The following is a 70,470-nucleotide window of genomic DNA, read 5'->3' on the forward strand; positions in this document are numbered from 1 at the left end:
GTGAGTTAGGTGCTTGTTGGTGAGGTGGTGACTTGGTCTCCAACGTCGATCGAAAGAGGCTCCTTGCTTCCAGTTGCGTAGCAAGTCATTTGTAGTAAGATGATTGTTAGAGCCCCACGATGGGCGCCAAACTGTAGATGCAAAAAATCTACTGTCATGAACATAGGGCCTGATCCCGTGAGGTTGAGGCTACTAACATTCCGCTAGACCTGCACACATGAAAGGGCAAGCGTGAAGTTTCCGGAAAACACCGGGGTGGTGTTTGCCGTAGGCACTCCGACGCTCAAGTTAGCAAGGCTGGAAAAGATTTAATAAGAATTAAGGAGAAGAATATTTACCAGGCGTCTTGTCGGAAGCTAGGACTATGGCAGAGGCGTCGGGTTCTTGGGAGCAAGAACTTTATGAGCAAATAGATGGTTTTGCGTAGTGTAGATTGACTGTGGGAGATTGTATCCCTAATGAGAGGGCAAACCTTTGTTTTTATAGTGAACCTAGGGGGTTGGAATCCTAGTAGGACATTGAGTCATCTTTTTTGGGAGATAATCCCTATCAAGAAAGAAATATCATTTTTTGACCTTATCAGATTAAGTTCACTAGTTTGAGTAAGGTTCAAAATCTTAGCAAAAGAGGAAATAGAATATGACTCTGATTTTCTATTTATGGACTGTTGTAGGCTAATGAGCTGAAATCCAATTCAGGTTAACTTGTAAGATAGCCCAATTCATAAAGTAGGTAGTTCACAAAGTGATTTTAAGCGTAGGCCCAATCAAGATTGGACTGAGGCCTTGGGTCGTGTCATGTTTATTTCGTTATTGTGCATTATTAAGCCCAAGACAATTTTTTGCCGTAACAATTTTTTTTCATAAATTCTATTCTAATAAGTTCTTCTATAAACTATACTCATATAAGCCTTATCAAACCGACCCAAACATAGTATAAAAAGATTTAAATAACTTAAACGTGTTATAAACAAGTTAAACATGCTACAAACGATAAACCGAACTATTAAGTTGTCTTACAACACAAATATTTCATATTTATTAAACAAATTACATGGGTCAATATTTCATGTGATCCATTTAGTATCCGTGTTGCGACCTTTGATTCTATAATAAAACGGGTCGATTATAAGTTGACCAAAATTTTATATTATTTTTTATTTCCAAAATTTACTATCCCCTTAGTTGATTTTGGAAAAAAAAATTATATTATAATAAATCATACCAATAAACAGTGAACCGACTCAAAAACCATATAATACTAGAAGAATAAATCTAATATTAATTAGACCGGATATTTATTTAAAAAAATATTTGCTATTAAATTGTTAAATAATTTTTATTTTCATTATTCAATAAAATTACGTTAAGAAATTGCTAGTGCTGTTCTGGATACCTCTAGACGTCAGTCAGAAACTTCTCCACTTCTTCTTCTTTCTTCAAAAAAATTCATTAATCTTATTCTCTCGCTTTAACAACAACCCACCTCCCACAATCTCTCACCGAATCGCAAAATCCATTACAAGCCACTATACTCGATTCAAGAAACAAAGCGAAAAAAAAAATGGTGGGCAATGGTAACAATTACCTCCCTATGAAGATGATGATGAAGAGAAAAGAAATTGATCTTGATGAAGTCAGTGACGACTTCCATGACTTCTCTCTTTCTTCCCCAGCTCGAAAGATTCGCCGCCTGGTAATGCTTTAGTTTCTTTTCTTGTTTTTTTGTTGGGTTTTTAGTTGATGGTTGTGTTTGTAGAAGTGAATTTTATGTGGATTTGGTTGAAATTTTGCATGTAGAATGCGCAGTTGCCGCCGATTATGGAGGAGGACAGGGAGCAGGATAGTCTGCATGTGGGTTCATTGCCGATTGTCGAAGAAGATGTCGTTTCGGAGATGGCGTCTTTGGGTGATCCTGTTAATGAAGAGAGGGCCATTGTTTTGTACAAGCCTCGAATGCCGACTTCTCCCAGTGTTACTGTGAATTTGGATTCTTTCAACTTGGTTTCTGGGTTTAAGAGTGAGTGATCAAAACCCCTTTTTATATGTAGTTGAAATTTCGTTATATTGAAATGACCCATATTGATTTTAGTTCAGACTGCTATTTTTATTGAGAATAAGAAGTTATATTGAGATGTCAAAAGCTCAGTTGTTGAAGATTCAGTGCTACTAGGGTTCAGTTTTGCTATTCAATTTGGCTTCTGTTGTCATATTTTTACTGTACCATATAATATCAAGTGGGTTTAACTGCTGGGTGTAATTTATTTATGGGTTAGTACATCTATAACTGAGTTTTCTGTTCATCAGAGATTACGGATTCGGTTCAGCTGTAGAACCCTGCTCTTTTGAGCCTCGTATACGGCCTCTTGAGAGATTTTTTTCCCCAAGTTCTCTAGCTGTTTTGAGATATATGTATTGGAGTGTGAAAATGTTTTCTTATAATGTAGATTACATTAGCATTTTAGCTGCTTTCTTGCGTGTGATTGAACAATCCTGAGGAGTGTTATGGGCTATTGTTTTGTTATTTGGTCACAATGTGAACCAAGGTTTGTGAAGATAAGTTTTTGTCTTGGATCATAAGTAATATAGAAGTGCGTTTGAGGTTGTGCGGGGTAGGAAGCATCTCAATTTATCATTGTGTTTTCAGATTTTTTTTTTTTAAAGGTTATAACCAATTTTCCTTCAATTTAGAGTTTTGATGGTGGATGCTACAGAATGCTAGTATATTAGAATGATCAGTCTCTGTTGATGGTTGTAATTTTTTATCTAACTTGGTAGCTGTGCTCTGCAGATCAAATTCTTCGGGCAAGCCAAACCAGGAACACGAAATTGGTTGAGGATGAAGAATATTTGCATGACGAAAACAATGCAACAACAGACAAATGTTTAGCCGTTGTGCCCTGGGTTCCTTCCCAGTTTCCCGTTGCCTCTAACTCAGGCATGGATGCTTCCCAAATGGAGCCATCAGATTTGATGGAAGCTGATGATATGGAAGAAGCAGCAATGGACATTGAAGAGAACAATAACTCTAGCATAGAGCAAGGCCAATCAAATGAATTTGGTGGAATGAGGGAGGGTGAGGGCTTACCTCAATGGCCCCAACAGCACTGCCTGATCCCCCAGTTTCCTCAAAGCACTTCCACGCCCATCACGTGGTTCCAGTAACAAGCACTAGTACGGTATATATTTTCCTCCATCTCATAGTTTCATTATGCTATGGAGTTCTAAGCAGGATTAGTTATGTGAAGGTTAGATCTCACTAAAATGGCGAATTGGGGATGGTAGGGAAACTCCTTTTTGTGGCCATTTGTGATTTGAGGGTGATCGTTGATATGTGCTTTTTAATGAAAAGCATGTATAAAGTAATGAAAATGTTGTAGTAGTGGTAGTGGTAGTATAATGTGAAAGCCAAAATCAAATGTTGGTGTAATGCGAGAGCAATGGTGGGATTTTTTGTTTTGGAAGATCGGTGTAAAATCCCTTAAAGATGTTGCCCTGTTGATTGCTTCAATGCTTGTTGATTTGTTTAATGCAAGAGCAAGGTGGCTTTTGATGTTCTTCATGGCTTATCTGCTAGATCAATTATTTTGATAACAAGAACTTCACTGAAAAATCTGGTGAAAATGTTGAGTTGCTGAATTTCAAGTCATGAAAAACTGTGTACTTGATTGCAAACACTAATGTTAATAAAATTTCAATATCTGACAGCATTATATTTCTATAAGAGTTGTCATAAGGGTCCAAAGTAAGATAATGTTTTAATAACCAACTTGAGGTGAAACCGGCAAAGTTGTTGGGTTTTGGCTTGAACTGTTTGACTGGTCGGGTGACAAAACTTTTAAAATTGAGTAAATATATTCCTAAAAATTATATTTAAGTCTTTATAGGTTTGAAATTTAGCAAACACATCTCAAATACAAATTGGTTGGCGACACCTCAAAGGTAATCCCAATCGTTCCTTAAGCCCATTCCCTCGAAAATATAGTTAAGATCTGGTCAAAATTGGTTCGATTTTTGTGAGATCTCATCGACATCGGCATCAGTATTTCGGGCCAGATCTCACTGACGATGGTGTCAACCACCCTCTCCATCACGTCGAAAATACTCTCCTCTTCCTCCCAACCGAAACCCACCTCACCCCACCTTTGTTAGCTTTGTCAATCATCGGCAAAAGCTAGCTTTTTTTATCGCCAGTTTTTTTCGATTTCCAATCAATTCATTCACCGGAAATCAACTATGTTGCCATCATTGCACTTATTGACACTTTCAAAAACTTCAATATCCCGACCTTCAATTGTTCATCAATTATTAACCCAAATTCTAGGGTTTTAGGTGAATAGGAAAAATGTTAACCTGCCCAGTGAAGCTTCCGAGTCTTGGTTAAGCAGGTTAAATCGGTCGAGCCGTGCCAGGTTTTAAAATAGTGCGTTAAGATAACAAATACATCAATATGATATATATTTTGTCCATTCGTGATCTTAATGTGTGCCAACAAACATTAAAACAACTCTTGCAACAATATGAGGAATAATCATTTTTTTTTTATTTCTTGTTAGTCTAAGGTCATGGACTCCTATGCTGATATTTTGTATTGTAGTAACTTCATTTAGACTACTTGTGTACTTTACTTTCAGGTTGTGGGGGAGCTATGACTAGAAATCATATTATGTTTGTATTCACATGTGAGTGGTACTGTATCTTTGTTATTCACATGATACTTGAGGATACTGAATCTTGTATCACATCACTTCACTGTAACATTTGAGAAGAATAATATTAGCCCTGTTTGCTCATTCCCCATGTGAAATATGTACTGTCAAGGTCTCTTAAATAGTTAAATGTACTTTAAGCAATAAAAAATGTTACCAACTTTTATAGTCATCAAAATGACTGATATATTATATATGTATAACTAATCATCTCACAAGTGTATTATATTGTTGAAAAAATACAACTAGTTATAAAATAATTTACTAATAAAATTATGCTTACTCACAATCTTATTAACCATCTTACTATTCTGATAAATATAACGGCATAGTATAGGTACTATACGTATGGTACCCGTACTATGCCGTTATATTTTCCAGGATTATAAGATGGTTAGTAAGATTGTGAGTAAGCATAGCATTACTTATAATTTACGGGACTCAACATAGCCATTTTACAAATACTTTCTTGGTAGGAACGGGTTATGATAGAATACATCTTGGTTATCTTTATGAAATGGGCGGATTGGCTATCCCAATTCTAAAAATATTCAGTATCTTATCGACGACGCCCCTTGCATTACCAGGGCATGAGTAGTTTTGTTGCAGAATTGATAGTATGAGTTCATCTAATCACCCTCGATGAAAAATAATTATGACAAAAATATTTAGAAGATGGTATAATATCAAGTCTAATATGTTTTAATTAGACTTAAATACTAACTCATCAAGTCTAATATGGATTAATACAATATCCCCTAAATGTTAAAAAATAAATATGTCCCATTAAAAATTCAAATGATAAAAGATATAAATGATAAAAATAAATTAATGGAGTTGCTATTATTTGTTCAAAAAACGTATATACATCATCGTACTTGTTATACAAACATTTCACTAAATTTTTTTCACTTATATCTCACTTATATCTCAATTAATTCATGTTGCAAAACTCTCTGGCATTGCACTCCTATGTTCATCAATGACAATAGTACAATAATGTGGGAAAAATATCCTAAACTCTTCAAAGATGCTAACATAACTCAAAGTAAGCATAATTATAACCAATAAATAATATACAAAATGCTGTAAAAATAACCAAATAAAAGGTAGCTACCATGATAGAATCTCCCTTTGAAGGACTCTTGCAAGAAGAGGAAAAAAAGAAAAGGGAGAATGACTACAGTATACAGAGATGATCATTGTTTACAATTGTTTACAACATACAATGGGAGCTTTATGCAAATCTTCCATATTATTTGAAGGTTATTACTATGAGATAAAAGTTACATAATCAACAAAAAAATTAAAAACAAAAACAGTTAATCCAAGTCTCTGATGAGGGTATCCTTCTATCAACTTCAATACTTCTTTTCACCCTTTTTACCTTCAAGAGAGAGATGCATGAGACTGTTTCTATTATCTTCAGCAACAGGCAACTCTATAAAAGGTTAATGCCACATCGACACTGTACTGAAAACTTGCTGCCCCTATAAAATTTATATTCCAGCTAATCTTCTGAAACAAATTTCTTCTCTTTGTAGTATTTCTGCTCGCTCACTGCTTTCTTGGCATTGCGTTTCTGCATTTAAAGTCAGGTATAACAAGTTATATCATCACTCCTCGAATCAGAAATCCAGATAAGCCAGAACTAACAGAATTTTCTGCAAAACCTAAGTCCTAATGTTTTGGTGGAAGCGTAGCCAAGAAGAGCATCCAGAAATGCTCTACTTATAAATGCACAACCTATGTAGCGGACAAAGAGTTCGAAACCATATACAGATTTTACTTATCACTGCAACTTGCAATGGTCAATCTTATTTCAATGCATGATAGAGCAATCGCTGATCATATTTTCACATTACTACTATATTCTGGGAAAGGCTACCGTCTTGAAACATTTGTGTATACGTGCGAAAAATAAAAATAAGTAAAAGGGAAGAATGGTGAAATACCGTGTAGGCATCGTGGTTGGCAACTATCCTTTGGGCCACTGAAGTGGTAGTTATACTTTTAGGACTCTCGAGTAACTGGAAAATTCCCATACTCTTGGGAACTGCATATGGATCAGTTTCATCCTGCATAATGCAAATTATTTGTATAGAAGATCAGTTTTTGATTGCATGTCGACGAAGGCAGATGTAATTATTGATCAGAAAAGACAGAATTTGCGTGCTTACAATCAACAAAGAGTTGGTCTCAGCAATTGTCCCACGCACAACCAAACTGATGTTGAAAGTGGTTATCTGTGAAGTTGAAGAAAAAAATGTCAAAGGAGTTTCGGTAAAAAAATTACACGGTAAATCAGAGCCAAAGCTATTTTAAATGATGCAAATTGGGTGATTAACACAGAAAGGGAAACCAACGCCTTGCTACCAATTACATGAGATTGCAAATTTTTAAATAGTTATTAATGAAAAATAAGATATTCGACCAGGCGTGGATTAGAGAAACGAGTTCAAAGCATCACATTACAACTTAAATACATAGAACTGGCAAGTGCCTGATTAAATATTATCGATTCTACAACTATATAGCATATGTGAAAAGTAAATTTAGATAGAATACATACCACATCCTTAGTAACTTCCCAAGGTGCGCCAATGATGACTTCATCAACATAACGACAAGCCAGCACACTGAGACAACGCTCATGTAGATTCATAATCAGGTGGTGATTACCTCTGTGTTCACTGCATGAAACAGTAACTAGTTACCTTATTTGTAAACATTTCCTCTCAGTGATAGCATAAGTATAGAGCCACACACTTGTGCTTCAAATTCCACAACCATTCTTAGGATGAATGCAGAACAGAACCATGATGAGAAGTGAAATAATAACTTTAATTACCTCACAATCTGGTCAGTGTGGACTCCAACTAGAAGAAAATCTCCAAGCTGCTTAGCCTTCTTAAGAATCTGATTAAGCACAGGCATAGAATGTTATGACAGTCACCAACTGTGGAATTAGAATTTAAGAATACAAGGATGCTTGCTACAATAATCAATAGAAACACAATACCTCTACATGTCCTGCATGAAAGAGATCAAATGCCCCATCAATATACACCACACGAGCATTTGGTCCAGGTCCCTGAGATTAGAAAAAAAAAAAAAAAAAAAAAAAAAAATTAAGACACTTAGAGATAGATAACCAATCTATGCATCCCAAAAAAATTTGACCCTAAATATAAGAGGACACTAGAGAATACAAGTAATACCTTGCAATTTGAAAATTGCACAATCCTACGGGATGTTGGCAGAAATTGAGATATGTTGGCACTCTTGGATTGAATTGCTTTCTGGGGATTTACAGGCAAGGATTTACCATTACAATATTCATGAGCTTTTATATCATCCATAGAAGAAAGTATCCTCCCTACATGTAAATAACTTAAGCATCATTAGAAACAGAAACATATATACATATAATCTCAAGAAAATTAAATGATGCTCAATTGTGCTTGAGCCAAATCTTTCCAAGGAAGTCTAGATAAAATTATCCAGGTGAAGCAACAGCAGTGACAGAAAGAGCAAGAACATTTTCTATTTAAAAGAAATTTACATCTTCTCATGTCCTCATTTGCATATGATTCATCTGACTTCATATTCACCCTAAAAAGTGCTGTAGGCATATCTAATTATATGAGAAAAAAATCCTCTTTCCTGAAAAATCATAGTCGTTTGTCACAAGAGATTGATCAAGAGAATGTTAGTACCTACAATATCTGTGCTGGAGACGCCTTCTGTGCGCTTAATCTGCTTGTAGCGGCCAACTTTCTTTGCCAAAGCATAAGCATCAGTTCCATCTGGAAGCAGGCACGGATCATCACCATGTATGATGTAGTCAATCTTGTGCTCAGTGAAGAGGCGGTTCATGAACTGCTCAGTAATAGCATAAGGAGCATTGGCTATAACTTCATCCACCCACTTTAATCCACTAACAAGGGCCAACCTAGAAAATACACCAAGTGTAAGATCAAAAGACATTTGATAGTCCAGCTAACGATCTGTCCACCAGTGACTTTTGATAGTATAGCTAACAATCTGTCCATCAGGCAATGATTGGATCGTCTTTCAACATGGACACTGGTGAAATAACCTAACACTTCTACCTGCATGCCAACATCTCTACTTCCTTGAAGGGAATAGACACATATATATTTTAACTATATATATAAGCATGTTATGCATCAGACCTTTTGAATGGCTGAAAGTACCCTTTATTTGAAATTTTGACAGAATCATTAAGACTACATAAATAGTTCCAAATAAATTTCTTTTCAGTCCCAGAATATCTTTTAACGTGATTGGTCTCATCCATCTCTCAATATAGACAGATTAAGATTAAATTTTTGTGGTTCCAGGTGAGTTTTAAAGGCATTCCAGTTGTATACAAAAACTGAATTAAACTCATAAGAACTTTATTTTTGACGTTGCTCAAATGGTATAGCTTTTAAAATAAATCTTTGTCCAAATCAAAGGCTAGCAGAGATGTGAAGGAAGGGAGTGGTCCCACCAATCTATTGGGTCAAAATTCAAGATAAAATTGGCAGGTCAACACAAATTAAAGTGAATATGTTGCTTCTCTAGAACATAGTTGCACATTTAGAAACAACAATGGAAAGAATAATGCAAGAATGAAAGATTTGAAGGCCAAACTAGAAGATCTTAGGGGGGGAAAATGTACCCAATAAAAGTTTGGTGGACTTGACACTTGAATCAAATTACAAAACAATAATGAACCAAATAGCAAAACACGCATGATGTTTACCTCTCCTCCATGGACAATACGGGGGGTCCCTTATTGGCAACGATCTCCTCATCACTAACAACACCCACAACCAATTCATCTCCCAAAGCCTTTGCCTGCCTTAACGCATTGGCATGGCCAAAATGCATGAGATCAAAGCAGCCATCCATGTAAACCCTCACACGTTTCTTCTTCTCGCTTTTCTTTTTGTGAAAGATCCCAGAATCAGACCACAAATGGGGCAACGAAAAGACTCCAATTCCACCGAAATAGCTGGTGGACACGCCCAACAATGCCGCCGTGAGCATCAAACCTCCAAAGAAATGTGGATAGTAATACACCCCATCCCAAATCCAACTGTTACTTTCATACTCCATTGTCGATGTCCTACCTCAATTCCACCCTTCCTAATCCTAAATTTATACAAATCTCTCCTTGCTCAATCAGAGGAGACACCAAACCTGCAAAAATTAAGCAACCAATAACATATATCACCGCAAAAAAAAAAATAATAATAATAATAATAATAACAATAATTGAATACTGGAAATGGGATTAAATTATAACATCAACAGGCAAATATTTCAGATAAAATTGACAACTTTATGCATCTAACAAATAAAAAAAAAATGAAACTTTCAATAAAACACTAAATTACAAACATGCAACGACAAACTGCTCTTTTACCCTCGTAAACGGCCTCTTGAGAATTTTTTTTCCCCAAGTTCTCTAGCTGTTTTGAGATATATGTATTGGAGTGTGAAACTGTTTTCTTATAATGTAGATTACATTAGCATTTTAGCTGCTTTCTTGCGTGCGATTGAACAATTCTGAGGAGTGTTATGGCTATTATTTTGTCATTTGGTCACAATGTGAACCAAGGTTTGTGAAGATAAGTTTTTGTCTTGGATCATAAGTAATATAGAAGTGCGGTTGAGGTTGTGCAGGGTAGGGAGCATCTCAATTTATCATTGTTTTTTCAGATTTTGTTCTTAAGGTCATATCCAATTTTCCTTCAATTTAGAGTTTTGATGGTGGATGCTACAGAATGCTAGTATATTAGAATGATCAGTCTCTTTGATGGTTGTAATTTTTTATCTAACTTGGTAGCTGTGCTCTGCAGATCAATCTTCGGGCTAGCCAAACCAGGAACACGAATGAGGATGAGAATATTTGCATGACGAAAACAATGCAACAACAGACAAATGTTTAGCTGTTTGCCTGGGTTCCTTCCCGTTTCCTGTTGCCTCTAACCTCGGCCGGATGCTTCTCAAATGGGCCATTAGATTGTGATAAGCTGAAATATGGAAGAAGCAGCAATGGACTTGAAGAGAACAATAACTCTAGCATAGAGCAAGGCCAATCAAATGAATTTGGTGGAATGAGGGAGGGTGAGGCTTCCCTCAATGGCCCCAACAGCACTGCCTGATCCCCCAGTTTCCTCAAAGCACTTCCACGCCCATCACGTGGTTCCAGTAACACACTATTACGGTATATATTTTCCTCCATCTCATAGTTTCATTATGCTATGGAGTTCTAAGCAGGATTAGTTATGTGAAGGTTAGATCTCACTAAATGGTGAATTGGGGATGGTAGGGAAACTCCTTTTTGTGGCCATTTGTGATTTGAGGGTGATTTTGATATGTGCTTTTTAATGAAAAGCATGTATAAAGTACTGAAATGGTGTAGTAGTATAGTGGAGTGGTAGTGGTTGTATAATGTGAAAGCCAAAATCAAATGTTGGTGGTGCGGGAGCAATGGTGGGATTTTTGTTTTGGAAGATCGGTATAAAATCCCTTAAAGATGTTGCCCTGTTAATTGCTTCAATGCTTTTTGATTTGTTTAATGCAGAGCAAGGTGGCTTTTGATGTTCTTCATGGCTTATCTTCTAGATCAATTATTTTGATAACAAGAACTTCAATGATAAATGTTGAGAAAATGTCGACTTGCTGAATTTCAAGTCATGAAAAACTGTCGTACTTAATTGCAAACATTAATGTCAATAAAATTTCAGTATCTGACAGCATTATATTTCAATAAGTTGTCTAACCTTTGATATGTTTTAAGGTATACGTCAAACAATGTTTTAATAACCAATCTTGGGTGAAACCGGTAAAGTTGTTGGGTTTGGCTTGCAGTTTGACATTGGGTGACAAACCTTTTAAATTTAGCAATATATCTCAAAATTATAGTTAAGTTTTTATAGGTTTAAATTTAGCAAACATATTTCAAATGCAAATTAGTTGGCGATACCTTAATGCAATCTTAATTGTCTTTTGAGCTCATTCCCTCAAAATGGCCAAGATTTGGTCGATCGGTTCGATTCTATTAGATCTCACCGATACCGCATCGAATTTCGGGTCGATCTCACCGACACTGGTGTCGACCACCCTTCCCCTCACGCTGAAAATATTCCCACTTCCTCCTCGACTGAAACCCATCTCACCCCACCTTTGTTAGCTTTGCTAATCGTCGCAAAAGCTAGCTTTTGTTATCGCAGTTTTTTTTCGATTTTGGTCGATTCACTCACTGGAAATCATCCGTTGCCACCATGACACTTATCGACACTTTCAAAAACTTCAATATCCCACCTTTAATTGTTCTCGATCATCCACCCAATTCTAGGATTTTGGGTGGATAGGAAAATGTTAACCTGTCCAGTGAAGCTTCCGAGTCTTGGTTAAATTGGTTAAATCGGTCGGTTAAGCCAGGTTTTAAAATTGCGTTAAGATATCAAATACATCACTATGATAAATATTTTGTCCATTCGTGGTCTTAATGTGTGCCACAACATTAAACAACTCTTTCAACAATATGAGGAATAATCATTTTTTATTTCTTGTTAGCTGAGGTCATGGACTCCTATGCTGATATTTTGTATTGTAGTAACTTCATTTAGACTACTGTGTACTTTACTTTCAGGTTGTGGGGGAGCTATGACTAGAAATCATATTATATTTGTATTCACATGTGTGTGGTATTGTGTCTTTGTTATTCACATGATACTTGAGGATACTGAACACATCACTTGACTGCAACATTTGAGAAGAATTATTAGCACTGTTTGCTCATTCCCCATGTGAAATGTACTGTCAAGGTCTCTTAGTAGTTAAATCATAAATGTACTTTAAGCAATAAAAATGTTACCAATTGTTTTATATTACCAACTTTATATTACACATCTTTCACCAGAAAATTGAGTCATCAAATACTGATATATATTATATATGTATAACTAATCATCTCACAAGTGCATATTATTGTTGAAAAAATAGAACTATTTTATAAAATAATTTACGGGACTCAACAAGCCATTTTACAAATAATTTTCTTGGTAGGAACGAGTTATATGGAATACATCTTGGTTATCTTGATGAATGGGCGGATTGGCTATTCCAATTCTAAAAATTTCAATATCTTATCGATGACCCCCTTGCATTACCGGGCATGAGTAGTTTTGTTTTAGAATTGATAGTAGAGTTCAACTAATACCCTCGATGAAAATAATTATGACAAAAATATTTAGAAGATGGTATAATATCAAGTCTAATATGTTTTAATTAGACTTAAATACTAGTTCATCAAGTCTAATTGGATTAACACGATATCCCCTAAATGTTAAATAAATATGTCCCATTAAAATTCAAACGATAAAAGATATAAATGATAAAAATAAATTAATGAAGTTATGTTATTTGTTCAAAAAATGTATATACATAATACATTATCGTACTTGTCAGTGACGGATCCAATATGACATGTGGGGACTAGAGTCCCCACTCAACTTTTGAAAAAAGTCTGCATCTTATTTATTTAAATTTTATACTATAGAATTATGAATTTTGGGAACAGCTCCATGGTTAGTTTGGATTTTATTTTTGTAAAACCTTATTTTTAATCCTAGTTATATATTACATATCTTTTGTGATTTTTATTTTTATGCAAAAGGATTGTTAGTTTTTAAAAGTTTTATTATGAGTGAAAATGAAAGGAATAAAAACTGTTAGGTTTGCATTTAATTGAGGGGAGAAATCTGAGCATTTTTCATCAGAAAACTAATGTGGCGAGGTCATGGTGAGAATAAGAGAATCTTGCAGCAGCAGTTTCATAATTCAAAGAATTTGTTTTATTATAAACTGGGTGTTTTGCAAAAATGAGAAAAAGAGAGAAAAACCATAAAGAAGAAAGGAAGAAGAAGCAAAGGAAAAGAAAAAAAGAAGAGAGGGAAGAATGGGTTTGGTCAGTTTTATCTATTTGATTTTTCTGTACTTGAGTTGATGGTACTTGAGAATCAGATTGAGATTTATATTATTGACATACATCTTGTGATAAATTTGCTGATACAAAGATTGGTGATTTAGTTAAGAATTTAGTTCGGTTTAAAATTTTTTTTTACATAGTTGGTGTATAAGCTTGTGAAAGTTGCATTGGTTTTATCATTGCGATTGCACTGTTGAAAGGGTTTTTCACAATGAATCTTGTGAAAAATCGGTTATGCAATCAAATAGGAGATTAATGGATGATGATTGCTTGGTCATCTATATTGAGAAATATGTATTTGATACAATTGACTGAGAAATTATCCAACGTTTTCAAAATAAAAACTAGTTAAGGACACTTGTAAAAAATTATTTATTTTTACAAAAATTATGTTTTTGAAAATATTTATTTGTATTTTAAAACTTTCTATTGAAGCTCACTGTAATAAAATGAAAAAAAAAAAAAAAAAGTGTAGTTATTATTGGTTTAATTTTCTTTTTTTAAGTTATATTTTGCCTCCATTGAGGAAAATTCCTAGACCCGCCAGGGTACTTGTTATACAAACATTTCACTGAATTATTTTCACTTATATCTCACTTAATCTCATTATTCATGTTGCAAAACTTCGGCATTACACTCTTATGTTCATCAATGACAATAGTACAATAATGTGGAAAAATCTCCTGAACTCTTCAAAGATGCTAACATAACTCAAAGTAAGCATAATTATAACCATAAATAATATACAAATGCTGTAAAAATAACCAATAAAAGGTAGCTACCATGATAGAATCTCCCTTTGAAGGACTCTTGCAAGAAGAGGAAAAAAATAAAAGGGAGAATGACTACAGTATACAGAGATGATCATTGTTTACAATTGTTTACAACATACAATGGGAGCTTTATGCAAATCTTCCATATTATTTGACGGTATCTACTGATGAGATAAGTTACATAATCAACAAAAAAATTAAAAACAAAAACAGTTAATCCAAGTCTCTGATGAGGGTATCCTTCTATCAACTTCAATACTTCTTTTCACCCTTTTTACCTTCAAGAGAGAGATGCATGAGACTGTTTCTATTATCTTCAGCAACAGGCAACTCTATAAAAGGTTAATGCCACATCGACACTGTACTGAAAACTTGCTGCCCCTAAAATTTATATCCAGCTAATCTTCTGAAACAAATTTCTTCTCTTTGTAGTATTTCTGCTCGCTCACTGCTTTCTTGGCATTGCGTTTCTGCATTTAAAGTCAGGTATAACAAGTTATATCATCCTCCTCGAATCAGAAATCCAGATAAGCCAGAACTAACAGAATTTTCTGCAAAACCTAAGTCCTAATGTTTTGGTGGAAGCGTAGCCAAGAAAGCATCCAGAAATGCTCTACTTATAAATGCACAACCTATGTAGCGGACAAAGAGTTCGAAACCATATACAGATTTTACTTATCACTGCAACTTGCAAGGTCAATCTTATTTCAATGCATGATAGAGCAATCGCTGATCATATTTCACATTACTACTATATTCTGGGAAAGGCTACCGTCTTGAAACATTTGTTATACGTGCGAAAAATAAAATAAGTAAAGGGAAGAATGGTGAAATACCGTGTAGGCATCGTGGTTGGCAACATCCTTTGGGCCACTGAAGTGGAGTTATACTTTTAGGACTCTCGAGTAACTGGAAAATTCCCATACTCTTGGGAACTGCATATGGTCAGTTTCATCCTGCATAATGCAAATTATTTGTATAGAAGATCAGTTTTTGATTGCATGTCGACGAAGGCAGATGTAATTATGATCAGAAAAGACAGAATTTGCGTGCTTACAATCAAGAAGAGTTGGTCTCGCAATTGTCCCACGCACAACCAAACTGATGTTGAAAGTGGTTATCTGTGAAGTTGAAGAAAAAAATGTCAAAGGATTTCGGTAAAAAAATTACACGGTAAATCAGAGCCAAAGCTATTTAAATGATGCAAATTGGGTGATTAACACGAAAGGGAAACCAACGCCTTGCTACCAATTACATGAGATGCAAATTTTTAAATAGTTATTAATGAAAAATAAATATTCGACCAGTCGTGGATTAGAGAAACGAGTTCAAAGCATCACATTACAACTTAAATACATAGAACTGGCAAGTGCCCGATTAAATATATCGATTCTACAACTATATAGCATATGTGAAAAGTAAATTTAGATAGAATACATACCACATCCTTAGTAACTTCCAAGGTGCGCCAATGATGACTTCATCAACATAACGACAAGCCACACACTGAGACAACGCTCATGTAGATTCATAATCGGTGGTGATTACCTCTGTGTGTCACTGCATGAAACAGTAACTAGTTACCTTATTTGTAACATTTCCTCTCAGTGATAGCATGTATGAGCCCACACTTGTGCTCTCAAATTCCACAACTATTCTTAGGATGAATGCAGAATAGACCATGATGAGAAGTGAAATAATAACTTTAATTACCTCACAATCTGGTCAGTGTGGACTCCAACTAGAAGAAAATCTCCAAGCTGCTTAGCCTTCTTAAGAATCTGATTAGCTACTTAGGGAGACTGTAGGAGTTGGTGATCTAGCCATGTGAGAAGGTTCCAGGCTGGTTGGTCCGAGTGATGCTTTTGGCAATTCCTACAACAATTAGTTTGGCTATTCTCTATGCATGGGTGTTATAAGATTTTGCATTGGATTGACTGAGACTTAGAATCGTGAGTTAGGTGCTTGTTGGTGAGGTGGTGACTTGGTCTCCAACGTCGATCGAAAGAGGCTCCTTGCTTCCAGTTGCGTAGCAAGTCATTTGTAGTAAGATGATTGTTAGAGCCCCACGATGGGCGTCAAACTGTAGATGCAAAAAATCTACTGTCATGAAAATAGGGCCTGATCCCGTGAGGTTGAGGCTACTAACATTTCGCTAGACCTGCACACATGAAAGGGCAAGCGTGAAGCTTCCGGAAAACACCGGGGTGGTGTTTGCCATAGGCACTCTGACGCTCAAGTCAGCAAGGCTGGAAAAGATTTAATAAGAATTAAGGAGAAGAATATTTACCAGGCGTCTTGTCGGAAGCTAGGACTACGGCAGATGCGTCGGGTTCTTGGGAGCAAGAACTTTAGGAGCAAATAGATGGTTTTGAGTAGTGTAGATTGACTGTGGGAGATTGTATCCCTAATGAGAGGGCAAACCTTTGTTTTTATAGTGAACCTAAGGGGTTGGAATCTTAGTAGGACATTGAGTCATCTTTTTTGGGAGATAATCCCTATCAAGAAAGAAATATAATTTCTTGACCTTATCAGATTAAGTTTACTATTTGAGTAAGGTTCAAAATCTTAGCAGAAGAGAAAATAGAATATGACTCTGATTTTCTATTTATGGACTGTTATAGGCTAATGAGCTGCAACCCAATTCAGCTTAACTTGTAAGATAGCCCAACTCATAAAGTGGGTAGTTCACAAAGTGATTTTAAGCGTAGACCCAATCGATATTGGACTGAGGCCTTGGATCGTGTCATGTTTATTTCGTTATTGGGCATTGTTAAGCCCAAGACGATTTTTTGCTGTAACAATTTTTTTTCATAAATTCTATTCTAATAAGTTCTTCTATAAACTATACCCATATAAGCGTTATCAAACCGACCCAAACATGGTATAAAAAGATTTAAATAACTTAAACGTGTTATAAACAAGTTAAACATGTTACAAACGATAAACCGAACTATTAAGTTGTCTTACAACACAAATATTTCATATTTATTAAACAAATTACATGGGTCAATATTTCATGTGATCCATTTAGTATCCGTGTTGCGACCTTTGATTCTATAATTAAACGGGTCGATTATAAGTTGACCAAAATTTTATATTATTTTTTATTTCCAAAATTTACTATCCCCTTAGTTGATTTTGGAAAAAAAAATTATATTATAATAAATCATACCAATAAACAGTGAACCGACTCAAAAACCATATAATACTAGAAGAATAAATCTAATATTAATTAGACCGGATATTTATTTAAAAAAATATTTGCTATTAAATTGTTAAATAATTTTTATTTTCATTATTCAATAAAATTACGTTAAGAAATTGCTAGTGCTGTTCTGGATACCTCTAGACGTCAGTCAGAAACTTCTCCACTTCTTCTTCTTTCTTCAAAAAAATTCATTAATCTTATTCTCTCGCTTTAACAACAACCCACCTCCCACAATCTCTCACCGAATCGCAAAATCCATTACAAGCCACTATACTCGATTCAAGAAACAAAGCGAAAAAAAAAATGGTGGGCAATGGTAACAATTACCTCCCTATGAAGATGATGATGAAGAGAAAAGAAATTGATCTTGATGAAGTCAGTGACGACTTCCATGACTTCTCTCTTTCTTCCCCAGCTCGAAAGATTCGCCGCCTGGTAATGCTTTAGTTTCTTTTCTTGTTTTTTTGTTGGGTTTTTAGTTGATGGTTGTGTTTGTAGAAGTGAATTTTATGTGGATTTGGTTGAAATTTTGCATGTAGAATGCGCAGTTGCCGCCGATTATGGAGGAGGACAGGGAGCAGGATAGTCTGCATGTGGGTTCATTGCCGATTGTCGAAGAAGATGTCGTTTCGGAGATGGCGTCTTTGGGTGATCCTGTTAATGAAGAGAGGGCCATTGTTTTGTACAAGCCTCGAATGCCGACTTCTCCCAGTGTTACTGTGAATTTGGATTCTTTCAACTTGGTTTCTGGGTTTAAGAGTGAGTGATCAAAACCCCTTTTTATATGTAGTTGAAATTTCGTTATATTGAAATGACCCATATTGATTTTAGTTCAGACTGCTATTTTTATTGAGAATAAGAAGTTATATTGAGATGTCAAAAGCTCAGTTGTTGAAGATTCAGTGCTACTAGGGTTCAGTTTTGCTATTCAATTTGGCTTCTGTTGTCATATTTTTACTGTACCATATAATATCAAGTGGGTTTAACTGCTGGGTGTAATTTATTTATGGGTTAGTACATCTATAACTGAGTTTTCTGTTCATCAGAGATTACGGATTCGGTTCAGCTGTAGAACCCTGCTCTTTTGAGCCTCGTATACGGCCTCTTGAGAGATTTTTTTCCCCAAGTTCTCTAGCTGTTTTGAGATATATGTATTGGAGTGTGAAAATGTTTTCTTATAATGTAGATTACATTAGCATTTTAGCTGCTTTCTTGCGTGTGATTGAACAATCCTGAGGAGTGTTATGGGCTATTGTTTTGTTATTTGGTCACAATGTGAACCAAGGTTTGTGAAGATAAGTTTTTGTCTTGGATCATAAGTAATATAGAAGTGCGTTTGAGGTTGTGCGGGGTAGGAAGCATCTCAATTTATCATTGTGTTTTCAGATTTTTTTTTTTTAAAGGTTATAACCAATTTTCCTTCAATTTAGAGTTTTGATGGTGGATGCTACAGAATGCTAGTATATTAGAATGATCAGTCTCTGTTGATGGTTGTAATTTTTTATCTAACTTGGTAGCTGTGCTCTGCAGATCAAATTCTTCGGGCAAGCCAAACCAGGAACACGAAATTGGTTGAGGATGAAGAATATTTGCATGACGAAAACAATGCAACAACAGACAAATGTTTAGCCGTTGTGCCCTGGGTTCCTTCCCAGTTTCCCGTTGCCTCTAACTCAGGCATGGATGCTTCCCAAATGGAGCCATCAGATTTGATGGAAGCTGATGATATGGAAGAAGCAGCAATGGACATTGAAGAGAACAATAACTCTAGCATAGAGCAAGGCCAATCAAATGAATTTGGTGGAATGAGGGAGGGTGAGGGCTTACCTCAATGGCCCCAACAGCACTGCCTGATCCCCCAGTTTCCTCAAAGCACTTCCACGCCCATCACGTGGTTCCAGTAACAAGCACTAGTACGGTATATATTTTCCTCCATCTCATAGTTTCATTATGCTATGGAGTTCTAAGCAGGATTAGTTATGTGAAGGTTAGATCTCACTAAAATGGCGAATTGGGGATGGTAGGGAAACTCCTTTTTGTGGCCATTTGTGATTTGAGGGTGATTGTTGATATGTGCTTTTTAATGAAAAGCATGTATAAAGTAATGAAAATGGTGTAGTAGTGGTAGTGGTTGTATAATGTGAAAGCCAAAATCAAATGTTGGTGTAGTGCGGGAGCAATGGTGGGATTTTTTGTTTTGGAAGATCGGTATAAAATCCCTTAAAGATGTTGCCCTGTTAATTGCTTCAATGCTTTTTGATTTGTTTAATGCAAGAGCAAGGTGGCTTTTGATGTTCTTCATGGCTTATCTTCTAGATCAATTATTTTGATAACAAGAACTTCAATGATAAATGTTGAGAAAATGTCGACTTGCTGAATTTCAAGTCATGAAAAACTGTCGTACTTAATTGCAAACATTAATGTCAATAAAATTTCAGTATCTGACAGCATTATATTTCAATAAGAGTTGTCTTAACCTTTGATATGTTTTAAGGGTATACGTCAAGACAATGTTTTAATAACCAATCTTGGGGTGAAACCGGTAAAGTTGTTGGGTCTTGGGTTGATCAGTTTGACCGATTGGGTGACAAAACTTTTAAAATTTAGCAAATATATTCTCAAAAATTATAGTTAAGTTTTTATAGGTTTAAAATTTAGCAAACATATTTCAAATGCAAATTAGTTGGCGATACCTTAAATGCAATCTTAATTGTCTTTTGAGCTCATTCCCTCAAAAATGTAGCCAAGATTTGGTCGAAATCGGTTCGATTTCTATTAGATCTCACCGATACCGGCATCGACATTTCGGGTCCGATCTCACCGACACTGGTGTCGACCACCCTTCCCATCACGCTGAAAATATTCCCACTTCCTCCTGACTGAAACCCATCTCACCCCACCTTTGTTAGCTTTGCTAATCGTCGGCAAAAGCTAGCTTTTGTTATCGTCAGTTTTTTTCGATTTTTGGTCGATTCACTCACTGGAAATCAATCCCGTTGCCACCATGACACTTATCGACACTTTCAAAAACTTCAATATCCCCACCTTTAATTGTTCGTCGATCATCCACCCAAATTCTAGGATTTTGGGTGGATAGGGAAAATGTTAACCTGTCCAGTGAAGCTTCCGAGTCTTGGTTAAATTGGTTAAATCGGTCGGTCTAAGCCAGGTTTTAAAACAGTGCGTTAAGATATCAAATACATCACTATGATAAATATTTTGTCCATTCGTGGTCTTAATGTGTGCCAACAAACATTAAAACAACTCTTTCAACAATATGAGGAATAATCATTTTTTTTATTTCTTGTTAGTCTGAGGTCATGGACTCCTATGCTGATATTTTGTATTGTAGTAACTTCATTTAGACTACTTGTGTACTTTACTTTCAGGTTGTGGGGGAGCTATGACTAGAAATCATATTATGTTTGTATTCACATGTGAGTGGTACTGTATCTTTGTTATTCACATGATACTTGAGGATACTGAACACATCACTTGACTGCAACATTTGAGAAGAATAATATTAGCACTGTTTGCTCATTCCCCATGTGAAATATGTACTGTCAAGGTCTCTTAGATNAGGTTTTAAAACAGTGCGTTAAGATATCAAATACATCACTATGATAAATATTTTGTCCATTCGTGGTCTTAATGTGTGCCAACAAACATTAAAACAACTCTTTCAACAATATGAGGAATAATCATTTTTTTTATTTCTTGTTAGTCTGAGGTCATGGACTCCTATGCTGATATTTTGTATTGTAGTAACTTCATTTAGACTACTTGTGTACTTTACTTTCAGGTTGTGGGGGAGCTATGACTAGAAATCATATTATATTTGTATTCACATGTGTGTGGTATTGTGTCTTTGTTATTCACATGATACTTGAGGATACTGAACACATCACTTGACTGCAACATTTGAGAAGAATAATATTAGCACTGTTTGCTCATTCCCCATGTGAAATATGTACTGTCAAGGTCTCTTAGATAGTTAAATCATAAATGTACTTTAAGCAATAAAAATGTTACCAAAATTGTTTTATATTACCAACTTTTATATTACACATCTTTCACCAAGAGAAATTGAGTCATCAAAATAACTGATATATATTATATATGTATAACTAATCATCTCACAAGTGCATTATATTGTTGAAAAAATAGAACTAGTTATAAAATAATTTACGGGACTCAACAGAGCCATTTTACAAATAATTTCTTGGTAGGAACGAGTTATGATGGAATACATCTTGGTTATCTTGATGAAATGGGCGGATTGGCTATTCCAATTCTAAAAATTTTCAATATCTTATCGATGACGCCCCTTGCATTACCGGGGCATGAGTAGTTTTGTTTTAGAATTGATAGTAGGAGTTCAACTAATACCCTCGATGAAAAATAATTATGACAAAAATATTTAGAAGATGGTATAATATCAAGTCTAATATGTTTTAATTAGACTTAAATACTAGTTCATCAAGTCTAATATGGATTAACACGATATCCCCTAAATGTTAATAAATAAATATGTCCCATTAAAAATTCAAACGATAAAAGATATAAATGATAAAAATAAATTAATGGAGTTGCTATTATTTGTTCAAAAAACGTATATACATCATCGTACTTGTTATACAAACATTTCACTGAATTATTTTCACTTATATCTCACTTATATCTCAATTAATTCATGTTGCAAAACTCTCTGGCATTGCACTCCTATGTTCATCAATGACAATAGTACAATAATGTGGGAAAAATATCCTAAACTCTTCAAAGATGCTAACATAACTCAAAGTAAGCATAATTATAACCAATAAATAATATACAAAATGCTGTAAAAATAACCAAATAAAAGGTAGCTACCATGATAGAATCTCCCTTTGAAGGACTCTTGCAAGAAGAGGAAAAAAAGAAAAGGGAGAATGACTACAGTATACAGAGATGATCATTGTTTACAATTGTTTACAACATACAATGGGAGCTTTATGCAAATCTTCCATATTATTTGAAGGTTATTACTATGAGATAAAAGTTACATAATCAACAAAAAAATTAAAAACAAAAACAGTTAATCCAAGTCTCTGATGAGGGTATCCTTCTATCAACTTCAATACTTCTTTTCACCCTTTTTACCTTCAAGAGAGAGATGCATGAGACTGTTTCTATTATCTTCAGCAACAGGCAACTCTATAAAAGGTTAATGCCACATCGACACTGTACTGAAAACTTGCTGCCCCTATAAAATTTATATTCCAGCTAATCTTCTGAAACAAATTTCTTCTCTTTGTAGTATTTCTGCTCGCTCACTGCTTTCTTGGCATTGCGTTTCTGCATTTAAAGTCAGGTATAACAAGTTATATCATCACTCCTCGAATCAGAAATCCAGATAAGCCAGAACTAACAGAATTTTCTGCAAAACCTAAGTCCTAATGTTTTGGTGGAAGCGTAGCCAAGAAGAGCATCCAGAAATGCTCTACTTATAAATGCACAACCTATGTAGCGGACAAAGAGTTCGAAACCATATACAGATTTTACTTATCACTGCAACTTGCAATGGTCAATCTTATTTCAATGCATGATAGAGCAATCGCTGATCATATTTTCACATTACTACTATATTCTGGGAAAGGCTACCGTCTTGAAACATTTGTGTATACGTGCGAAAAATAAAAATAAGTAAAAGGGAAGAATGGTGAAATACCGTGTAGGCATCGTGGTTGGCAACTATCCTTTGGGCCACTGAAGTGGTAGTTATACTTTTAGGACTCTCGAGTAACTGGAAAATTCCCATACTCTTGGGAACTGCATATGGATCAGTTTCATCCTGCATAATGCAAATTATTTGTATAGAAGATCAGTTTTTGATTGCATGTCGACGAAGGCAGATGTAATTATTGATCAGAAAAGACAGAATTTGCGTGCTTACAATCAACAAAGAGTTGGTCTCAGCAATTGTCCCACGCACAACCAAACTGATGTTGAAAGTGGTTATCTGTGAAGTTGAAGAAAAAAATGTCAAAGGAGTTTCGGTAAAAAAATTACACGGTAAATCAGAGCCAAAGCTATTTTAAATGATGCAAATTGGGTGATTAACACAGAAAGGGAAACCAACGCCTTGCTACCAATTACATGAGATTGCAAATTTTTAAATAGTTATTAATGAAAAATAAGATATTCGACCAGGCGTGGATTAGAGAAACGAGTTCAAAGCATCACATTACAACTTAAATACATAGAACTGGCAAGTGCCTGATTAAATATTATCGATTCTACAACTATATAGCATATGTGAAAAGTAAATTTAGATAGAATACATACCACATCCTTAGTAACTTCCCAAGGTGCGCCAATGATGACTTCATCAACATAACGACAAGCCAGCACACTGAGACAACGCTCATGTAGATTCATAATCAGGTGGTGATTACCTCTGTGTTCACTGCATGAAACAGTAACTAGTTACCTTATTTGTAAACATTTCCTCTCAGTGATAGCATAAGTATAGAGCCACACACTTGTGCTTCAAATTCCACAACCATTCTTAGGATGAATGCAGAACAGAACCATGATGAGAAGTGAAATAATAACTTTAATTACCTCACAATCTGGTCAGTGTGGACTCCAACTAGAAGAAAATCTCCAAGCTGCTTAGCCTTCTTAAGAATCTGATTAAGCACAGGCATAGAATGTTATGACAGTCACCAACTGTGGAATTAGAATTTAAGAATACAAGGATGCTTGCTACAATAATCAATAGAAACACAATACCTCTACATGTCCTGCATGAAAGAGATCAAATGCCCCATCAATATACACCACACGAGCATTTGGTCCAGGTCCCTGAGATTAGAAAAAAAAAAAAAAAAAAAAAAAAAAATTAAGACACTTAGAGATAGATAACCAATCTATGCATCCCAAAAAAATTTGACCCTAAATATAAGAGGACACTAGAGAATACAAGTAATACCTTGCAATTTGAAAATTGCACAATCCTACGGGATGTTGGCAGAAATTGAGATATGTTGGCACTCTTGGATTGAATTGCTTTCTGGGGATTTACAGGCAAGGATTTACCATTACAATATTCATGAGCTTTTATATCATCCATAGAAGAAAGTATCCTCCCTACATGTAAATAACTTAAGCATCATTAGAAACAGAAACATATATACATATAATCTCAAGAAAATTAAATGATGCTCAATTGTGCTTGAGCCAAATCTTTCCAAGGAAGTCTAGATAAAATTATCCAGGTGAAGCAACAGCAGTGACAGAAAGAGCAAGAACATTTTCTATTTAAAAGAAATTTACATCTTCTCATGTCCTCATTTGCATATGATTCATCTGACTTCATATTCACCCTAAAAAGTGCTGTAGGCATATCTAATTATATGAGAAAAAAATCCTCTTTCCTGAAAAATCATAGTCGTTTGTCACAAGAGATTGATCAAGAGAATGTTAGTACCTACAATATCTGTGCTGGAGACGCCTTCTGTGCGCTTAATCTGCTTGTAGCGGCCAACTTTCTTTGCCAAAGCATAAGCATCAGTTCCATCTGGAAGCAGGCACGGATCATCACCATGTATGATGTAGTCAATCTTGTGCTCAGTGAAGAGGCGGTTCATGAACTGCTCAGTAATAGCATAAGGAGCATTGGCTATAACTTCATCCACCCACTTTAATCCACTAACAAGGGCCAACCTAGAAAATACACCAAGTGTAAGATCAAAAGACATTTGATAGTCCAGCTAACGATCTGTCCACCAGTGACTTTTGATAGTATAGCTAACAATCTGTCCATCAGGCAATGATTGGATCGTCTTTCAACATGGACACTGGTGAAATAACCTAACACTTCTACCTGCATGCCAACATCTCTACTTCCTTGAAGGGAATAGACACATATATATTTTAACTATATATATAAGCATGTTATGCATCAGACCTTTTGAATGGCTGAAAGTACCCTTTATTTGAAATTTTGACAGAATCATTAAGACTACATAAATAGTTCCAAATAAATTTCTTTTCAGTCCCAGAATATCTTTTAACGTGATTGGTCTCATCCATCTCTCAATATAGACAGATTAAGATTAAATTTTTGTGGTTCCAGGTGAGTTTTAAAGGCATTCCAGTTGTATACAAAAACTGAATTAAACTCATAAGAACTTTATTTTTGACGTTGCTCAAATGGTATAGCTTTTAAAATAAATCTTTGTCCAAATCAAAGGCTAGCAGAGATGTGAAGGAAGGGAGTGGTCCCACCAATCTATTGGGTCAAAATTCAAGATAAAATTGGCAGGTCAACACAAATTAAAGTGAATATGTTGCTTCTCTAGAACATAGTTGCACATTTAGAAACAACAATGGAAAGAATAATGCAAGAATGAAAGATTTGAAGGCCAAACTAGAAGATCTTAGGGGGGGAAAATGTACCCAATAAAAGTTTGGTGGACTTGACACTTGAATCAAATTACAAAACAATAATGAACCAAATAGCAAAACACGCATGATGTTTACCTCTCCTCCATGGACAATACGGGGGGTCCCTTATTGGCAACGATCTCCTCATCACTAACAACACCCACAACCAATTCATCTCCCAAAGCCTTTGCCTGCCTTAACGCATTGGCATGGCCAAAATGCATGAGATCAAAGCAGCCATCCATGTAAACCCTCACACGTTTCTTCTTCTCGCTTTTCTTTTTGTGAAAGATCCCAGAATCAGACCACAAATGGGGCAACGAAAAGACTCCAATTCCACCGAAATAGCTGGTGGACACGCCCAACAATGCCGCCGTGAGCATCAAACCTCCAAAGAAATGTGGATAGTAATACACCCCATCCCAAATCCAACTGTTACTTTCATACTCCATTGTCGATGTCCTACCTCAATTCCACCCTTCCTAATCCTAAATTTATACAAATCTCTCCTTGCTCAATCAGAGGAGACACCAAACCTGCAAAAATTAAGCAACCAATAACATATATCACCGCAAAAAAAAAAATAATAATAATAATAATAATAACAATAATTGAATACTGGAAATGGGATTAAATTATAACATCAACAGGCAAATATTTCAGATAAAATTGACAACTTTATGCATCTAACAAATAAAAAAAAAATGAAACTTTCAATAAAACACTAAATTACAAACATGCAACGACAAAACCAAGAATTTGAACGCAAATTCAAAGCTGGATTCACCAACAAAGCTCAAATCTGAAACGTACCCAGATGCTAAAACCCCAACCTGAATCCAAATCTGAATCCACCCATCAAAATGCACGTAAAAATCTCAAAAAGAAAAAGGGGTTCTTCACAAACAAAACAAGAACCAAATCAACAAAACAAAAACTCAAAACTGATTCAAAGATTCAAGCATTGCTAAAAGATTCTTGATCCAGATCGAATCTCGTTTATTTTACCTGAAAATTAGGTCTCGTTTTGCGCTTCGGTGTCGTGTCTCCTCTTTCTTAAGCGCTAAGGAGCCCCACAAATTTTGCAGAGAAACGAAGGAGCTGTCTTAAATTAATTAATTAAATAAAAATTTTGTTAAAAAAATGAAAGATATCTTTTAATTTAATAAATCAAATTTTGATTTGTTTTGTATGAAATTTGACATGCGAAGCCGAGTCTTGCTTGCTTGTCAGTTGTTTGGCCTCAATTCCATTCCGTGTGTTCTACTTTCCATTTTAATTCGTCCATTTGTTGGTTTACTATTCTCCATTTTTAGNAAAAATCAACCAAAACCAAAACCATAACATTTCAATAAAACTTTAAACCCTAATATTTAGCAAAATTCATGACTTTTCAATGTCCGATTCACTCCAATGACGGGAAAAATGATAATTTCGATGGGGTTAATCTTCAAAACTGTCAAGATTTTTTTAAATGGAAATCGGCTCCAAAGCCATTTTTTTTTTTTTTTTTTTTAAACTGGTGGAAAATGGGAGAAAAGTGGTTTTTGGTAAAATGTCATTTGGTGAGTGTATGGGTATTGAAAGTAGGATTTTCGTCAATTTTATTTGGCCCCCAAATTCTGGTCATTTTTCACTAAAATGGTAGCACGATGCATTAATTTAAAGGCTTAGGGTGCATTTATTTTCCTATTTTTGTCCTATCCTATTCCTATAATTTTCAAAATATCTTATTCCTATCATTTTCAAAATACACATTTGTTTCTCTATTTTGAAAATACTATTGTATTTTATTTAATTTTTTAAACGACATAAGTTCGTTAATTTAATTAAACACCTCTAAAAAAAGTTTAGAAATTGATAAAAACACCCCCACCCACCCACACTTGTCAGATTCCAACCACCACTATCAGAAGGTGGCTGGAATCTAGTATAATTGTGCACTATTGACTGGATTTGGCTAGTAGTGTATCGATATAACCTTTACCAGCCAGATCCATGATGGATCTGGTCTGAAAAGGCCAAATCTACGGCCAGAGATCTGACCGTTGGTCGTAGCTAGTTGTCAACTATGGCTAAGATATGAACGTCGTTGACGATCAAATGCAGCCAAATCTAATTGTTAATTACTAGATCTAACCGTAAATCTGGCATTTTCCGACCATAATGAGTAGATTATCGATTTTTTTAATGAGTCCTAACTATTAGTTAATCCCTTTTATGGGTTGGAGATGAATGTGTAGAAGAAGCAGTATATTGATAAAGATTTTTTTTTTTTTTTTCAAAATCAAAAGAGCGATTGGATNACGACTTTTGCATAGACCTATACAAGTATCACACAAGTTATTTATTTGATTCTCGAACATGTAATAAACAATTGATTTTTTATACGAGTAAAGAGACTTTGTCCCACCCACTTTGCTTATTTACATTATCTCACCCAAAGTGAATATTTCGTTATTTCAAAAAATTAATTCCGACAGTAAAAATTTTCTCCGTCACCACCATTTAAACCTCTGATATCCTTTCTACAAAACACTTTTCACTCTAACATCTAATTTCTCGCTATTGTCAACCACCGCAAAATCAGAATTTTTGTTCTTAGTTGATTTTCGATTGATTTTAACAGCGAATATTCATTGGTCACGACCATTCGATCTATCAGCCTTTACTCAACGAAACCTCTTTTATCCTTGCTTTTGATAACCCGTTGAATGCCTAGTTGAAAAAGTGAAGTACATTTTAGGTATTACACAGAAATATACATTTTGGGTGAAAAAATAGTATTTTGAAATTTTTTAGATGAGAAATGTTATTAAAGCAAACCTTGAGTGGGAACGTTAAGATGAATGAACGGCATTACATATATAAAGTTTTTGTATAAAATAGTTATATATAAAGGGAAGATTATTAGCTTTAATTATTATTTTATTTTAACTCTTAATTAATCTAATAAAATAGGGATTTTGTTAGTCAAAAACAATTCAACACTTTATATTTTAGAGACTAAAGAGATCATGTGAATATAAATTGGTCAAACCTCAAAAGGGGTCTTATATTATATTTTATCTATTAGTGGGTACATAAACTTTAAAATAATCATTTGAGTGCTAAATTATCAAATTCAGTCACAATTATGAAATTTTGAAAAATCATAAAAGAGAATATATTACAAAAAGAAAAAAAAAACAAATTTTTTTTTTCTTTTAAAGCATTCATAACTTTTCAATTAAAAAAACAAAAATCAACCAAAACCAAAACCATAACATTTCAATAAAACTTTAAACCCTAATATTTAGAAAATTCATGACTTTTTACACAAAGATTCGTATAATGTAGTATTGAAAACATGAAAAACCGACCTCTTTGCCCATTTTTCAATGTCCGATTCACTCCAATGACGGGAAAAATGATAATTTCGATGGGGTTAAATCTTCACTTGATTTGTGGCTTAATCTTCAAAACCGTCAAGATTTTTTTAAATGGAAATCGGCTCCAAAGGGTTTTTTTTTTTTTTTTTTTTTTTTTTAAACGGTGGAAAATGGGAGAAAAGTGAGTTTGGTAAAATGTCATTTGGTGATTATATGGGTATTGGAAGTAGGATTTTCGTCAATTTTATTTGGCCCTCAAATTCTGGTCATTTTTCACTAAAATGGTAGCACGATGCATTAATTTAAAGGCTTAGGGTGCGTTTATTTTCCTATTTTTGCCATATCCTATTCCTATCATTTTCAAAATACACATTTGCTTCTCTATTTTGAAAATACTATTATATTTTATTTAATTTTTTTAAACCCCTTAAGTTTGTTAACTTAACTAAACACTCCAAAAAAGTTTAGAAATTAATAAAAACACCCCCACCCACCCACATTTGTCAGATTTCAGTCACCACTATCAGAAGGTGGCTGGAATCTAGTATAATGGTGCACTACCGGTTGGATTTAGCTAGTAGTGCGCCGATATATCCTTTACCAGCCAGATCCATGGTGAATCTGGTCAGAAAAAGTCAGATCTACGGCTAAAGATCTGACCGTTGGTCGTAGGTAGTTGTCAACTATGGCTAAGATATCAATGTCGTTGACGATCAAATGCGGCCAAATCTGACTGTTAATGACTAGATCTAACCGTAAATCTGGCATTTTCCGGCCATAATGAGTAGATTATCGATTTTTTTAATGAGTCCTAACTATTAGTCAATCCCTTTTATGGGTTGNTAAAACCCTAAAACCATTTTAAAAACTTAAAATAGAATGGTAAAACAATATCAATAATGTAACATATACCAATACTAGAGGTGGAAAAGTAACCTGCCCAGCCCACGGCGGGTTACTTAATTAGGCGGGTTGGTCCTAACCCGCCTGCCAACAAAGGCAGGCCGGGTTAGGTCCGCCATTTTTGGGAAAATTGTTGGCCCAGCCCGGCCCGCCAACCTTAACCCGCCGGGTTAGGCTGCGAGCGGGGCCGGGTTAGCCCTATTTTTTTATTTTTTATTTTATTTTGTTTTATTTATTTAACTTTTCAAATAAATAATTAACAATTTATAAATGAAAAAATGTAATTGTTTTTAGTTAACTTTTCAAATATCAATAATTAAATTAAATAAAATTTTTTTTTTTGTTAACATTTCAAATATTAATTCAATTTTAATACAATAAAATTGTAGTATAAGAAACATTAGATTTATTCATTCAATTGATGAAATTTTAGCAGAAGAATGAATCATATTTTATACAAGACATGAAAAATTTGAGAATAAGATTTTAGTATTTTTTTTTTATTTACCATAAAAAATAATAATAACAATATGTCAAATATTACGAAGTTTTATATATTTTAATATTTATGATATAGAAGTATAGTTTAATATTATTGTGTAAAATTATTTGTAAGAGTTCAATCATAATAGTTTAATTAAAAGAATTTAAAAAATAGGGGAAACTTGAAAAAAAAACTTTATTTTTTATTTTTTTTGGGCCAAGCCAACCCGCCGGTTTGGCTAATGCAAACAAAATAGCAACCCGGCCCGCCTATAAGACGGTTCAGGTTGAACCCTCTCTAATGCGAGGTAGGTTAAGATTGACCCGCCTAACTCGGCCCATTTGTTCCACCTTTAACCAATATCTCTTATAACGAATTAACTATATGCATACAAAGTGATTTTATACTCACTTTTTCATTTATTTTTATACACATCACTGATTACATAAATTTTTGTAAAATTACAAACGAAAAATTTACATCTTCAAAGACAATCATTTAACAACTTTTTTGAGTTAACCCATTAAAATATTTTTAGGTTTAGGTTATACATATTTGAGTTTAGGACTTAAATCTGTTTTACCGAACAATTACAAATGAACTAACTAAAAAATAGGATTTATCTTGCACTCACTCTTATATGAGTGATTAGTGGAGATAGTAGAGCTACAGAAAGCTCTTTGGTCAATGTCCTACATACAGTACAAGAAAGCTCCATTTTAAGGCTTCTAAAATAACTGGTTATTGGGCTTCTCATGGAAGCTCAGGCCCTTATTTTGTTGGGCTTTGGCAATGTTTTTGGATTAGTTTCATCGCATTTTAACTATCAAATGGATTGAACAAGAGTCATTGATTAAATAGAATTTTAACGTATAATTTAATAGTATATATTTCATTTTGGTTTGGTTAATAGTTTTAACTAACGTTCATTAAATCAAGGGGAATTTTCTGGTATTTGAAATGGTAGGATCGAGATCAAGGTAGACTGATCTACAAAGGCGATTAACTGTTTCTCTCCATGGATGAAGCTAAGGACAAAGAAAATGAAAAACACGTCAAGTTATGGATCGTAGGCAACAGGATAGTATAGCATTTTAAATCAAGTAACTCCTAGAGTTTTTGGAAAAATGGATTGTTTTACCCATTGGTGGTTGCCTGGATGGTAAGAGTGCATCGGAGATTTTCGGACTGTGTTGGACATTGGACTCGAATACTCGATTTTTAAGAAAATATAATGGATTAATGGATTGTTTCCCAAAAAGTATAGAAATACTTTTGAATGGAAAATCATTTATTAAAATTAACGACTCGATTATGGTTCAATCAAGATTTTAATTTTATAATGACGAAACTAGAAAATTACATATGAAAGGTCAAAGGTAAAAGAACATAGTTTAAGATATGAAATTGACATATTTATATATAAAAAAATTTTAAAAATTTTGTGCGATCTAGGGTGACTACTTGTTTAATTCGGCCATTAATTTGACCTAATTCAATAAATAGGGTTGAAAGTGACTCTATTAAATCTTTATGTTTGATAGGGATGTGAAAAATAGTCATCGATTTAAAATATCCATGGACATCCATCCCAATAATAATGAATATAGCGGACAAAAATCTAAACCCCTAAGTCTAAAAATTAACTTCTTCCTATTATTCTTGGCATAATGAAACGATATACTGTATAAATAAAATTATAAACTTGATATCATAAAGATATATCGATGGAAATAAATAAAAAAGTCTACAAAGAAAACGACATGATTTTATTTTATTTATTTATTGAAATGAAGACTAGGGTGCGTTTGGTTTATTATTTTGGATAAAATTTTAGAGATAGTATTGGATAGTTGGATAAGATTATTATTACGAGGTAAAATTTAAAAATTTATAAAAAAACCCCTTAAGTTACTAATTTAACTAAATACCCCAATATATAAATTTTTTGTAAAATGATAAAAACACCCCCAGCCACCGACAGTGCTAGATTCCGGCCACCACCACCGGAATCTGGCGTTACAACTCGGATAGATGACTTACCGACCAGTTCTTGTTGTTTGTAGGCCGTTGTGACAGATTCATGCTACCACCGATAGAAATTTGGCAACTATAGGTGAGTGGGGGTGTTTTTGTTAATTTTTAAACTTTTTTCCTAGGGGTATTTAATGAAATTAATAACCTTAAGGGGTCTAAATTAATTAAAAAATATAATAATATTTCCCAAATAATTAAACAAACAAATATTTTGGAAATAGAATTGAGAATATAGATAGGAATAATAAACCAAACGTACCCTATGATTCCTTTGCATTTATAAAATTAGACCTATTGTAAGGGGGTCTTTGTTGGTTTAACAAACAATATAATGCAAAGTTCCGAACACTCAATTTAGATGGTATATTGATTTAAAAAAAAAAAAAACCTTTTAGAACAAATATTAACAAATGAAACTAACTAAAGAAATAGGATTTATCTTGCACTCACTCTTATATGAGTGAATTATGTGGAGATAGTAGAGCTACAGAAAGCTCTTTGGTCAAGTGTCCTAAATACATGTACAAGAAAGCTCCATTTTAAGGCTTCTTAAAATAACTGTTGGTATGGGCTTCTCATGGAAGCTCAGGCCATATTTTTGTGGGCTTTGCAATGTTTTTGGGATTAGTTTCATCGCTTTAACTATCAAATGGATTGAACTAGCAAGTCATTGATTATAGAATTTTAACGTTATAATTTAATAGTAATATTTCATTTTGGTTTTGGTTAATAGTTTTAACTACGTTCATAAATCAAGGGGAATTTTCTGGTATTTGAAATGGTAGGACGAGATCAAGGTAGACTGAATCTACAAAGGCGATTAACTGTTTCTCTCCATGGATGAAGCATAAGGCAAAAAATGAAAAACACGTCAAGTTATGGATCGGTAGGCAACGGGATAGTATAGCATTTTAAATCAAGTAACTCCTAGATGTTGGAAAATAATGGATTGTTTTACCCATTGGTGGGTTGCCGGATGGTAAGAGGTGCATCGGAGATTTGGACTGTGTTGGACAGTGGACTCGATACTTCGATTATTTAAGAAAATAATAAGGATTAATGGATTGTTTCCCAAAACCCTAAAACCATTTTAAAAACTTAAATAGAATGGTAAAACAATACAATATGTAAACATACCAATACTAGAGGTGGAAAAGTAACCTGGCCAGCCCACGGCGGGTACTTAATTAGGCGGGTTGGTCCTAACCCGCCTGCAACAAAGGCAGGCCGGGTTAGGCCGCATTTTTGGGAAAATTGTTGGCAGCCGGCCCGCCAACTTAACCGCGGGTTAGGCTGCGAGCGGGGCCGGGTTGCCTATTTTTATTTTTTATTATTTTGTTTTATTATAACTTTTCAAATAAATAATTAACAATTTATAAATGAAAAAATGAAAAAATGTAATTGTTTTAGTTAACTTTAAATATCATAATTAATTAAATAAAATTTTTTTTTTTGTTAACATTTCAAAATTAATTCATTTAATACAATAAAATGTAGGATAAGAAACATTAGATTTATTCATCAATTGATGAAATTTTAGCAGAAGAATGAATCATATTTATACAAGACATGAAAAATTTGAGAATAAGATTTTAGTATTTTTTTTTTTTTTTTACCATAAAAAATAATATAATAACAATATGTCAAATATACGAAGTTTTAATATATTTAATATTTATGATAGAAGTTATAGTTTAATATTATTGTGTAAAATTATTTGTAAGAGTTCAATCATAATAGTTTAATTAAAAGAATTTTAAAAAATAGGGAAACTTGAAAAAAAAACTTTATTTTTTATTTTTTTTGGGCCAAGCCAACCGCCGGTTTGGCTATGCAAACAAAATAGCAACCCGGCCCGCCTATAAGACGGTTCAGGTTGAACCTCTCTAATGCGAGGTAGGTTAAGATTGACCCGCCTAACCCGGCCATTTGTTCCCCTTTAACCAATATCTCTTATAACGAATTAACTATGCATACAAAGTGTTTTATACTCACTTTTTCATTATTTTTATACACATCACTGATTACATAAATTTTGTAAAATTACAAACGAAAAAATTTACATCTTCAAAGACAATCATTTAACAACTTTTGGGAGTTAACCCATTAAAATATTTTTAGGTTTAGGTTATACATATTTGAGTTTAGGACTTAAATCTGTTTTACTAAACTAGCTCATAGAGGGTATTTTAGTAAAATTCTCGATCAAATATTTTAAAACCCTAATTAATTACCCGAAATTTTTTGACGATACACTAGTTAATTTATGGTCAGTCATAATATGAACAATTCCTTGTTTTAAAAAAAACATAGGAATATAAACAATCTACAAAAATAATTTTTGATTATTGTGTCAAACATATTTTTAAAAATTTTAAAATTTTAAAATACGACTTAAAATATTTCGATTGAATTTTTTTTTAAAATTTTTTTTAATTCACTACTATAATGGATTCTATTTTTCTATGATAATTTATAAGAAAATATTTGATGATCCTCACCTAGTATAGCACTTAACACATTCTTATTTCTTAAAAATTGAAAAAATATATATATTTTTAATGTAAACCCTACACTCTACACATTCTCAAACATAAAAAATTTAAAATTTAATAATTCATTTTTTCATTTTTCTTTTCTGAAAACTCTTTAAAAAAGAAAAGAAAAAGAAAAGAAAAAACAAAACAATAAAATCCCATTTCCCTTGATATCTTTCTTCTTCTAGTTCATTCTTGTGGTCGTCATCAATGGCCACAAACTCAGCTCTCACTTGGCATCCGTTACACCCCAAAACCCCTCTTCCTCCCCGCCACCACCAACGCCTGCCTCTCCGCTGCGGCTATGCCGTCACCGTCCGCGCCTTCCAGCGCAGCGACATCGACCGCTTCGCTCGCCGGGTGACCTCCGGCGAGGCCTGGAGAGACGCGTGGCGTAGCGCCAACGATGGGTTTGAGCAGCTGGTGTATGAAGCTAAGAAGACCGCTGAGCGTATCGACCGCCAGTACACCGTCTCCCGCCGCCTCAGCACCGCTACACGTGCCGCTTCTGACCGCGCGCGTGAGATCGATCGGGAGCTTGAGATTAGCGTGCGGTGGAGGGCTTTTAGTATGGATTTTAGAAGAAATTGGCCGAGGGTTTGTGCTTTTCTTTGTCAATTTGTTAGCTTTTTGTGATAAGGGAATTGAATTTGTAGTTTTTATTTGATTTTGGCAACTGTGCTTTTGTTTTTGAGAAATATTTTTTAAATTACAAACCAAATGGGCACTAATTTTGGTGAAAAGATAGTTATTGGGTTTAAGTTTTTTTTTTCCCCCTCGTCCTTGATGCTTCATCAGTATCATGGTTATAACGTTTTGTTTGCTTCATATTTTAATTTTCAAACTTTCTCAGTTTTCTGGAACTTTTTAAAATTTGAAAACAGTTTTTCAATATCATATCAAACACATTTTTGGAATCAAATGGACACTAATTTTATTGGGTTTAATTTTTTTTTTTCTCGTCTTCAATGCCTTATAATCAGTGTGGTTGGTTATAATGTTTTGTTTGATTGATGTTTTTGCAGTACAGGAAGCAGCTAAATGATTTTCTGGATACTCCATTGGGAAGAAGTTTTGCTGTGAGTGTTAACTAACTATATTGCTGTAAATGCATGCTTTTGGAATGTATTGTATATTTTGATCCTAATTTCATATCTATTTTTCCGAAAAAAAAAAAAAATGGTTGTAGTATGGTCAAGTGTTTTCTAGGCTAAATGGCTGGTAGAGTTTGAATACTAATGTTGGGTTCCTTGCTATAAGCTCAAGTTTGGGATTTAGGGTTTCTTGACATGGTGTTGGAGCATATGTGAGAAATTGGGGTATTTCTAACCCACAATAAATTGAGCCTGTATTAGGATCCATGTGCTTGTTTGAGTGTCGACGAGTCTGTTAATTAATATTTGATCTTGCATGAGGAAGCATAATAGAGTTTAAATACTATTGTCAGTTGCATTCTTATAAGTTTAAGCTTTTGGGACTAGTGTTTTTCTATGACAACATTAATGTGTTGTGTTTTCTGATCCGTGCATTGCATCTTTCTTCCTGCATTCTGCTCATAACTCACTTAATCTTATCTTAATTTTTATATTTTTGTGTCTTTGCAGACAATTTTCTTCCTCTGGTTCGCATTATCTGGATGGCTGTTTCGTATCTTGTTTTTTGCTGCATGGGTTCTTCCACTTGCTGCACCCCTTCTCATTGGGACTGTTGCCAATAATTTTGTCATTAAGGTACACTTTATTTTTGTACGTTGCATAGAGGTCTAAGGTTGTACTCTTCAATTAAATGTTTGTACATGTTATAAATGTTGTTCAGGTTGCTTTCTCCTCATTTTATAAGTAATTTGTTAAGTAATTAGTTTTAAGTATTTAAATTCCTTATTAATATATGGCTTCTGAATGTGGTGAAAATAGAAGCTGATATTGATTTGGGAAATTCTTTTTCTTATTTTTAATGTTTTTTTTTTTGGTATAACTTCATTTGTCTCCCTTGAAGGGTATGTTAAAATATTAGCATATCATACTGGTTTAGCTTTTTGTAGGCGGCTTCCCATAATTTTTTTGAAACTTTATGGGATGTTTATGATGAATTTTAAAGGAGTTTTATTATGATTTTTCATATTTCTGTGGTATTTGACGAATTTTAAGACCAATGGATTCATATGTTGTTTCAACCGAACTTGAAAGGAGGTTAATGAAACTAACCCCTTTTTTTCATCATCACTTATTCAATAAATTGGTGGTATAATTTTTGTACTGGTAAATACATCAAAGCTGATCATGTTTTGGCATTGTTTCAGATTTTATTTATATTATTTGAATGGCTTGAAAGTAGGTGAGCTGGTTATCTGTCTTTTTTTTCTCAAAGTTGTTTTGTAGCCTTTTGGATTTTAAGAGTTGAGCTTGTTTATTTCAAATTGACAAGACAATATTTATGTTTGTATCAATCTTGTTTGTGTTAGAAGCCGAATGGTTCATCTCATTGTCATTGAACCCTTTTTCGCATTTTCATTGCTTTTCAAATAGTTTTGTTTAAAATCCAATTTCCTTAAATTTATTGTTGTGTGTAAGATTCAATTGCTATCAATTTCTATTTTTCATAGCAGGTAGGCAAAAACCCAAAATTTGGGCTGTGATATACATGTTTTATGATTTTTTATGCGAATAAATATGTTATGAGATTACTTGCACTGTTGACCTCACTTATGTTTCATGTTTCAGTTTCTTGCCTTTCTTAGGATCATATTATTTCACTTGAAATTATTGATTGAGCTGTGAAACCATGTGGCATTATCATAAAATAATTCCTACTATTCTTGAATGTTTGGTTTTGCCTAGATTGTAGACTGTACAATGAGGTTTTCCTTTCTGATTAAATAGTTCTAATATAATTGGAATCTCAGATTGCATAAATAATTCCTTTGTTGTGGAAATGTTGGAAATCAAATACTCAAAAACACAAACATCTCCGCAAATAAATAGCCTTTATTAATGTTCTTTTAAATGTTTTTTGCATTTTAGGTAGAGTATAGACAAAAAGGTTTTCTCATGTTTTCTTGATTGTATTTTGGTGTATGTCTAATTGCCTAGAATTATCATTTGTTTGTTGTCTTAAGATGCTGAATAACTGCATCGCCTTCTATCAACATCTATTCTATAACTGATTATCAACAAAATAGTTAATCATAATGATTCATTCACTGTCTTTAATGGAATCGTGTAGGGGTCTTGTCCAGCTTGTAACAGGCAGTTTGTTGGTTACAAGAACCAGATAATTCGATGTACAAGCTGCGGAAACATTGTATGGCAGCCGAAAGGGGACTTCTTCTCAAGGGGTGGGAAGGGCAAGACTACTTCGAAGTCTGATGGAGATATCATCGATGTTGAGTTTGAAGAAAAATGATGCTAAAGAGATTCAACCGTTGGTCCATCCCGCCACACGAGCTCAAACATAGTGTATGACAAAACAGGAGGATAGATGTCTACTATCATTCCTCATGACATGCAGCTTGCTTAGATCTTAGTATTGTCTTTGATTTTATATCTGTCTGTTTTGGAAGTGCTTTTAGGAATTCTGCTTAGCAATACTACTAATTGTATATTATGTTTGTTAGAAAGGAACATTGAGAAACAATGTGACTGAAGTCCCCCCTTTGTTCATAACAGAAATTTTCCATTTGGTGGGCTTCCTTCCCTTATGGTTTAGTGCTGAATCAATACAAGTGAGATTAAATGCCTGTTTGGCGTGTGAGAATGTGAGATTAAATTTGGGTTAATAACATTAACCCCCCTGAGGTATGATAAAATGACAAAGTCCCCTTGAGGTTTCGAAAATAACAAAAATCCATTGGTTGTTAAATTTTAGGTGTTAAAATAAACGATGAAAGGGAATTTGGTAATATTTATGAATTTTTAACAGTGTAAATTTTAATGGTTTATTAATAGTTCATAATTGGAAGGGGGATTTTTATTATTTCAGATGTTTTAGTTGGATATTGTTATTTTGTCGTGATTCAGGGTCTATTAACCCATTAAATTTTACTAAAATAAAATTGAATAGTGGAAATAAAATATCATAAAATATCAGGGGGAATTTTTTTAATTCAGTCGTCTAAATTTTATCTCATTACATTGTCAATGAGTTGGAGAAATTACGTTGAAATGGGTGGAGGGGTATTATGGTCTAAAATTTATTGGAAGGGTTAAATATGAAATTACATTTTAAAATGGTCAAGTTTTAATTTAATCTCCTGAAAAATATCTTCTTTATAAAGACCTTTTTTAAAGGTTTGAATCAAAGATTTCATTTATGATACAAATTATCGTATTTATTGTCTGAGTCAGTTTACGTGTATTTTAACTAATCCTCTGGAATGTTGGAATTACTCGTCATATAAAAACTCTAATAACTATCCCTATTAGTAGTTATATAAACTCGAACTCGAGAGACATCACGTAATCTGTAAATTGATAGATTTAAAAAGATTACATTACAATTGAAGGCAATAAGTATGCGTTTGGCACATAACAGGCTTTGAATAATTTAAATAATATTTAATTAAGTTCATATTTATTTTATTTTTAACAATTAAATATTGATTTGTTTAAAAAAATTTATGTACATTGGTTGTTTATTTTTATTTTTTTTAATGAAACTTAATCCAAACATATTGGATGTTTTAAACTGATTTTTTCTCCTATAATGGAGGAAAAAAAAAAAAAAAAAAAAAAAGACATTATAAGATTGTCCTAGCCTAAACTTATACACAACAAAATTTCTTTTCAAACTTGGTCCCATTGCGAGTCCATCTAGGAAAATAATACAGCCATCGACGGTAGTGCACCGAATTTATGCACCGAAAGACGTAACAAAATCCTGACCGTTGATTATTTTAACTTAATATCAATCAATGGTCAGGATTTTGCACGTCATCGTCTGCTGCACTACCATCGGTAGCTGTAGCATTACTTGTCAACCTATATAGTTTCTACAGTGTGTAGGGCACCCAAAAGGTAACATACGCATCAACAGGACCTCAACTTCTCTTAAGTTGGTGGTAGATTGGCCCTCAAGGATAGGCAAAAGAGTTGATTAGACTCAGCTTGTTAGATGGAACATTTAGGGTTCGTCAAACCATTAATACTGAGTTAACGACTTTTTTCATCCAAATAACAGCGCAAAACATTTTTTTTTATTTATAGACTTTTAAAATACAACTTTACTATTCAAATTTATATTCTAGCGATAAACAGAGAGCAAACTCGTTTTAGGTTGTTACGGCTTTTAAAAAGAAGAGACTGATGAGTTTTGGTGATTGAAGGTTGGATTTTAGAGGTTGTGATTGATCGAAATTTGACTTGGGAGGGGCGACTGTACAAACCTAATTGTTTGATTGGCCGTGATTGACGAGGTTGGCGAGGAGAGTAGAGTTTAAAAAGTTTTGGTGAGTGATAATCGAAGAAGATAATGGTGTGTGTGACTGTACAAACCCTAATGACTTGAGAGGGGCGAATGTTAAAACCCTAATGTTTGATTGCCCGTGATTGACGGGGTCGACGAGAGTAGAGTTTAAAAAGTTTTGGTGAATGATGATCGAAGAAGATAATGGTGGTGGTGACTGTACAAACCCTAATTGATTGGGAAGGGGTACTGTATAAACCCTAATTGTTTGATTGCCCGTGATTGATGGGGTCGACGAGAGTAGAGTTTAAAAAGTTTTGGTGAGTAATGATTGGGGAAGAGAATGGTGGTGGTGTGAGGGTCGCACATGATTCCAGAATCAGAAAGGAAATATAATTTGGGTAATAAAGTAGTATTTAAAAGTTTATAGATAAGAAAGTGTTGTTACACTTAGGGTAGGAAAAAGTTGTTTACTCTATATATTAGATCAATTTAATAAAATATTTTTCAATATTAACTTTACTTCAAAAATACCCTATATATTAATATATATATTTTTTTTTTTTACTTTTAAGACACAATTTTCCCCAATAAATATTGGTAGTTGGTAAGAGTCTCCCTCGCTGACCAGTAACAATGGTTGGTAAGCTTCCTCCCAGTCTCATTTCTTTAAAACACTCCACCAAACTCCAACACTACCCCATCTCATCCACTACTCAATCATGGCGCTTTACACCACCGTGATGGACGCCGTCACCGCCTACACGGGGCTGTCTCCGGCGGCCTTCTTCACAATCCTCGCTCTCATGTGGGTCGTTTACAAAACTGTGTGCGGCATGTTTGTCGACCCAGAAGAGTTAAACAACGCTAAGAAGCCCGCCGCTGCCGCCGCTGACGTGTCCCCTCCGGCTTTGGTGGCTCCAGCCGAACCGGTTCAGTTGGGTGATGTCACTGAGGACGAGTTGAGAGCTTATAATGGGTCTGACCCAAGTAAGCCTCTTTTGATGGCGATTAAGGGGCAGATCTATGACGTTTCTGTTTCCAGGTAAATTAGTGATTCTTCAGTTCTTGGTTTTTGTAATTTTTAGTTTTTATGATAAAGTTTTTTTTTTGATGATGAAAAAAGGAATCTTTTTTATGGGATGTAGAGGGATTTGGAATAAATTTAGGTTACTTTTCTTTTGAGGTTTCTGATAAATTTTATGAAACTTTAGTGGATATTATTGAGGATTAAGTTTTATTCATGGTTTTGGGGCAAAGTTGGAATTGAGGCAATCCATGGCTCCGTTTGGTTGCCAATTGGGAATACTATTTTTAGTATTTCTAAAAAAGTTAAACAGTAAAATACCCAAAAACTTTGATTTTTGGGAATACTACTCCCAATATTATTCAACTTTTTTTAAACCCCTTAAATTTTATAATTTAATTAAATACCCCTAAATATTTTTTTAAAAATTATAAAAACACCTCAGTAATTCATATTTACCAGATTCCGGCCACCATTGCCGGAAAATGGCCGGAATCTGTTAGGATGGCGCACTACCGACTGAATTTGACTGGTAGTGCGCCGATCTAGCCTTTTCCGGTCAGATCTACGGTGGATCTGGCCGAAAAAGGCTAGATCTAAGGCCAAAGATCTGGCCGTCAACGACGACCGTTTGTTGGTCGTCGTTGACAAGAAAATACGGCCAGATCTGGCCGTTGATCTAGCCGGCAAAGGCCATATCGGCGCACGACCGGCAAGATTCAGCCGGTCATGCGCCAATACGGTGAACCCGGCCACCCTCCAGCGGTGGTGACCGGTTGTCCGTATTTGACATTGGGTTGGGGGTGTTTTTGTTAACTTTTAAGATTTTATTATAAGGGGTGTTTTGTAAATAAAAAAATATAGGGGGTATTTTATTAATTTATAAATCCTACATCGTAATACCCGCCCAATTCAATTTTTTTTAACTTTTTTCAGAAAACTTTTCCCAAAAACACCCAATTGTGAACCAAACGGAGTCCATAGAGTTGAAATCTTTTTTGGTCATAGAAGAGGTGATATGGAATTATTATGGCTCATTTTGGTTGGTTTTTGGGAATATTATTATTAGTATTCCCAAAAAAAGTTAAACAGTGAAATGACCAAAAACTCTAAATATTATTCAATTTTTTTAAAATCCCCTAAAGTTGTTAATTTAATTAAATACCCTTAAATATTTTTTTTAAAATTACAAAAACACCCCTAAACCCACATTATACCAGATTCGGGCCACCACTGTCGAAAGTTGGCCGGAATTTGGTAGGATGGCACACTACCGGCTGGATCTTGCCGGTAGTGCGCCGATCTAGCCTTTTCTGGTCAAATCCACGGTGGATCTGGCCAGAAAAGGGCAGATCTAAGGCCAAAGATCTGGCCGTTGACGGCAAGATCTTTGGCCGTAACTAGACGTCAACGACGGCCAACATATGGTCGTCGTTGACTATCAACGACGACCGTATCTTTGGCCGTCGTTGACGAGCAAATGCGGCCAGATCTGGCCATCAATGGTTAGATCTAGCCGTAGATCTGGCCGACAAAGGCCATGTCGGCTCACGATCGGCAAGATTCAGCTGGTCATGCGTCGATACGGCGACTCCGGCCACCCTCCGGCTGTGGTGGCCGACTGTCCGTATTTGATGGGTGGGTTGTGGGTGTTTTTGTTAACTTTTAATATTTTATTATAGGGGTGTTTTGTAAAAAACAAACATAGGAGATATTTTATAATTTGTAAATTCTACATCGTAATACCCGCCCAATTCAACTTTTTTTTAACTTTTTCCAAAAACGTAAAAATGTGAACCAAACGGAGCCTATGTTTTAGATCACAATTTCATTTCCATTTCCAAGTGGTAGATGGTAAGGTTATAAGTTGGATTGAGCAAGGTCAATACAGGTGGATTTATGGAGTGTGAAGGTGGGTGGAGACATTTTGGTGGAGTGTTGTCTTTTTACAATATCATAGACTTCTGAATAAAAGAAAATTCTGGTATGGACTGTAGAATTCGGACCTTAATTCTCGTTTATAAGAGTTAACTCTCGCATGCAAGATTTAGAAGACAAAAAACTTGCTGGCGACTAACTCATGCATGTATGAATTATCTCTCCTTAGAAGTTCGAATGTAGGGAGAACCCAAAAAAAAGAAAAAACAAAAAAAAAATAAAATTAGAACATTAGCAAGAGAGGTTGACTGTACAAATAAGTTCGGATGGTATAAAAGAGTTCAACATGTTGTTGGAACATATGATTTATGCTGTTTATTCACCTAGAATCTTGAATGGAGGAAGGAAACCCTCGAGGTGGAAAGATGGAGATAGACTAACATTTTTTTACTATTGAATGCTGTAAACTTCAGTTACTGTAGACCTTTTTTGCTCTGAAACCTGTTTTATATATATATATATATTTCAAGAGGGGGGAAGCAAGGCAGGAAATCCATTAAATTATTCTGGTTGGCTTCAGTTATTTGAGTTAGTGATTCTGATTCACATTTTGTGAGGTTAATACTGAATTGTGGTAATTATAGATCAAATTTAGAAATGGTAAAGGAAAAAGGATTTGCTGAATGAAGTTAACTCTGCTTTATATGGTCACTGTCAATCTGAAACTGTAGTGTCAAACTTTACATGGTGCCTTTAAAATCACATCTGCATTCAAACTTGGCTATAATGTTGCTATATTTATTTTTTTTTTTGGGCTAAGATAGTGGTGTCTTACATTTTATTATATTTTATGCTCTTACACATTTTTTTGGGAAAAAAATTCAATAGTAGTTTATTAGGGAGGGAATTTCTATTTAGTGAACATAGATTTTGATTGACCTTTATGTGCAGGATGTTTTATGGACCTGGAGGGCCATATGCAATGTTTGCGGGAAGGGATGCCAGCAGAGCCTTGGCTCTTATGTCTTTTGACCCTCAAGATCTCACTGGAAACATTGAAGGTCTTAGTGAAGACGAGCTTGAAGTTCTACAGGATTGGGAGTACAAATTCATGGAAAAATATGTTAAGGTTGGCCAGCTTGTTTCAGAAAAAACACAGAAACACAATGAAAATGGTAAAGAGCATGATAGTTAAAAATCAGGAAGTGAAAGAATACAACTTTGTTTGCCTGTGTACTTTTGAAACTTATATATTATAGTTCACTCTTGTTTTCACTTGTAGAATCTCTTCTCATTTGCACATGATTTGGTCCTTTCTTGCATCATACATACATGAAGCATACATGCATCATATACATTTTCGTGTACCACGTCCATCGATATGCATAGTCATCTCATGATATTGATCGATACCACTTAGTATGGTACAGTTTTCCAGTATGCAGATTCATTCCAGGCTGAAGAATTTAGATTGCCGGAATTTAGATAACTCATTACCTTGTGAAGAAAGATGCCTCATTGTTTCAAGTTCTCCAAACGACTACAAAATTACATGTTTGAAAGCATTCTGCAGGGATCTAATATATTCAACCTCCTGAACACACCGACTCTGAGTCGCCAATGTCTTCTGGGATAACTGCACTTGTTTCTTCCGTAGTTATCTTCATGCTTGTTGCTGATGAGGAAATGGTTTCTTCTTCACATGGAAAGATTGCTTTTCTCTTCCTCCTCCGCAGTTGCCATTTTCTCAATGATTCGGATATATCCCTTTCGTATCCACCCCATTTCTGGGGTTCTTCCAACCGCTCTGGTGTTGAATCTCTCTCAATACTCTCATTGCTACTATCTCCAAAACTGGGTGCTGTCATAGGAAATAAGAGCCGTCTACAGCAGAAAACGAGAGCGAAAACAAGCATAATGAACATGTCTATAGACGACCAAACATAAAATGTCCATTTCCAGTTGCGAACAAACTGTTTCCTCCAAGGCAGCTTTGAGTGGAGGACGATTTCAGCTTCATACAACTGTGGAAGAGATAAAGTTCCCCCCCTCGGACTCAAAATAACTCTGATTGCTTCGGTTCTTTGAATTCCCTCCCTGTGCTTCAGGATTTTGACTGTCATTCTCTGTGTTTCATCCGAAATTCCTAGTACAAGAGGTACTCCCATAAGAAATGTTCGCATGAGTCGAACCGTTAGGCTTCTAAATCGCAACATGCAGGGCTGGCTGGATTTTGCTATTACATTTCCATTGATGGATAAAACTTCTGCAGTCAACTAATGACACAACCTCATGAATATGCATCTACTGTTATTAAAATCTATTATATAACCATATGAAAAATAAATTCCCTTCAGAATATGTGCCCCCACTGAAACAAAAACCTAGTTCCAGATTGTATCTAAATTATGAATCAAATAGACCCTAAATTTAGAAAACGGGCATACCTGAAAAACCCCAATATCTCTATTAAATTCAGATTCAGGCATCAAAAGCATCAAAGAGACCTGATATGTGTGCCCAAAAGGAACACCAAAATGTCTTTTAATATTCTTGCTGCTTTTCCCAAATGAAAACACAGCCTCAGGATTAGCCTCAGTGTAGTCAAAGAACAGCCTCTCTCTAACAAACACAGGCTCCTCCACCCACATTTGCACCAACCCAACACCCGCCACGGCGGCAACCACCACCAGCACCACCAGAACCATGCCAACCTGGGCTGCACCCAGAAGGCCAAACCCCAGTTTCTTTACCATAGAAACACTGCCGTAAGTGATCGTACTAGGGACCTGGTGCACCGCCGTTTCGTAAGTGGCCGAGGCAGACTTCTCTGCGCGGTGGTAGGACTCGGAGGCCATGGAGAGGAGAGAAAGGAGAGGCCAAGCCAGGAAGAGAATGCAGTTGTGGAGAATATCTGCTTGGAGAGAGAGGAGTTTTGGGAACCAGTCAAGTGGTTTTAGAATGAAGGGAAAGTTTTGTTGTTCTTCCATTTTTATTAGGGAGAAGATTTAATCGTGGTGAAAGGTTTGGCTATGGAGTTATGTAAGGAAATGAAGTGTTGAATTTGCATGGGACGAGAAGGTGAAACGTGGAAGTTTGATGGTGTGAGGAGATGACAAGTGTTGGGGACAGAGTCAGATTCAGACACTAAAACTTTTTTTGTTTTCTTGAAAGTTGAAACTGGATAAGAGCATCATTCCAACAAGACACATTTTGCAATTTTTTATTTTCAAATCGAAAATTCTTATTCAGTATGTTTTGGAATATATAGTAGTCATTCTCCAATTCCGACATTTTATGTGCGGATCAATGATGAACGTCTAAACACTCACTTTACAAACTTTATATTCTAAAATGAGCACCGTCTAGATTTGAATATAAAACATTTCAGGACATCCAGATCGAAGAACTTTCATATATATATATCCTAAATTTTTTAACATACATATAAAAAATGAGCATTTAGTTACTTCACTAAATCGTATAATAAAATTGGGTGATTAGATACTTATCTTTGATCTGTAAATTAAAAATTTTACGATGCCCGTATTAGATAATTTTTATATTTTTATTTATTTATTTATTCACATGATAATTTTGTCATGATGAAGTTTTGAATTTTGATGTTAGTTTGGTTGCAATTATGTCAAAATATAATTGGGTTGACTTATTAGATTGAAATGAAGGTAATCTATTAGGTTCCAGGTATATAGTTTAAATTTTAAGATATGGCTTGGTTTAAGTTTAGAGTGATATTATACTTATAAAGTCTTTATACAAAGTTTTTCATACAAAATGACGTGTCAAAATATGTTGGATGAATTAATATAAAAATCAACTTAATAAATACATACTAAATGATAGAGAATGATTTTTATATTAATTTATCTAATCATATGACACGTCATTTTGTATAAAAGACTTTGTATATAATCTGTAAGTATAGTATAATTCTTTAAGTTTATCATATTAAAAATAAAATATTATACATCTAAACAGTAAACACTCAAATTTAATGAGAAACTACCTACCATGACTCTTGTCTCTAAACAAACCCTTGGCAAGTGACGGAGTTTGAAATTTCTTTTGGGGGCAGAAGTGTAATGATCAATGAATGTGTAGTTAAACAAAAATTTAGAAGTTGCATTTATTGGGGTTGAAGTGTCTAGTTTAACAAATAAGGGAGTTCAAATGGTAAAAACTTAATATTTAGGGATGAAAGGAAAACTTTAGGGTCTGTTTAACGTAGAGTTTAAATATAATATATCGATCTACATGCATATATTCTTTATACTAAAGAAATTATGAAATAAAAGAATATTAACCAAGTAGCCTTGAGTTGAGAGCAAGGCAAATATGGAACCAAAGAATCAAAGAAGCCTTGAGAGCCAGGCAAAATCAATTCATTTCTCTTTTGTATTTGAATTGCGCTTTATTCAGTTAACTTTTCTCTTTTGTATAACTGCTGTCTTAGTAATTCTTCAAATTAAGCCACAAATTTAATCCAAAATACCAAATGGAACATTGGAAATAGTTTATGAAAATTCCTCTGTTTTGTAGAATAGTTGAAAAGATTCTTTAACTCACTTTGTAAGGATGGAACCAAGAAGCCTTGAGACCAAAGGCAAAGGATGGAAGTATTCTAAGAGATGAATTACATACCATTCATTTTGCTTTCCTACATTCTATCCATCATTATTCACCCTCAATCTCTCAACAATCAGAAACACACAAAATTAACAACATGGAAATTGTTACTTCAACTGTAGGTTCAATTGCCGAGAACATTTTCAACCGCCTGTTCGATGCAGCAGGCCGTCAGCTCGGTTACTTGTTTCACTACAACGACAACATCGAAGCATTAAGAAAGCAAACTCAGAAACTTGCAGGTATCCGAGACAGGGTACAAGGACAAATTGAAGCTGCTGAAAGGAATCTTGAAATTATTGAAACTGATGTGCAGAGCTGGATGGCAGAAGTTGATAAAATCTCTGCCGAAGCTGCAAAGTTTTTGGAAGATGAAGTCAATGCAAACAAGAGGTGTCTTAGCGGGTGGTGTATTAATCCCAGATCCCGTTACAGATTCAGTAAGGAGGCGAATAAGAAGAATCTTGCGATTTCTCAGCTCCAAAAAGATGGGAAATTTGAGAAGGTATCTCGTCCTGCTCCTCCTCCAGGAATTATTTCTTCGTCTGAGGTATTTTCTGGAACTTTTGAATCCAGAAAATCAATTATGAAGCAAATCTTGGAGGCCTTGAGAGATGACAACGTCAGTATCATTGGAGTGTGTGGGATGGGCGGTGTGGGTAAGACCACACTAGTGACAGAAATCGGCAAACAAGCAAAGGCAGATAAGCGATATGATGTTGTGGTGATGACAACTGTGTCTCAAACCGTAAAACCTACATGAAATAATCACAAATGAGGAAGCATCAGCATCAGCAGCACAGAGGATTGTGTTTCCTAGTTTGTCCTCTCTGTACCTTGAAAGTCTAGATAACATTTCTTGTTTAGCTCAGGTTCATATTCTATTGAATTCCCAGCTTTGAGTATCTTCAGATTTATAGATGTCGAAATTAGAAGATCTTTAGTTAGGGAGAACCATGACACCAAAGCTCAACAAAGTCGTGATATATTATGAAGAACGATGGATGGTGACCTTAACTCCACCGTGCAACAAATGTTCATAAAAAGGGTATGTGAATTGATTGCTCATAGTTAACAATTGAAAATATTTCACTATTTGAAAAAAAAGAATGAAACTTAAATGCAAAATATATTTTTTTATTTACCACCGAATGATTGATGCTAATTTTGAAAATAGAGCATTGATCAAAAATATATGTTTTTAGACTATGTGAATCTGAATTGCCATTCAAAACTCAAATGGTGTTTTAATCTTTGAAAATTATTTTGTATTAAGTTGGTCAAATACATAATTTATCTAAAAATCTAATTGTTTTTTGCAGGAGGAAAAGGACAAGAAGGCAACGCTTAGTCACAATGTAAATGGTATGAATCAATTGATTAATAAAAAGAACTTATAATGTAAAAAAAAGGAAAATATTAGGTAAATGTCTCTTTTTGTTTAAAAAAAATTGATTGTTTGTGCTTATTATTTTGTTTGAATCACAAGAAGACAGTGATGATGATGATGAGATGATGATGTGATGACGACGACGACGACGATGACGAAATGATGACGACACGATGAGAAGAAAGGGAAGAAAGAAGAGGGAGGAGGTAGGTATATGATGATGGTATAATCAACATTGTCTCGTCATTATCTATTTGTGGTTGTCTTAGTAAATATTTTTGTTTGATGATGATGAGCCTTAGTTTCATATGCATAGATGCTTCCAAATTTGGAAAATTTCAGGGAAAACAGAGCATTGATCAAATAAATCTGAATTGCCATTAAACTTGAAATTTGTTTTAATGCTTGAAAAGGTTTGGTATCATAATACTAGTTCTTCTTAAATTATGTTTATTGCACAAATATTAATAAGTTAATCATCTTTAGTTGCTAGATACATATATTATCTAAAAATCTGATTTTTTTGCAAAGGAAAGAGACAACAGTTAGCACACAATTAAATGGTATGAATCATGTTTGACTAATCAATAACTTTTCCAATAAATGATTTTTAAGTAGAATATTATATAAAAATTTATAGTAATTTGAGTTGATTTTTCATAACAAGTTACAGTTTTAATTAAACAAAAAAGAGAAACAAGTTTCGCTTTCAAATAACTTAATTATTTGTGCTTATTATTTTGTTTAATCAGAAAACCAACTGATGATGAAGAGAAGAAGAAGAAGAGTGGTAATTAATGATGGTTTAAATTAAGATATGTCTTATTTGATGCTTTAAATATTAATGCTAATTTTAGGGACTATAACAGATATTATTGAGGATGGGTGTTGAGTTGTCTTAGTCAATATTTTATGCTCTCAAACAAAGGTGTTGGAAAAAAAACTACATATATAAGAATGAATGCTTTCAATAACCAAAAATCCTTGAGAAGAGAAATGTTTTAAATGGCTTTAATATAAAGAAATCAAATTAACCATAATTGGATGCAGGAAATGGAAAAGAATAGAAGCAAGGCGCAGAGAAGCCAGATGGATTTCCTGAAAAACTTCAACTTAGACTTGATTCTGCAATACCTACTGGTATGAATCTATTTACCAACTGCAATATCATCAAATTTGTAAGATTAAATGAAAATAACCTTAAAAAAAAGTTAATTTTTTTTATTATAATATTGTTTTGTAGAGAAGGCTAACATTGAGAAAGTATAACGAGCAAAGCGCAAAAGATGATGTTTAATTTCTTCATTTCTAGCTATGCAGAGACTTTGGGATGTTTATTAATAACTCAATTCAATTGTAGAATAAGTAAGTGATTGTTGTTATAATATTTTACTATTTGAACAATATTTGGATGTAAAATACTTTGAGTAATGCTATGCTTACTCACAATCCACTAACAATCTTACAATCCTGGAAAATATAACGCATAGTACAGGTACCATACGCATAGTACCCGTACTATGCCATTATATTTATCAGGATAGTAAGATGGTTAGTAAGATTGTGAATAGCATAGTTTTATTGAAGTACTTTTTCTTTCTTCAACTGTTTGATTAATGTCATTTTATTATGTCCTCGCCATAGCCACAACATATATAGTTTGCTTAGATTCATGTCAGAAAATTGTAATGGAAGGTTCATGGGAAAACAGATGTTCAAATGGTTGAACAAAGAGATCAAATCCAATGGGATTTTACCAGCTTTATACCACTATTTTCATCATCATATCATAACAGTGGGGAATTTCATCTGGTAAGGTGGAGCATAGGAGCTACACAATTATTGTTTGTTGAACATAATGATAAATCAAACATTAAGAAAACATATTTGGTTGAAACTTTTCAAATTATACTACTCTTTGAGCACAAGTTAGTTAAAATTTTTAATCATAAACTACCTATTTAATTTATTTGAAGATGGATAGTTCGGGGGGGCGACCATTACTAGAAAAGAATGATGATGAATTGACCCCTGATTGGATCAATTTCATTACATTTTTTAAGCATTTTTCATAGTACTATAAATACTTATAGTACATTGATTAATCCTACCCAGATTTAACTAAACATTCTTCTTAACATTTGTTTTGTGTGCTTTATTATTTTGCTAGAATCGCGATGTTAAAATAAATTTTTAAATTAAGGTCTGTACTGATATTAAATACATATTTTAGTTTAGAATCATGGGGTAAATTTGATATAAAGACATTTATGGCGCAACTAGATATATCTTTGAAACCTAAAGGGTCCATAAAAAATAGTAAGACTCGGGGGTCTTTAAATTTTCCCAACAAGCCCCTAACAAAACTCCACTGTTTCTCAGTAATCAAACAGCTCTCTTTTTCCCTCTCGCTCTCCTCTCAATATTTCTTTTCCTCATTTGATCTACGATTTGTCAATTTCCGCCGTAATTCCTTGAAGATTCGACTAGAACAGCTAGAAAATTTCATCTGCAAGCGACAATCGAGGCGCTTGATATTATTTCCCGAAAGAACTGAAGAAGATTTCTGTAGAGACCGCAGCGGAGGCAATGGAAGAAACCTCAAACAAGAAGATCTCCTGTCGCTTTTCTCGACCTCGCCTCTCGAGCAATAGAGGAAAAAGGTAAGTTTCATATAATTTCTTCTTCGTTGTTTAGTTATGGTAATGCGAAACTACGACGCTGTAACGGTAGTGTTACCGGAATCCGAGGCTTGGAAAAATTATTTTTAAAAGATAAGTTACTGTACTGGAATGGAAAGTTTGGGACGGTGGCTTTCGCTACATTGCTAGATGGTAAAGTTACCGGGAGAACATATGCCAGGACCATTATTTTTTTTTTTTTTTTTTTTTTTTTTTAAAGATAAGAAATTGGTGCAATAGCATTCTTATGTTCAGAGTTAGGATACAGTGGTAGCGTTACCGAATAATGTTTCATTTTTGTGGTGTTGTTGGACTTGTTATGAAAGTATTACTATGTGATGAGAAATAAAATCTAATATCTAATGAAGGTACATTTCGCGTCGTTTAAACATTTAACATTGTCAATCTTGTCTTGTGTAATGTGTGTGATGAAATCTGTGCTAGTATGCTGCTGTGTAGTGTTAAAATTCACAAGTTATGATTGTATTGATGTAATAGTTGAGTGGGAATTGGAGAACTAAAATGAATGATTTTGCAGGATGACTAAGTTGCAGGATGATGAAATTGAAGAGGATGAGCTGTTATGGAATCAGGATGCTCTTAAGAGGTAGTTTATTATGCATTATTCAAAGCATTCTATTCCATTCGAATTTGAAATCTGTTCTTTTATTTGTCGATAAGAAAGTCTACCACTTAACTTCTTATGATTAGTTTAATTGGTGTCATCATTTGTATTTTCTGTGCATTTATTTTTCTGTTTCTTTCGCAGCTTTTTTCATTGTAGATCATACGATACTGGTTCGAAAATTAGGAACAAAAATGATATTGCTGTTAACAAGAGACTGCTTATAATGAACGTGGTTGGAGTGTGTTTGGGAGTGCTTCTCTAGCAGAAGCTTTCAAGTTAATTTTTTTTTTTTTTTAATAAAAGCTGCTAAAAGGAGATTTTTCGCAAAGCAGTTACTGTGATTTTAGATAAAATCCTTTAATTCATTTATAACAAATTAAGTGCTCTCTACCAAAGTTTGGCAAAGCACTTGCTCTGATTTTAGAAGAAAATCTTTAATTGCATTTCTAACAAAATAATGCTCTCTACCAAAGTATATACCAAAGCATTTCAAGTGCTTTTTTAATCCCAAAAACGTTTTTGCTTGTTTAAGTCATAATTATTAAATAGACATAAAAGCATTTGGACAATTTGATTTTGAAAGTGTTTCTCACTCTGTCTCTGTCAAAAGCGCTTCCCCTTAATTTTTTTACCCTGAATTCTTTTGACCTATGTATGAAGGACAAAAAAAGAGTTTTACCAACACACTAATATATATAAATTTGTTTATTGTATTTATTTGTTTATATATTTATTTTTGCAGAAAGAGAATGATGATAATTATGTAGTGGATGCAAGGTGGTGTACTCAACAGTCTATCCCCCCTGAAAATCAAGACGTCCCTGATGCAGAAGGTGAGAGAAATGTCAGAAAATCTACAGAACTGCTGTGATTGTTAGGCAGCTGGGAGAGATGCAAACGTGCACCAATGCAAGCAACAATGAAGGTCAGTTTGGGTGTTGGAGGCTTATTTTCTTTAGAAGGGATAAATTCACTTGCTTTACACACGTTGCTGTTGAAATGTTTAGGGAAATTAGTTGGCTTGTTGTAGGATCAGATATTTCGATTTATTTATTTGATTTCAGTTAGGTATGGCTGTGAACCTGGGGCATAGCTACCCTCAAGGTCCCAAATCCTGGAATATTTCCTGGTGTCTAGATGATTTCTTTTTCTTTTTGGTTGATACCAAAAATTCTTAAAATATTCCTACTTGTTCACTAAATTCTACACTAGGGTTACTTCCGTAACCTAAAACCTGATAGCCAAGTAACTTTATACCAAAAAGGTTGCCCCATAAACCTTTGACCTCTTGGTTGAAACTAAGGGTTTATACCACTTAGTTCAATCCTTGGGGTTAGGTTTCTAGTGCTTACATTAAGGCTTTTGTATAGTACATTTTAGCCGCTTGATTTGTTTAGTGTTTCTACGATTATGGTTCTAATGCCATGTTTATCTATCTACATACCAGGAAGAGACTCTCTGTACACAGTTGTCACAGTTTGTAATTTGTGATCCTATAAGTTGAGATGAATACTTATCCCGTCTTTATATCTTTTCTATTTATAGCTAAAAAGGCAAAGGAAGGAGAGGAGTAGAGGATGACCCAGAAAGAGATGCTTCTGGAAGCATCTCAAACAAGTTAGGCTATATGATACATGGTGTTGGAGTGACACTTTTTGGTAATTGATGAAGAAAAGCCAATCAAGAGGAAAAGGCAAGTAAGAAGAAAAGCAAACAAGAAGAAAAATAAATTTAAGTTTTGGCAAATTTCTAGTTTAAGAATTTGTAATTGAGAATATTGTTTTCCTTTTCTATTGTGAGATGTATTAGGAAAGAAGAATTGGTTTCAGACTTTATAATTAATAGGAGAAGGATTTAAATTAGAGGAGTTCTATTAGGAATAAGAATATGAATCCTATAAATAAGAATGTCTTATTTTACCTATAAATAGGAGAGTTAGAACCAATTCAAGGTTATGAGATAGACAAGTAAAGAAAGAGAGAATGTGAGGATACATGAGTTTAATGTAAGGGTATTCAGGGTATTAAACACCTAGGAACAAGATGTTTAGTGGAGAATTAGAGGATCCAACAATCGCTCAGAATGAAGTTGATGGTGTGATGAAATACTTGATCATATTCATATTATTATAGTGAAAACCCTCTTATTCGTGGGTATAGGTAAGTTATGCCAATCACGTAAATATCGTGTGCCTTTTATGTGTTAATATGTGTTGTTCTTAATTTTAATATTTTTTTAACTACTCTGTATTTCAACACATGGTATAAGTATCATCTCATGAATTTCTGGAAAATTATTAATATAATGAAGTTATGGACGATTTCCTTATATGAGCTCAACTTTAATGGCGTGAACTGTAATTTTGTGAGATCAGAACTTGAGGAACTTAGAACGTGTTTTCGCGAGGGAGAAAGAGTTAGAAAAGAGCAATAGTGCAGAAAGATTTCTATAGTGGCCCACAGATACGGTATTTGTCAAAGGATGGTAAGCATTCTCTGATTTGTATTGATCTGAGTTCTCTAAAAAAATGATCTCCAACTATAGATTGTACACCGTTGTCGATACTGAAAGCGTCTTATACTTATTCATAAATCTCTCGCACAGGTTATTCATATTTGGAAATCAGTAAAGGCGCATTAGATATTTTCAACCACACCTACTCCTTGTAGTTCACCATATCTAAGGTGGTTGCAAGCTAATAATTTTGGAAAAATGCTGATGTATGTCAATATTCATATTGAAGGCTATATAATTACGAATTCATCAGCCATCACAATGGTGATATCAATGCATGTTTTACCCTTATATGTGTTGACCATTTTAATCTATAACTGATTTGATGCATTTTTTTCCACTTAAAACTAAAAATTGGTCACTTACCAAAATTTTCTTTTGGAATCTAGAACTCAAAAATGTGTAGTCCATACTAGTGTCATGCTTTTTAAGTTTCCTCCAATACTCATACAATTTTTAAATGATATTAATAACATCAATGCCTTAAAAATTACTCTTTCATTCTAGTTTTGGCATTGGGATAGCATTAAACAAATAAACACATGCATAAACAGATCTTAGAATGAGATATATTGACTTGTCATCCTACCCTTGTACTATTAAATTCCCTCACAAAATGGTTTCTAACTACTATACGGTAACTAAACAAATTGTCAACCATTTGATGAAGATTTTTCTGTCTAAATCATCTCCAATCTAGGTATTATGTGGTAACTAGGCTTATATTTTTTTTCTTAATTTTTTTAAAAATTACAAATCCAGAATAACCCTCCAACGAAGCTAGTTTTGGGTGAGATTCAATATTAAGATCTCGGCATGTAGAACCTGACCAACTAAATAACTAGATAAATGTAAAGATAACTGAGATTTTTAAAAAAAAAATTATGCGACGTAAATACACTTATTAATTTCTTATACTTTTGTCACTCGGAATGCGATCATTTTACATCTTAACCATATTCTCCCTTCTGATGGTTAAGTTCATACACATTCACGCAGAACAATTTTCTAAAAGATCATCTCCAATCCAGGCAGCATATGGTAAACATTACTAGCTAATAAATTAATTTCTTTTCCCTAAATTAATTCTTTTTGCCCTCCGAGACTGACCTTGTTTTCAATGAGATAAGCACTAAATGTGTTTTTATTTGGTATTTTTTCTATCATCCCTACAAATAAATCAAGAGACCAATTGAACTACAGCCAATAAATGTGTTTTTTTCTCTATCATAATTTCACAAAATATTTGCCCATTTTTTAGTTGCATATTTGTTTGTTTAATTGACTGTAATTTAATTTGCTTCGTTTTAAGTTGAGGAGAGATTGGAAACGGTAGTTGACCGTTACATAATTTTTTACAAGTTCGTTAGTTCTTCAATTTTTTATAATCTTGAAAGCCATTTTTACAGATAAAAAAGTTATACCCTGTAAATTTCTTCAATTAGCAAAAAGTTATCCTATTCTAATTTAACAAAAGACGTATCTTATGGAGATCATTGATTATACCCAGTAAATTTCGAACTATGAGGCCTCCCTCTTGCAAACATAAATGAAGACTACAACAGTAACTTTCCGGTCAATGTTTAGGATAAACAGCCTGGGTTAGTCTACACATGGATTCATCCTCGGGCTGTCTGATAGATCGGGTCATCTAATCATTACAGAAATGGGCTACTGGCATTAGAGCCGAGTTATTAAATTTTTTTCTTTTAAATTTCAAATCAATCATCAATACAATTAACCTGTTTTCGAACTAGTTATTCAATTCGGTTTGAAAACCGATTCAAGCACGAATTCGGTTTGGATTTTTGCTTGAACCGTTTTTCTGGTTTGATTCAAAAAAGACCAGTTCGGTTTGGTTAACCAGTTTTGCATACCCCTGGACTATAAAGAGTATGAGTATCGAAGATATTTCTAATATAAATATTTTTCTTTCTTTAGTTGTTGATGATATTTCTAATATAAAATTTTCTTTCTTAGTGGTTTGATGCATGATCATTTTATGAGATACTTCCATGTCACAACATAGTTTGTTTAGATTTATATAAAAAATTGTATGGAAATTGAGGGAAACATAGCATGGATTGTAGCAGAAAGAGATCAAATGCATTATTTAGAAAAGCAGACAAGCTAAAGAGGTTTGAGACACATTTCCAATTTATATTGTCTGTTGAATTTTGATTCATTAAATTTTTCCAAGAACTGCATGTATGTATATACTAACTGTATACTTTTTCTACAATATCGGATTATTTAAGTTTCTTACTGAAAAATTAATTATTATGTATCATAAAATTCCTAGCAGGTCCATAAGTAATTTATTGATAGAGTTGAAAGTGTCCAAGAGGGTAGGTGCAGAGTGAAAAGTGGGATTGTATAAAATAGGAAGAACATGCTGCAATAAATTAGTGTCTTGTAAATAATAAATGCCTGCGTTGACGCCTTCTCTTAAATCACCTATCTACTTTATCTTCTTATTTATGATTTGCCAACGCTCCTATTAAGACTCTCAACTAATTTTTCTTTTTGTCCAACGGTCCTATTTACTCTCTCAGCTAACTTTTCTTTTTGCCCAACGCTCCTATTTACTCTCTCAACTAACATTTTTCTTTCGCCCAACGGCCAACGCTTTTATTTACTCCTCAACTAACTTTTCTTTCTTCGCTTCTCTTTATAATAAAACCAAATAAAACTCATTTAAGGAAAAAGTCTTTCTACATATACATCAATCAATATGTTGTACCAGTCGTATCCACTAAAATTAATACATAATAAATGTTTTGAAATGAAACTTATGATATTACCAAGAGGGTTTTGCTATAGGGCTTTCAGGTATTCTGTAAGAGCCAGCTTAAATTTGTGCGTATATATTGAAGCTTACTTTTCCCTCCAATATTATGGATGGTAGCTATGATCTAATATGGTGATGCCTCAAGTAATGATCTAATTACTGATTTTTCTTGAAAACTCTCGCTTCTTGTTTGTACAGTACAGACGTATCAGTAAATTTAGTTATATGAATATTCCTCATTTGTTAGATTTGTCTGAACTATATATTATAACCTTATACAATACAATAGTTCAGTTTAAAGCATTATTTTAGAGCGATTAATCTGGTAATCGATCTATAATTTAATGATCACAGTTCCTGTCTTGGAACAGCATTTTTTTTTCCTAAATTAAGGGTGAAAACTTGAAAATATTTATAGGAAGAAATTTGCATGTAAAATTGTGATGGAATCTCAGTTTCTGTAATTAATAAAAGGATATTTTTAGCAGATCCTTCACGAATGCCTTTCTTAAGGTTAAATTCAGATAATTGTAGTGGAAATTCAGGAAACCAGTTCATGAAATGGTCAAAACAGAGTAAATTGCAGAGTCATCAAATTTGGAATTTATATATGGAAAGTGTAAAGATCAGAATTATTAGTGTTATTGAATTATTTATAATTTAATTTTCCATTTTGTGAATTCGATTATTGTATGTGGATTGTAATTTAACTGGTTTGGAAAAAGTTTTAATGGACTCAAATCTTCAACAATCCATAACCATAACATGATAGACCTTGCCCAGCTAAATTGAACTTGGGTCTTCTCATTTCAAGATTTCTGTAAGCTTATCGGCTTACCCTTCCCGGTAAGGAGAAGAATTAGCATATAGAACACACACATCACGAGGAATCATTAATTCCTCACCATTTTGTCACATTTAGTTTCTCGACTTACTACCTTTAATTTTGTAACAAATTTAACTATAATTATTACTTTTTTTGTTATTGGGGTAATATGTGGTGCTTACAACAACCTTGTTAATTGTGAACATTATTTTATTTTGGGTAATTTTAGGTTATTTATCAAAGTAACAGTGATACTGTCAATTTTTATTTATTTTTTTAAAAAGAAAAAAAAAGAAAGAAAAGCTATCTTTTTGGACTGGAGTGCTCACATAGAAGAAGACTTATAAAGTGAGTCGTTCATGCATACTCTTGGTTAAATCCAAACCTTGTGTTTTCTTTATCATTTTCTTCTGTTGATTTTCTTTTAAACACCATGGAGTTTGCTTCTTCAGTTGTTGGGAGCATTACCGACTGCTTGTATGATTCAGTTGTTATGGTGGTTGTGTCCCAAACCCCGAGTATCGTTAATATTCAAAAAGAAATTTCTTACATGATAGGTCTGAGATCATTATCTAATTGTCCTGAATCAAAAAGAGCAAATTTGCTTTGGGGAAGAATTAAAGAGGAGAAGCAAATCCTCATAATATTGGATGACGTGTGGGCAAGAATTCAATTGGCAGAGATCGGTATTCCTTTCGGGAAGGACCATGGAGGTTGTAAGATCGTGCTTACCTCTCGAAGCAAAAATGTGTGCGATCATATGGACTGTGACAAGACATTTATCGTTGGAACTTTGTCAAAACAGGAGTCTTGGACGCTATTCAAGAAGCTTGCTGGAATGGATGTTGAAAATTTTATTATAAGCCCAATTGCAAGAGAGGTAGCAGCTGAGTGTGATGGCCTGCCGATTGCAATTGTTACCATAGCAAGAGCATTGAAGAACAAAAACGAGCATGTGTGGATTGACGTGGCATGACAACTCAAAACGTCTACCCGAACAGACATCCCAGGGTTGCAAGGAAGTGTGATTTCATCTTTGGAGTTGAGCATCAAATACCTAGAGAGTGAAGATGTGAAATCATTATTCTTCTTTTGTAGCTTATTTCCAGAGGATTTTAGAATCTCAATTACAGTTTTAGTGAGGTATGGAGCTGGTTTGAGGTGGTTCAAAAATGTTGAGACAATGGAGATGTTAGACACAAAGCACATGCTATTGTAAGTACCCTTATCTCTTCTTTTCTCTTGATTCATGAAAAAAATGACCATGATGGTGAAGAGTATGTTCGAATGCATGATGTTTTACGTGATGTTGCTCATATAATAGCACCTAAGTACAACCAAATATTCTTGGTGAAAGTTGGCATTGGTTTGGAAGAGTGGCCAGAAAGAGATACATTTGAAAGTCTCACATGTATTTCATTGATGTCAAATAATATTAAAGTTGTACCTAATGGGATTGAATGCCCAAAGTTGCAGTCTTCACTATTGCAAAAGAATACCAAATTGGTTCTCCCTAACAATTTCTTTCAAGGCATGAAAGATCTTAGATTTCTAGACTTGAGTGAAACTCAACTATTGCTACTGCCTAAGTTACTTTCTATGCTTGCAAATCTTAGAACATTGTATCTTAATCATTGCAAGTTGGACGATTTATCTATAATCGGGTGCCTAAGTAACCTAGAAATTCTTAGTCTTTGTGATTCTAATACTAGGGAGATACCCCTCTCTTTTAGCCAATCAATTCATCTGAGGCTATTAGATTTGAACAACTGTGAAGAGCTAACGCGAATAGCACATGGCATTATATCTGCTCTTTGTAAGTTAGAGGAGCTATATATTTTGAGAAGTTTTAAGCTTTGGGATTTTGAAGGAGATGAGGGGGATTGGAGAAGCAATGCCAAGCTTGCTGAGTTACAATACTTGTCTAGATTAACTAGCTTGCAAATTTTTATCCCAAACCAGGATCTTTTGCTTGATAATGACATGCTATTCAAAAAGTTATCAAGCTTTACAATAATAATAGGTGCTCCAGAAATTACTACCACAAAGCTGTTTTTGTATGATACAAGAAATTATTCACGAAAATTGATGATCTCATCTAATAAGGTTATGATTTCACAATTGTTTGATTGCCTTAAGAATTTGGTAACTGAAAAAACAGAATACTCATATATCATCAGTTTGGAAAATATTTTTCCTAAACTTGTAAATAGAGGGTTCAATGAGTTGAAAGGTCTATTTGTGGTTGATCAGAAGGTAACATATCTCCTAACTACATTGGAAAGTGAATCAAGCTTAACATTCCAAAACTTAGAGGAACTAGAAATTTGGGACCATCCCAACTTGGTTGAAATATGTCATGGTGAACCCTCAATCCAATCCTTCAATAAGCTAAAATCTTTATTTGTGGCTCAGTGCAACAGGTTGCCAAACATTGTTCCAAGTAATTTGTTACAAAGGTTTCAAAATCTAGAAAATTTTGGAGTAGTTAATTGTAAATCAATAGTATATATTTTCGATTGTGAAGAGCTTAAGGTAGCAAATGAAGAAACAAAGTTGCTCTCGTCATTAAAGGATATAGAGTTGGAAGATCTACCAAAGATGATGCATATATGGAAGGGTGACACTCAATACATAAACCTCTGCAACTTGAAGAGAATAAGTTTGTGGAGATGCCCAAACTTAATTAAACTATTTTCTCCAGCTTTATTACGAAGTCTTATTTGTTTGGAAAAAATAACGATACGATCATGCAACAATTTAGAGGAGATCTTCAGGATGAAAGAAGAAGAGGAATATGAGGAAAAGAGTATAGTACCACGGAGGAAAGATCACAGCACAACCTCCCCAAGTTTGGGAAACTTGACTTCTATAGAAATAACAGATTGCTGTAAATTGAAAAACCTCTTCACCCTATCTATGGTCAAAAGCCTGGTGAAGCTTAGAAGATCTCAAATATATAGATGCTCAACACTAGAAGAGACAATAATAAATGAGAAATTAGCATCAACAGTAAAGAGGATTGTGTTTCCTAGTTTGTCCTACTTGTACTTGGGAAGTCTAGACAACATGGCTTGTTTTAGCTCAAGCTCATATTCTATTGAATTCCCAGTTTTGGAGACACTCAAGAGACATGGATGTCCAAATATGAAGACCTTTGGTTATGGGAAACAATTGACACCTAACCTCAACAAAGTTTTGATTGATTATTATGGTAAAGAAGAACGATGGATGGGTAACCTTAACTCCACAGTGCAACAATTTTTTATAGAAGAGGTATGTGAATTGATTAATTGTTCTTAGTTAATAATTGAAAATATTTTTACTATTTGGAAGATGATGAAACTTTAAATGCAAAATATTAATTTTTTCTTTTATACTATTTTGCATTTAAAGTTTCTTCTATAGTAGGATGATTGAGGCATTGATCAGAAAATTTGTTTTCTTTAACAATACAAACTTAGTTTAACATTTTTTTTTTCCTTTTGATTAATTCTGAATATAAATTNGTCAACAGCCTGGTAAAGCTTAGAAGGCTTAAAATAGTTGGATGCTCAACACTACATGAAATAATCACAAATGAGGAAGCATCAGCATCAGTAGCACAGAGGATTGTGTTTCCTAGTTTGTCCTCCTTGTACCTTGAAAGTCTAGATAACATTTCTTGTTTTAGCTCAGGTTCATATTCTATTGAATTCCCAGCTTTGGAGTATCTTCAGATTTATAGATGTCGAAATATGAAGATCTTTAGTTATGGAGAACCAATGACACCAAAGCTCAACAAAGTCGTGATATATTATGAAGAACGATGGATGGGTGACCTTAACTCCACTGTGCAACAAATGTTCATAAAAAGGGTATGTGAATTGATTGTTCATAGTTAACAATTGAAAATATTTTCACTGTTTGAAAAAAAAGAATGAAACTTTAAATGCAAAATATTATTTTTTTTATTTTACCACCGAATGATTGATGCATAATTTTGAAAACAGAGCATTGATCAGAAAATATGTTTTTAGACTATGTAAATCTGAATTGCCATTCAAAACTTCAAATTGTGTTTTAATCTTTGAAAATCATTTCGTATTAAGTTGGTCAAATACATAAATTTATCTAAAAATCTAATTTCTTTTGTAGGAGGAAAGAAGGCAAAGAAGGCAACGCTTAGTCAACAATGTAAATGGTATGAATCAATTGAATAATAAAAAAGAACTTATAATGATTAAAAAAAAAGGAAAATATTAGGTAAATATCTCTTTTTGTTTTAAAAAAAAAAAATTGATTGTTTGTGCTTATTATTTTGTTTGAATCACAAGAAGATAGCGATGATGATGATGATGATGACGACGACGACGACGACGAAGATGATGACGACGACGATGAAGAAGAAGAAGAAGAAGAAGAAGAAGAGGGGGAGGAGGTAGGTAATTGATGATGGTATAAATTAACATTTGTCCCGTCATTATTCTATGTTGGGTTGTCTTAGTAAATATTTTATGTTGATGATGATGATGAAGCCTTAGTTTTCATATGCATAGATGCTTCCAAATTTGGAAAATTTCAGGGGAAAACAGAGCATTGATAAGAAAATAAATCTGAATTGCCATTGAAAACTTGAAATTGTGTTTTAATGCTTGAAAATGATTTGGTATCATAACACATAGTATCTTCTTAAATTATGTTTAGTTGCACAAATATTTAATAAGTTGAAACATCTTTAGTTGCTCAGATACATATATTATCTGAAAATCTGATTTGTTTTGCAGAAGGAAAGAAGAAGGCAACAGTTAGTCAACGATGTAAATGGTATGAATCATGTTTGACTAATTCAATAACTTCTCTAACTAAAATGATTTTTTAAGTAGAATATTAATCATTATATAAAATTTCATAGTAATTTGAGTTGATGTTTCAATAACCAAGTTACAGTTTTACATTGAAACAAAAAAGAGAAACAAGTTTCGCTTTCAAATAACATTAATTGTTTGTGCTTTTTATTTTGTTTGAATCACAAGTAGACAGAGATGACGACGACGACGACGACGAAGAAGAAGAAGAAGAAGAGGAGGTAGGTAATTAATGATGGTTTAAATTAAGATTTATATCTTGTCATTATTCTATTCTTTTATTTGATGGTTTAAATGTTAATGCATAATTTATAGGGACTATAAACAGATATTATTGAGGATGAGTTGTTGAGTTAAATATTTTATGTTCTCAAAACTACGGTGTTGGAATAAAAAACTATTCATGTATAAGAATGAATGCTTTCAATAACCTAAAATCCTTGAGAAGAGAAATGTTTTAAATGGCTTCAATATAAAGAAATCAAATTAACCATAATTGCATGCAGGAAATGGAAAAGAATAAGAAGCAAGGTGCAGAGAAGCCAGAAGGATTACCTGAAAATACTTCAACTTAGACTTGATTCTGCAATACCTACTGGTATGAATCATATTTACCAACTGCAATATTCATCAAAATTTTGTAAGATTAAAATGAAAATAACCTTAAAAAAAAGTTAATTTTTATTTATTATAATATTGTTTTGTAGAGGAAGGCTAACATTGAGAAAGTATAACGAGAAAAGCGCAAAAGGAGATGATGTTTAATTTCTTCATTTCTAAGCTATGCAAGAGCTTTGGGATGTTTATATAATAACTCAATTCAATTGTAGATAAATAAAGTAAGTTTGATTGTTATAAATAGTTATACTATTTGAACAATATTTGGATGTAAAATACTTTGAGTAATGCTATGCTTACTCACAATCCTACTAACAATCTTACAATCCTGGAAAATATAACGGCATAGTACAGGTACCATACGCATAGTACCCGTACTATGCCATTATATTTATCAGGATAGTAAGATGGTTAGTAAGATTGTGAGTAAGCATAGTTTTATTGAAGTACTTTTTCTTTCTTCAACTGTTTGATTAATGATCATTTTATTATGATCCTCGCCATAGTCACAACATATATAGTTTGCTTAGATTCATGTCAGAAAATTGTAATGGAAGGTTCATGGGAAAACAGAGTATCAAATGGTTGAACAAAGAGATCAAATCCAAATGGGATTTTACCAGCTTTATACCAGCTATGTCTCATCAATATCATAAACAGGTGGGGAATTTCAGTCTGGTAAGGTGGTAGCATAGGAGCTCTTACACAATTATTTGTTTGTTGAACATAAGATGATAAATCAAACATTAAGAAAACATATTTGGTTGAAACTTTTCAAATTATACTACTCTTTGAGCACAAGTTAGTTAAAAATTTTAATTCATAAACTACCTATTTAATTTATTTGAAGATGGATAGTTCAGGGGCGACCATTACTAGAAAAGAAAATGATGAATGGAATTGACCCCTGATTGGATCAATTTCATTACATTTTTTAAGCATTTTTCATAGTACTATAAATACTTATAGTACATTGATTAATCTCACCCAGATTTAACTAAAACATTCTTCTTAACATTTGTTTTGTGTGCTTTATTATTTTGCTAGAATCGCGATGTTAAAATAAATTTTTAAATTAAGGTCTGTACTGATATATTAAATACATATTTTAGTTTAGAAATCATGGGGGTAAATTTGATATTAAAGACAAATTTATGGCGCAACTAGATATATCTTTGAAACCTAAAGGGTCCATAAGAAAATAGTAAGACTCGGGGGTCTTTAAATTTTCCCAACAAGCCCCTTACAAAAACTCCACTGTTTCTCAGTAATCAAACAGCTTCTCTTTTTCCCTCTCGCTCTCCTTCTCAATATTTCTTTTCCTCATTTGATCTACGATTTGTCAATTTCCGCCGTAATTCCTTGAAGATTCGACTAGAACAGCTAGAAAATTTCATCTGCAAGCGACAATCGAGGCGCTTGATATTTATTTCCCGAAAGAACTGAAGAAGAATTTCTGTAGAAGCCGCAGCGGAGGCAATGGAAGAAACCTCAAACAAAGAAGATGCTCCTGTCGCTTTTCTCGACCTCGCCTCTCGAGCAATAAGAGGAAAAAGGTAAGTTTCATATAATTTCTTCTTCGTTGTTTATGTTATGGTAATGCGAAACTACGACGCTGTAACGGTAGTGTTACCGGAATCCGAGGCTTGGAAAATTTATTTTTTAAAAGATAAGTTACTGTACTGGAATGAGAAAGTTTGGGACGGTGGCTTTCGCTACATTGCTAGATGGTAAAGTTACCGGGAGAACATAATGCCAGGACCATTATTTTTTTTTTTTTTTTTTTTTTTTTTTAAAGATAAGAAATTGGTGCAATTAGCATTCTTTATGTTCAGAGTTAGGATACAGTGGTAGCGTTACCGAATGAATTGTTTCATTTTTGTGGTAGTTGTTGGACTTGTTATGAAAGTATTACTATGTGATGAGAAATAAAATCTAATAATCTGAATGAAGGTACATTTACGCGTCGTTTAAACATTTAACATTGTCAATCTTGTCTTGTGTAATGTGTGTGATGAAATCTGTGCTAGTATGCCTGCTGTGTAGTGTTAAAATTCACAAGTTATGATTGTATTGATGTAATAGTTGAGTGGGAATTGGAGAGACTAAAATGAATGATTTTGCAGGATGACTAAGTTGCAGGATGATGAAATTGAAGAGGATGAGCTGTTATGGAATCAGGATGCTCTTAAGAGGTAGTTTATTATGCATTATTCAAAGCATTCTCATTCTCATTCGAATTTGAAATCTGTTCTTTTATTTTGTCGATAAGAAAGTCTACCACTTAATCTTTCTTATGATTAGTTTAATTGAGTGTCATCATTTGTATTTTCTGTGCATTTATTTTTCTGTTGTGCTTTCGCAGCTTTTTTCATTGGTAGATCATGACGATCTGGTTCTGAAAATTAAGGAACAAAAATGATATTGCTGTTAACAAGAGGACTGCTTATAATGAACGTGGTTGGAGTGTGTTTGGGAGTGCTTCTCTAAAAGAAGCTTTCAAGTAAAACTGATTTTTGGCAAAGCACCTAGCGCTTACTGTGATTTTAGATAAAAATTGCATTTCTAACAAAATAAGTGCTCTCTACCAAAGTATATACCAAAGCATTTCAAGTGCTTTTTTAATCCCAAAAAACGTTTTTGCTTGTTTAAGTCAATAATTATTAAATAGACATAAAAGCATTTGGACAATTTGATTTTGAAAGTGTTTCTCACTCTGTCTCTGTCAAAAGCACTTACCCTTAATTTTTTTTTTACCCTGAATTCTTATTGATCTATGTATGAAGGAACAAAAAAAGAGTTTTACCATTACACACTAATATATAATATATATTTGTTATTGTATTTATTTGTTTATATATTTATTTTTGCAGGAAGAGAATGATGATAATTATGTAGTGGATGCAGAGGTTGTTGAACTCAACAGTCTATCCCCCCTGAAAATCAAGACGTCCCTGATGATGCAGAAGGTGAGAGAAATGTCAGAAAATCCACAAGAACTGCTGTGATTGTTAGGCAAGCTGAGAGAGATGCAAAACGTGCAGCAATGCAAGCAAAAATGAAGGTCAGTTTGGGGTGTTGGAGGCTTATTTCTTTTAGAAGGGATAAATTCACTTGCTTTACACACGTTGCTGTTGGAAATGTTTAGGGAAAATTAAGTTGGCTTGTTGTAGGATCATATATTTCAATTTATTTAATTGATTTCAGTTAGGTATGGGCTGTGAACCTGGGGCATAGCTACCCTCAAGGTCCCAAATCCTGGAATATTTCCTTGGTGTCTAGATGATTTCTTTTTCTTTTTGGTTGATACCAAAAAATTCTTTAAATATTCCTACTTGTTCACTAAATTCTACACTAGGGGTTACTTCCGTAACCTAAAACCTTGATAGCCAAGTAACTATTATACCAAAAAGGTTGCCCCATAAACCTTTGACCTCTTGGTTGAAACTAAGGGTTTATACCACTTAGTTCAATCCTTGGGGTTAGGTTTCTAGTTGCTTACATTAAGGTCTTTTGTATAGTTACATTATTAGGCGCTTGATTTGTTTAGTGTTTCTACGATTATGGTTCTAATGCCATGTTTATCTATCTACATACCAGGAAGAGACTCTCTGTACACAATGTTGTCACAGTTTGTAATTTGTGATCCTATAAGTTGAGATGAATACTTATCCCGTCTTTTATATCTTTTCTATTTATAGCTAATAAAAAGGCAAAAGGAAGGAGAGGAGTAGAGGATGACCCAAGAAAGAGATGCTTCTGGAAGCATCTCAAACAAGTTAGGCTATAGTAGTACATGGTGTTGGAATGTGAACACTTTTTGGTAATTGATGAAGAAAAGCCAATCAAGAGGAAAAGGCAAGTAAGAAGAAAAGACAAACAAGAAGAAAAATAAATTTAAGTTTTAGGCAAATTTCTAGTTTAAGAATTTGTAATTGAGAATAATTGTTTTCCTTTTCTATTGTGAGATGTATTAGGAAAGAAGAATTGGTTTCAGACTTTATTTAAGTTAAAATAGGAGAATGATTTAAATTAGAGGAGTTCTATTAGGAATAAGAATATGAATCCTAGTAAAATAAGAATGTCTTATTTTACCTATAAATAGGAGAGTTAGAACCAATTCAAGGTTATGAGATAGACAAGTAAAGAAAGAGAGAATGTGAGGATACAATGAGTTTTAATGTAAGGGTATTCAGGGGTATTAAACACCATAGGAACAAGATGTTTAGCTGGAGAATTAGAGGATCCAACAATCGCTCAGAATGAAGGTTGATGGTGTGATGAAATACTTGTATCATATTCATATTATTATAGTGAAAACCCTCTTATTCGTGGGTATAGGTAAGTTATGCCAATCACGTAAAATATCGTGTGCCTTTTTATGTGTTAATATGTGTTGTTCTTTAATTTTAATATTTTTTTAACTACTCTGATTTTCAACACATGGTATATAGTATCATCTCATGAATTTCTGGAAAATTATTAATATATATGAAGTTATGGACGATTTCCTTATATGAGCTCAACTTTAATGGCGTGAACTGTAATTTTGTAGAGATCAGGAACTTGAGGAACTTAGAACGTGTTTTCGCGAGGGAGGAAGAAGTTAAGAAAAGAGCAATAGTGCAGAAAGATGTCTATAGTGGCCCACAGATACGGTATTTGTCAAAGGATGGTAAGCATTCTCTGATTTGTTATTGATCTGAGTTCTCTAGAAAAATGATCTCCAACTATAGATTGTACACCGTTGTCGATACTGAAAGCGTCTTATACTTATTCATAAATCTCTCGCACAGGTTATTCATATTTGGAAATCAGTAAAGGCGCATTAGATATTTCAACCACACCTACTCCTTGTAAGTTCACCATATCTAAGGTGGTTGCAAGCTAATAATTTTTGGTAAAAATGCTGATGTATGTCAATATTCATATTGAAGGCTATATAAATTACGAATTCATCAGCCATCACAATGGTGTATATCAATGCATGTTTTACCCTTATATGTGTTGACCATTTTAATCTATAACTTGATTTGATGCATTTTTTTCCACTTAAAACTAAAAATTGGTCACTTACCAAAATTTTCTTTTTGGAATCTAGAACTCAAAAATGTGTAGTCCATACTAATGTTCATGCTTTTTAAGTTTCCTCCAATAACTCATAACAATTTTTAAATGATATTAATAACATCAATGCCTTAAAAATTATACTCTTTCATTCTAGTATTTGGCATTGGGGATAGCATTAAAACAAATAAACACATGCATAACAAGATCTTAGAATGAGATTATATTTGACTTGTCATCCTACCCTTGTGACTATTAAATTCCACTCACAAAATTGTTTCTAACTACTATTACGGTAACTAAACAAAATTTGTCAACCATTTGATGAAGATTTTTCTGTCTAAATCATCTCCAATCTAGGTATTATGTGGTAACTAGGCTTATTAATTTTTTTTCTTAATTTTTTTAAAAATTACAAATCCAGAATAAACCCATCCAACGAAGCTAGTTTTGGGTGAGATTCAATATTAAGATCTCGGCATGTAGAACCTGACCAAACTAAATAACTAGATAAATTGTAAAGATAACTGAGATTTTTAAAAAAAAAATTATGCGACGTAAATACACTTATTAATTTCTTTATACTTTTTGTCACTCGGAATGCGATCATTTTACATCTTAACCATATTCTAGCCTTCTGATGGTTAAGTTCATACACATTCACGCAGAAACAATTTTCTAAAGAGATC

General features: G+C 33.8%; 9 protein-coding genes and 1 long non-coding RNA gene across 13 annotated transcripts in view; 7 read left to right on the forward strand and 3 right to left on the reverse strand.

Moving 5' to 3' along the window:
• The first annotated feature begins 1,373 nt into the window (after positions 1-1,373).
• Positions 1,374-3,714, forward strand: LOC116135103. 2 transcript variants are annotated; one of them, XM_031420802.1, is made up of 3 exons: positions 1,374-1,695; positions 1,809-2,019; positions 2,791-3,714. In XM_031420802.1, the coding sequence occupies exons 1-3, from the start codon at positions 1,564-1,566 to the stop codon at positions 3,162-3,164; spliced, it is 717 nt and encodes a 238-aa protein (XP_031276662.1). In that variant the 5' UTR covers positions 1,374-1,563; the 3' UTR covers positions 3,165-3,714. The 2 variants fall into 2 exon arrangements, with proteins under 2 accessions (XP_031276662.1, XP_031276661.1); XM_031420801.1 differs by having other exon boundaries at positions 1,800-2,019; positions 2,791-3,708.
• Positions 3,715-5,747: 2,033 nt separating this feature from the next.
• LOC116135147 (ethanolamine-phosphate cytidylyltransferase-like) lies at positions 5,748-9,928 on the reverse strand. The gene is made up of 9 exons (XM_031420853.1): positions 9,483-9,928; positions 8,428-8,663; positions 7,930-8,087; positions 7,731-7,802; positions 7,560-7,627; positions 7,281-7,401; positions 6,889-6,954; positions 6,664-6,786; positions 5,748-6,290 (listed from the first exon to the last, which is right to left on the reverse strand). Exons 1-9 carry the CDS (start codon positions 9,836-9,838, stop codon positions 6,219-6,221), a joined length of 1,272 nt encoding a protein of 423 aa, XP_031276713.1. The 5' UTR covers positions 9,839-9,928; the 3' UTR covers positions 5,748-6,218.
• Positions 9,929-17,818: 7,890 nt separating this feature from the next.
• Positions 17,819-19,831, forward strand: LOC116135112. Of its 2 annotated transcripts, none has more exons than XM_031420820.1 (3): positions 17,819-18,140; positions 18,245-18,464; positions 19,236-19,831. In XM_031420820.1, exons 1-3 carry the CDS (start codon positions 18,009-18,011, stop codon positions 19,607-19,609), a joined length of 726 nt encoding a protein of 241 aa, XP_031276680.1. In that variant the 5' UTR covers positions 17,819-18,008; the 3' UTR covers positions 19,610-19,831. The 2 variants fall into 2 exon arrangements, with proteins under 2 accessions (XP_031276680.1, XP_031276681.1); XM_031420821.1 differs by having other exon boundaries at positions 18,254-18,464.
• A 2,665-nt stretch (positions 19,832-22,496) lies between these two features.
• LOC116135111 (ethanolamine-phosphate cytidylyltransferase-like) lies at positions 22,497-27,355 on the reverse strand. 2 transcript variants are annotated; one of them, XM_031420818.1, is made up of 10 exons: positions 27,144-27,355; positions 26,232-26,671; positions 25,177-25,412; positions 24,679-24,836; positions 24,480-24,551; positions 24,309-24,376; positions 24,030-24,150; positions 23,638-23,703; positions 23,413-23,535; positions 22,497-23,039 (listed from the first exon to the last, which is right to left on the reverse strand). In XM_031420818.1, the coding sequence occupies exons 2-10, from the start codon at positions 26,585-26,587 to the stop codon at positions 22,968-22,970; spliced, it is 1,272 nt and encodes a 423-aa protein (XP_031276678.1). In that variant the 5' UTR covers positions 26,588-26,671; positions 27,144-27,355; the 3' UTR covers positions 22,497-22,967. The 2 variants fall into 2 exon arrangements, with proteins under 2 accessions (XP_031276678.1, XP_031276679.1); XM_031420819.1 differs by lacking the exon at positions 27,144-27,355 and adding an exon at positions 26,949-27,031.
• An 8,245-nt stretch (positions 27,356-35,600) lies between these two features.
• LOC116135099 lies at positions 35,601-39,203 on the forward strand. Its single transcript, XM_031420799.1, has 4 exons — positions 35,601-36,064; positions 36,493-36,546; positions 37,072-37,197; positions 38,690-39,203. The coding sequence occupies exons 1-4, from the start codon at positions 35,678-35,680 to the stop codon at positions 38,867-38,869; spliced, it is 747 nt and encodes a 248-aa protein (XP_031276659.1). The 5' UTR covers positions 35,601-35,677; the 3' UTR covers positions 38,870-39,203.
• Positions 39,204-41,481: 2,278 nt separating this feature from the next.
• Positions 41,482-45,056, forward strand: LOC116135152 (membrane steroid-binding protein 2-like). Its single transcript, XM_031420857.1, has 2 exons — positions 41,482-41,912; positions 44,724-45,056. Exons 1-2 carry the CDS (start codon positions 41,590-41,592, stop codon positions 44,965-44,967), a joined length of 567 nt encoding a protein of 188 aa, XP_031276717.1. The 5' UTR covers positions 41,482-41,589; the 3' UTR covers positions 44,968-45,056.
• A 143-nt stretch (positions 45,057-45,199) lies between these two features.
• On the reverse strand, positions 45,200-46,871 carry LOC116135151 (seipin-1). The gene is made up of 2 exons (XM_031420856.1): positions 46,220-46,871; positions 45,200-46,048 (listed from the first exon to the last, which is right to left on the reverse strand). The coding sequence occupies exons 1-2, from the start codon at positions 46,760-46,762 to the stop codon at positions 45,359-45,361; spliced, it is 1,233 nt and encodes a 410-aa protein (XP_031276716.1). The 5' UTR covers positions 46,763-46,871; the 3' UTR covers positions 45,200-45,358.
• A 1,645-nt stretch (positions 46,872-48,516) lies between these two features.
• Positions 48,517-49,182, forward strand: LOC116135122 (putative disease resistance protein At5g05400). The gene has a single exon (XM_031420828.1). It carries the CDS (start codon positions 48,517-48,519, stop codon positions 49,180-49,182), a length of 666 nt encoding a protein of 221 aa, XP_031276688.1.
• Positions 49,183-59,681: 10,499 nt separating this feature from the next.
• The window catches only part of LOC116135123 (disease resistance protein At4g27190-like), a 17,730-nt gene continuing 6,941 nt past the window's right edge, over positions 59,682-70,470 (forward strand). Inside the window, exon 1 of the mRNA XM_031420829.1 lies at positions 59,682-59,718. Coding sequence (XP_031276689.1) covers positions 59,683-59,718 — 36 coding nt within the window. The 5' untranslated portion in view covers position 59,682. The remainder of the gene's footprint in view (positions 59,719-70,470) is intronic.
• Positions 66,839-69,347, forward strand: LOC116135085. Its single transcript, XR_004128836.1, has 3 exons — positions 66,839-66,909; positions 67,588-67,778; positions 69,270-69,347. It is a non-coding gene; the product is annotated as an uncharacterized LOC116135085 (long non-coding RNA).

The sequence above is a fragment of the Pistacia vera genome, unplaced genomic scaffold, assembly GCF_008641045.1.
Source record: "Pistacia vera cultivar Batoury unplaced genomic scaffold, PisVer_v2 Contig294, whole genome shotgun sequence".
NCBI classification, from domain to species: domain Eukaryota; kingdom Viridiplantae; phylum Streptophyta; class Magnoliopsida; order Sapindales; family Anacardiaceae; genus Pistacia; species Pistacia vera.

Coding starts and splice junctions, on each gene's coding strand:
- LOC116135103 (XM_031420801.1), top strand. CDS start 1,564: ATGGTGGGCAATGGTAACAATTACCTCCCTATGAAGATGATGATGAAG. Junction 1,696..1,799: donor CTCGAAAGATTCGCCGCCTG/GTAATGCTTTAG, acceptor TTTTGCATGTAG/AATGCGCAGTTGCCGCCGAT. Junction 2,020..2,790: donor CTTGGTTTCTGGGTTTAAGA/GTGAGTGATCAA, acceptor TGTGCTCTGCAG/ATCAAATTCTTCGGGCAAGC.
- LOC116135147 (XM_031420853.1), bottom strand. CDS start 9,838: ATGGAGTATGAAAGTAACAGTTGGATTTGGGATGGGGTGTATTACTAT. Junction 7,803..7,929: donor TGCAATTTTCAAATTGCAAG/GTATTACTTGTA, acceptor TTCTAATCTCAG/GGACCTGGACCAAATGCTCG. Junction 6,787..6,888: donor AGACCAACTCTTTGTTGATT/GTAAGCACGCAA, acceptor TGCATTATGCAG/GATGAAACTGATCCATATGC.
- LOC116135112 (XM_031420820.1), top strand. CDS start 18,009: ATGGTGGGCAATGGTAACAATTACCTCCCTATGAAGATGATGATGAAG. Junction 18,141..18,244: donor CTCGAAAGATTCGCCGCCTG/GTAATGCTTTAG, acceptor TTTTGCATGTAG/AATGCGCAGTTGCCGCCGAT. Junction 18,465..19,235: donor CTTGGTTTCTGGGTTTAAGA/GTGAGTGATCAA, acceptor TGTGCTCTGCAG/ATCAAATTCTTCGGGCAAGC.
- LOC116135111 (XM_031420818.1), bottom strand. CDS start 26,587: ATGGAGTATGAAAGTAACAGTTGGATTTGGGATGGGGTGTATTACTAT. Junction 25,413..26,231: donor GTATTGTCCATGGAGGAGAG/GTAAACATCATG, acceptor TGTATTTTCTAG/GTTGGCCCTTGTTAGTGGAT. Junction 24,151..24,308: donor CACACTGACCAGATTGTGAG/GTAATTAAAGTT, acceptor TGTTTCATGCAG/TGAACACAGAGGTAATCACC.
- LOC116135099 (XM_031420799.1), top strand. CDS start 35,678: ATGGCCACAAACTCAGCTCTCACTTGGCATCCGTTACACCCCAAAACC. Junction 36,065..36,492: donor TTAGAAGAAATTGGCCGAGG/GTTTGTGCTTTT, acceptor ATGTTTTTGCAG/TACAGGAAGCAGCTAAATGA. Junction 37,198..38,689: donor CCAATAATTTTGTCATTAAG/GTACACTTTATT, acceptor GGAATCGTGTAG/GGGTCTTGTCCAGCTTGTAA.
- LOC116135152 (XM_031420857.1), top strand. CDS start 41,590: ATGGCGCTTTACACCACCGTGATGGACGCCGTCACCGCCTACACGGGG. Junction 41,913..44,723: donor TATGACGTTTCTGTTTCCAG/GTAAATTAGTGA, acceptor CTTTATGTGCAG/GATGTTTTATGGACCTGGAG.
- LOC116135151 (XM_031420856.1), bottom strand. CDS start 46,762: ATGGAAGAACAACAAAACTTTCCCTTCATTCTAAAACCACTTGACTGG. Junction 46,049..46,219: donor GAGATATTGGGGTTTTTCAG/GTATGCCCGTTT, acceptor TTGTGTCATTAG/TTGACTGCAGAAGTTTTATC.
- LOC116135122 (XM_031420828.1), top strand. CDS start 48,517: ATGGAAATTGTTACTTCAACTGTAGGTTCAATTGCCGAGAACATTTTC.